This window comes from Xenopus laevis, chromosome 6L, assembly GCF_017654675.1.
Source record: "Xenopus laevis strain J_2021 chromosome 6L, Xenopus_laevis_v10.1, whole genome shotgun sequence".
NCBI lineage: Eukaryota > Metazoa > Chordata > Amphibia > Anura > Pipidae > Xenopus > Xenopus laevis.
The window spans coordinates 137,793,687-137,865,775 of record NC_054381.1 but is presented as its reverse complement, the minus strand read 5'-3'; the positions used below and the strand labels follow the sequence as shown (position 1 = coordinate 137,865,775).

General features: G+C 39.0%; 2 protein-coding genes across 2 annotated transcripts; both read left to right on the top strand.

Annotated features, from left to right (window-relative positions):
- The first annotated feature begins 16,233 nt into the window (after positions 1 to 16,233).
- On the top strand, positions 16,234 to 25,917 carry gem.L (GTP binding protein overexpressed in skeletal muscle L homeolog). The gene is made up of 5 exons (XM_018268132.2): positions 16,234 to 16,374; positions 18,460 to 18,827; positions 20,866 to 20,942; positions 22,500 to 22,704; positions 24,468 to 25,917. Exons 2-5 carry the CDS (start codon positions 18,470 to 18,472, stop codon positions 24,743 to 24,745), a joined length of 918 nt encoding a protein of 305 aa, XP_018123621.1. The 5' UTR covers positions 16,234 to 16,374; positions 18,460 to 18,469; the 3' UTR covers positions 24,746 to 25,917.
- Positions 25,918 to 30,186: 4,269 nt separating this feature from the next.
- cdh17.L (cadherin 17 L homeolog) lies at positions 30,187 to 68,321 on the top strand. Its single transcript, XM_018268131.2, has 18 exons — positions 30,187 to 30,348; positions 34,381 to 34,450; positions 39,275 to 39,367; positions 41,847 to 41,984; positions 43,841 to 43,979; positions 46,030 to 46,185; positions 49,753 to 49,937; positions 54,655 to 54,786; positions 55,664 to 55,814; positions 56,722 to 56,949; positions 58,220 to 58,296; positions 60,637 to 60,828; positions 60,919 to 61,163; positions 63,878 to 64,008; positions 64,614 to 64,841; positions 65,198 to 65,314; positions 66,929 to 67,045; positions 67,828 to 68,321. The coding sequence occupies exons 2-18, from the start codon at positions 34,403 to 34,405 to the stop codon at positions 67,932 to 67,934; spliced, it is 2,484 nt and encodes an 827-aa protein (XP_018123620.1). The 5' UTR covers positions 30,187 to 30,348; positions 34,381 to 34,402; the 3' UTR covers positions 67,935 to 68,321.
- Positions 68,322 to 72,089: the final 3,768 nt, after the last annotated feature.

Here is a 72,089-nt window from a genome sequence, read left to right as displayed (position 1 = left end):
CAAAGGTTTTTACTGCGGTGGCACCACGGCAGTAAAAACCTTTGCAAGGGCTTGCCCTGCAGATACAAGTCTCGTGTGCTAGTGTGGTTTTTTGATTTAGACTAAGAACAAACCTACATACAAGTTTTTACTGCTACATTGCACTGCTCACCCAGTGCCAAATCCTATATAAAAAAATCAAAGATCACTACTATACAGAAAAAAAACTGTCATTGTTTGCCTTGTCAAACTTTTTTTTTTATTAACAACATCTATACCTAGTTATAAGCGAAGTAGGGACCTGCCAAAATGTTAGATCTCAATAGGGGGGCTTGAATCTGAAAAACCACTCCACAAAAAAAAAAAAAAAAAAAAGAAAAGTATCACTCTGCCAGCACACCTAAACAGCTACTGCTAGCATGTGCATAAAAACCTAGAGCATGCCAAGTTTACTATACAGATTTACTAAATCCTTTTACCACCAACAAACCCAGAGAGCCCTAACCTACCAACACAACACAGAATTCAAGCCCTCTCGTAGTGTACCACAGTGTGGTACACCTCAAAACAGGGTTGGAAACACAAAGCAGGCTTGCTAGGACACTTGGGACAAAAATACCGCACATCTTTTCTAACACCCCTGGAACGGCAAACCTTACAAGCTCTCTGGGCATATCTTTTATTAGGAGTTGGTGGAATTTGGGCAATGAAATGCTTACCCACCATTCGGGCAACATTGTCATTGCCAGGCATTTCTGGAACCTCCTGTACATCACCAAACAAAAGGGCAGGGAGCAGCTGCAGCAGATAATTGTAAAAACTCAATTTTGGGCCTGGTACTGCCGTTTTGTAAACGACATAAGAATTATAAAGGGCCATTTGGATCATATAAATTGCGGCTTTTTTGTACCAGGCCCTGGTTTTTCTGGTGGCGTCGTAATAAGTTTGGATTTGGTCGGTTTTATCGACGCCACCCATATGCTTACTATATTCTTTACAACAGAGTGGCTTTGATTTTGCGGGCCTATCACCACTTCTGTGTTGGACAACTACACTCTCATTGTGGATAGTAGTAAGCATAAAAACATTTTTGGTGTCTGCAAATTTTAATGCCAGGAGCTCATCGCTTCTTAGAGCATGTACTTCTCCACGTTTCAATTTCTTATCCACCAGTTCCTTGGGCAGTCCTCTGCGGTTACGCCTAACAGTGCCACAAGCTGGGGTGTCCAACCAGTAAAGGGTTCTGAATAAGGGGATGCTTGTGTAAAAGTTATCCACGTATAAGTGGTAACCTTGGCCCAACAGTGGAGTAATGAGCTCCCAGACAATTTTACCACTGACAGTCAAGTCAAGGGGACAGCCGGGGGGGGTCCAAATTAGTGTCCTTTCCCTCGTAGATCATGAAAAAACTAGTATAGCCCGAGCTGCTTTCACAGAGTTTGTAAAATTTCATCCCATATCGAGCACGCTTACTAGGGATGTATTGGCGAAATTTTAGGCGCCCTTTGAAGAGCAAAAGGGACTCGTCCACACATATATTTTGGGAGGGGGAGTAGACCTCTGTGAAGCGCTGAGACAGGCTATCTATAAGGGGCCTCAATTTGTAAAGCCTGTCGTAACCGGGCTCATTAGGGGGAACAGCCGCTGCATTGTCGTTAAAATGAAGAAACCGCAGTAAAATTTGATAACGGTTTCTTGGCATAACGGCTGAAAAAAGAGGGATGGAAAGGACTGTAGTGGTATCCCAGTATGAAGCTAAGGTGTTGCGTTCTACGAGTCCCATTGCCAATGTGAGCGCCAGGAATCTTTTGATTTCATTTACAGTATAGGGTGGCTGGCAAGATACTGCTCAGCGTATAAATTTGTGTAATGGACCATGTCCTGTAGGATGGCCTCTGTGATAAAAAGATTGAAGAAATCTAGGATTTCAAAGTTAGTGGTGTCCACCTTGACGCCCGTGACTGCAGTGAATGGGGGAATTTCAGGGGCATAATTACAGGGAGGCCCCCACACAGGCGCTCCAACTGCTGCATCACCACTACCCTCACCCTCTTCTACCTCCATGGGTGCATCTGGCACACTGCCACCAGCCTCTCCCTCTTCCTCTACTTCTTCAGCAGTAAGTGTGCCGCCACTACTAGCCTCTGCGCTAATAGTGCTGCTATCACCAACCTCTGATTCATCAGTAGAGTCATCAGATGGGACATACTCCGAATCAGAATTGCTAAATTCCTCTGAGCTGGAGTCCTCACAATACCTAGCCGCTTCTGCAGCGGTATAAAACCGTTTGGCCATTGTGCCAGAAAAATACAGACCACTGCAAAACTAGTAACAACTGCAAAGCAAGAAGCTCCTAAATCCAATCCAGCAAGATTTGACCAACTGCTAATACAAACAACCAGAGGGAAAAAAAAAAGGCAGCAAGATCTGACCAACAGTTAACCACTGCTAAAACAAACCAGAAGAAAAAGGAAAAAAAAGAAGGCAGCAAGATCTGACCAACAGTTAACCACTGCTAAAATAAACAACAAGAATAAAAAAAAAAAAAGAAGGCAGCAAGATCTGACCAACAGTTAACCCCTGCTAATACAAACACCAAGAAGAAGAAAAAAAAGAAGGCAGCAAGATTTGACCAACAGTTAACCCCTGCTAATACAAACAATCAGAAGAAGAAAAAAAACTAGAACTTGAACTCCTTCCAGAAATCTACAGAATAGATTACAGACAAGACACTGCACGTGCCCAAAATCGAAAAGAACCTTTTGGGGGCACTAAACAAGCAAACAGGGCAAAGGAACAGTCTGGAATAAAATCACCCAAAGCACTAAAACCAACAGCTATTGGAATGAAATCGGGGGCCAGAAACCTAAACCAACCAGCGTCACTGCAAACACAACTTTTTTTGGGGCACTAAACAAGTAGCAAAGGGCAATGCAAATGAAAAACAGAATAAAACAACAAAATGTAATAAAAATCAGCTAAAGCACAAAAACAACAGCTATTGGAATGAAATCGGGGGCCAGAAACCTAGACCAACCAGCGTCACTGCAAAGGCAAACTTTTTTGGGGGCACTAAACAAGCAGCAAAGGGCAAAGCAGAATAAAACAACAAAATAAAATAAAAATCAGCTAAGACAATAAAAATAACAGCTATTGGAATGAAATTGGTGGTTAGAAACCTTGATCCACCAACGTCACTGTAAAGGCACCAAACAGCAAATAAAAGTGAAAATGCAATATAATAGATATAAAACACAAAGCAACAATGAAAATGGTAAAAAACTGCAAAAATACAATAAAATAAAGCAGATAATTATAGAACAAGAGTAGAAATAAAGTTTTAGCAAAAAAAAAACCAACTACTAAAGAAAGCAAAGAAAGAAAGAAAAGAAGTATAGGGGAAAGAAAAAGTGTAGAAGTGTGAGTGTGTGTGTGAGTGTGAGTGTGTGCTTGGCAAAGATGCCTGTAAGTGTGTGAGTGTACAAAAGTGTGCTAAATGATAAAGACAGAAGAAAAAAATATTCAAAAAAAAAAAAAAAAAATTTAGAGAGATTAGAAGGAAACAAGTAAAATAAAAGGTGTAAGGGTGTTGTAGTTCAGCTCACTGAATCCAAGGCAGGCAATCAAGGCGACCAAACCAGCAGGAGAACCACAGGAAGGCAGCAGGAGGGCTCCAACAGACACAAGTGCGCAGTAGGAGTGAAAGGGGAGGCGTCAGGAGGGCTGGATTTATTTGGGCAGCAGGAGCGCGTCACAGCCATGCGCCCTGCGTGCGCCCTGCGCTCCTATTGGTTCCAGCGACGATCGGTGGGGAGACCGGTGAGTATGACCGGTTTTGCTCGTTGCCTAGGGGGTTCTGCCAGCATCTAACGTGCGCTTGCGGTTTTAAATGCAACCGCTGCGCACTGGAACCCGGAAGTGCTGGAGATCGTAGAATCTACGATCTGTGGCACTTTGGTCCTTTGATCCACAGAACGTAGATTCTACGATCTGTGGCACTTAAAGGGTTAATAAATCAGCCCCATGGAGTAACTCCTAGAGGCCTTTTTACTCATTTTTCCTAAAAACTGTGACAATATTCTTGCCCATGTTTTTCTCGGGAAAAAAGATGCATGCCAGTTGGAATCATATACATATGTGTATATATTTATATATATATATATGTATATATATATATATATATATATATATATATATATATATATATATATATATATATATATATATAAAACAGTGCACGAAAGCACTCACAGCAGCCGCCATAAAGCATATATCAGAAAATCTTTATTTGTGCATGGTGTATCAACGCGTTTCAACGCTGCCGTCAGGATTCAGGTGAGCCGAAAATGCGGCTGCTGTGAGTGCTTTCGTGGACTGTTATATTCAAATTAAGGTTAGCACCCGGCAAATTGCTACATGATTGGTGAGTGCCGATAAATTCTATGTATATATATATATATATATAGATATAGATATAGATATATATATATAAGCTCCAAGGGATGTCGGCACTCACAAAACTAAGTAGTATAAACGCCTGGGTGCACAATCAGCGTAGGTTCAGTACAAACACAGAAGAGGGATCAGCACTCACGCGTATTTTGCGGCAGAAAATTCAAACTTTTAGCTTGGAAAAAAATGTAAACTAAATTAGAACAGCTGCACAAATGTATAGCCTTCATGCTGTTGTGCATCTCTCGTGTTTCAGAAAACAGAATGAAACTGTGGCAATGCACAAAGGAATTTCACCCTGAAGACATGAAGCCACCATTTAAATGCTGTTATTTCAGTAACTCACGTGTATATTTAAGGCAGTGTGTACGTTACCTGACTTTCAGGCCGGGCAATCGATACCCATTTAGAATCTTTTAGGCAGATAGAATATCAATGAATGTGTCTCAGTTAAATCCAGGGCGAGCAGAGAACAATTTATTTATTCATTCGCTGGGACAGAAATAGGTCAGTAGTATTCAGGATCTTGCTAATGGATGGAGAAGGTGACGTACACATGAAGTTGCTCCTCAGTCTCACTGTGGTCAGTGTCAGATTAGCGTCAGACATCTTTATACGTCTCCTAAAGGTATTCTGACATTCACCTGAGAAGTAAATGAAAGTGAAGCAGGGGGGCAGTGTTCTGTATGAGAGGAGTTTGTATATTTTTGGGTTCAGGCCCCTTTAAAGGAAAACTATACCCCTCAAACAATGTAGGCCTCGATAAAGATATATTGCATAAAACAGCTCATATGTAAAACCCTGCTTCATGTAAATAAACCATTTTCATAATAATATACTTTTCTAGTAGTATGTGCCATTGGGTAATCATTAATTAGAAAATTGCCATTTTAAAAAATAAGGGCCACCCCCTGAGATCGTATGATTCACTGTGCGCACAAACATACCAACAAACTATACATGTAAGGTCACATGAGCCAATTAACAGACAGAGTTGTGTCTTTTGCTTCCAAATTTCTTCCTATTACAGTTAGAGCTGCAGTATTTCTGGTCAGGTGATCTCTGAGGCAGCACACAGACCATCACGAAATGGGGGTTCAAGGTAAGAGATGTAAAAGGGCAATATATACTTTTTTTTAAACTTAAACACTTAATTATATATATCGGTATGATAAGATTCTTTAATACGCCACTTAATTTGATATAAACTATCTGTTGCTCAAGTATTCATTTTGGGGGTATAGTTTTCCTTTAAGAGACAAAATTTGTTTAAGATTCCCCTTATACCTTATAATGAGATTGCATGAAATAATAATAATATCTGTCAATCTTAACTGTTCGGTTTGCTTTTGGTAAAGGTGTTCTTGCTGAGGCAAGCTTTTGGGAAACTGGGATATTACTGCTGGCCAGGATTATCAGGTGGGTTCCCCAGAGGATACAAGGGTAGGGAATTCCAACAATCAGGCTGTTTGGATTTCACAACATAAATTAGGGTTGATGGTGCCAGTGAGCCAGAGGCAGGAGGCCTTTAATAGGAGGAAGACCTGCAAGTTCTATATAGAGGACTAGCTCATGTATATACTTTTTCAAGGAGTGAAGGCTTTAGGATTAGGGTAGTTAGTTGATTACCCAGAAGCTCAGATATAGAAAACAGAAAGGGTCAGTACCCTAGGCATCACCCACCAGAGTAGAGAACCAATCAGAAAGACTCACGAATAGGGGAAACTACAGTGAGGACCTAGTACTCTGGGGCTGGATACACTATGAGTACTACTACTATAACTAATACCTTGCCAATGCCTGTATCTTCAGTATCAGTCCATATTGATCACTATGTCTCTATCACTATCTCTCTCTGTCTATCCCCAGCTTATAATCAATGGCAGTCACACCCTCAGAAGTTGGTAGTTGCCCTACATTTCACATTCACAGACATCTGGGGGCCAGGGCACACATTTTATATTCATTTTTTTTAAAAAAAAAAAAATTAGGGACACGGCAACAGTCCTGGAATTGAAAGGAAGGTTACGCTTAATTTTGTCTGGAGTCAGTCCTGCCAACATTCCATTCCATGTTCACCATTCTAATATTCGGTAACTGAATGAGCGACAAATGACTCATGCAACAGGCGCACAAGATTTAATCTGACAAGCAAATGACTCTGTACAGCTGTTGTCTTATATACTGGCCTGTGCCCCCCCCCCCCACTGCAGTTAAATAATAATAGTAAGTATAGACATCCTTTGGCTGCCAAGCTGAGTCTGAGAGAGACAATTACTCATCAATTATGGATTCAGTAAGAAATAAAAGAAATATGGCCTTGTTGCTGAATAATATATACATACATATATAATTTAAAAAAAATAAATATTTATATATATATATATATAGAGAGAGTTTTAAATGACATATGAAACAATGGTTATTTGAACTTCTCCTGAGCCACAGAGACAGAGCTCTTAATTCTCTCCTTCAATGGAAGGCCAAACTGGCTTATGGGGTTAGCTTCTGGTGTGGGGTGTCTGTCTTAGGGAAGTGGCCCTGGAGAACTAAACCATATGATAAATTAAAATAATTCCTGGTCATTAAAGGATAGTTACAAGTTCAGCCTACAGGTCATTGGCCTATGCTGGATCATGCAGGTTAGAGAGACACTTAGTTTGCTTTTTGCTCATATACATATACAAAAGGACTCATGATCCCAACACTGAATCTGATTCTGGGTTGCTAAGGTTCCTGACCCAATTAACCATATGGCGTGTTATCAGTTTCGGACTGCGACACCAGGGGCCCACCAAAAAACCTTAGACCAGAGGCCCACCAAAAAACTTCAAACTAGGGGGCCACCCTCAGTACTATTTTCTTCCTCTCCTCACTCAACCTCTATTCTCCTAGTCTCTTTTCTTTACATACTATAATCTATTATTCCATCTATTAAGCCTTTTTTTCTCATAGAAATAAGGAATGACCACAAAATAGGCCAAATGTTTAGCAGCATGAGGCCCACTGACACCTGGGCCCACCGGGAGTTTTCCTGGTATCCCTGTGGGCCAGTCCGACACTGCGTGTTATATTCCAGGTAGAAAGGTTTACTTTCCCCAAATGAAGAAAAAAATATTTTGATTTTGGGTTCATGCAGAAACATGGGGCAGATTTGCTAAAAGGGCGAAGTGACTAACGCTGGCAAAAATTCGCCATTCAGGCACTTCGCTGATTTACTAATGGGTGCAGGCGTAACTTCGCTAGGGAAAGAGACAGACTCTAGCGATCATTCACACTCTATCGCCAGGTGAATGGACGTAACTCTGCAAATTCACTAAGATGCAGATTTTACTGAACGTTACCTCTTTTGCCAGACTTGCCTTCTCCACCTCAGACCAGGCGAAGTGCAATGGAGTGCATAGGTCTTCCTCAATTTTTAGTGGAAACATTTTCTAAGTCTCAAAAAATGCTGGCGTCTTTTCCGGGTTCTCCGCTAAATTTTGTAACATGAAACATTAACTATACAGTGGGCTCATGTGTAGGGCATTATAACGACTCTATTGTCTTTATTAAGGTTCCCTGGACTTGTGTAATGTAATGTGTTTGCTGCAACATATACGTCCATTTAACTTTATCATTTCCCGCCGTATGCAAATTAGGCAACGCTAGTGCATCTTCACTTTAATTGCCGAAGTAACGCTTGTTAATTTAGCATCGTTCATTGCCCTGGACGCAACTTCGCATTTCAGAGTGAATTAGCGTCCCAGCGAATTTACTCCTGTTGCCTGCAAAGCCGTCGCTGGCGAATTTTCTCCAGTTAGGGACTTTTCGGAGTCAAATTAATTTGCTGCATTAATGTCTCGTTAAGCCACTGCCCGATATACAGAGCCATCGTGGTTTTTTAATAGAAGTTTCACTTTGTGAGCATGAGTAGTATTGGATAATAAAGTAACTCAATTAGCAGGCTACGCACGTCATTCTTAATGAACCGATTTACATAATATTATGTTGGCAGATAATTCTGGTAACAAAGTTAATCGAATTCATTTGTGTGCGTATCTGGCTAATCCTTCCTTGTGCGGCAGCATTTGACGATAGCTAATAACAGCTCTTTTAAAACTAAAGGATGAAGCCTGGTCTTATGATTCATAATCCAGACACTTTTAGGCACAGGGAATATCCAGAAGAATCTAAGTTTGCAGGCATATAATTGAATACAACCCAGTGCTTTTTTTTGATGGCTTAGTTTATTTCTGCTTCATTTTATGTCTTATTTTCATCATTACTAGCCTTTACCTTCTGAGTGTACATGTAATTTCTTGGTAATTATTGCCAATCTCAGATACAGGTATGGGATTCGTTATCTGGAAACCCGTTATCCAGAAAGCTGCGAATTATGAAAAAAACTGTCTCCCATAGACTCCATTTTGTCCAAATTTTCCAACTTAAACTGATTTCCGTTTTCTCTGTAATAATAAAGCAGTACCTTGTACTTGATCCCAACTAAGATATAATTAATCCTTATTGGAAGCAAAACCAGCCTGTTGGGTTTATTTAATGTTTACATGATTTTCTAGTAGATTTAAGGTGTGAAGATCCAAATTACAGAAAGAACTGTTATCCAGAAAACCCCCAGGTACTGTGCATTCTGGATAACAGGTCCCATACCTGTATAGAAAGAAAAAACCTCCTCCAGCGGTCCCAGTTTAGGTTGTACAGTCTTGAATCATCTTAAGAAATTATTTCAGATCCTATTTTTTGATGTTAGTCAAGTAAAATAAACTTCACTTAGACTACAAAAACTGCTTTCAGTTAACATTTACAAATAACACGAGATGCACCGAATCCACTATTTTGGATTTGGCCGAAACCCTGTATACTTTGCGAAGGATTTGGCCGTATAGCGAACCGAATTAGGGGTGGGAAGGGGAAAACAATGTTTACTTCCTTCTTCTGTGACAAAAAGTCACACAATTTCCCTCCCCCCCCCCCCAATCTGCATACGCAAATTTGGATTCTGATCGGCCAGGCAAAAGGGTTCGGTAGAATCCGAATCCTGCTGAAAAAGCCAGAATCCTGGCTGAATCCCGAACCGAATCCTGGATTCGGTGCATCCCAAAATAACACTGAACATTAGTGATTATTGTATCCTGGAAAGTTGCTTAGACCACATTTTCTTCCACTATACAAAAAACCCTTCTAAATTAGCCATTTATTCTACAGCAGTGTCAGACTGGAATGCCAGTAGCTCACCAGAAAACTTTAGACTGTGGGGCCACTTTCCAGACTATTATTCCTCCTCTTCTAACTCAACTTTTTTTTTCTCCTAGTCTTTTATATCTACTTACTATACTCTATTTTTCCATTATTAACCCTCTTTTTTCCCATAAAGAAATAGGGAATGACCATGATATAGGCCAAATGGTTAGAAGCAAGAGGCCCACCGGTATCACAGTGGGCCAGTCCGACACTGTTCTACAGGAATTTTTACTATGGGATAATCATGATAGTAACTAGTATTGGGCGAATTTATTCGCCAGCCGCAAATTCCCGCGATTCGCGAAAATTCGCCAGCGTCAACAAAAAAAATGGACGCTGGCCGTTTTGCCAATTTTGCACAAAATTCACTAATTTTTTTTGCCAAACGCCCCTAATTCGCCCATCACTAATAGTAACTATGATACCAGTCATGCATGGCTAGATAGCAATTAGTTCTGATAGTAGGGTAGCCCTCGCTTCACTTTTGCAAACAAATCATTATACAGGTATCGGATCCATTATCTGGAAACGCGTTATCCAAAAAAGGTCCAAATGATGGGAAGGCTGTCTCCCATAGACTCCATTTTCTCCAAATAATCCAAATTTTTAAAAATGATTTTCTTTTTCTCTGTAATAATAAAACAGTAGCTTGTACTTGATCCTTGAACTAAGATATAATTAATCCTTATTGGAAGCAAACCCAGCCTATTGGGTTTATTTAATTTTTAAACTATTATCTTAGTAGAATTAAAGGTATGCAGATCCAAATTACTGAAAGACCCTGTATTATTATATGATTATTAAAGAAATGTTTATATTCCTCAGCATTCTACATTGAGATCCCAGCGGCACCCGCAGCAATGCTGAGCAATGTTCTAGGCCTATGGGAAGACTGATTTATAAATCTTTACAGAAAACAAATGTATATTTCCTATAAACAAAGAATGATTAAATGTATGTTTAGTTGGCTACCTAAAAACATTAGCTTGTCAGTAGCGTGGGTGCTTCTGCCGTAGGAAATTATACAGACCTAATTATAGATTTTTGATGCCTTTAAGTAAAGTAAAAAGTAGAACAGACCACACACTGGGCGCAGAATATACTCGCTGTTGTGGCCACTGCTGATTTGCAGTATTTACACTACAGAATTACAGGGGTTTTCCTTGGTGTGGATCTTCACTCGGCAGTATTTATATTCCCATACCGTGTAAATAAATGGAATGGAAACTGCAATAAAGAAGGGGTCCACTCCTCGTTCTATGTGTTACGTGCAGATTGTGCTACAGCGCCGAGCCACAACATCAGCACATATAACCCGCCTGGGGATTCCCACATTGACTTCAATTACAGATCCCACATGGCAAGTAGACAATTACACTAATTACAGCTTGAGCCCTGTAAGTGCTATACACTCTGCTGCTTATTGGATTCACAGTATGATACTAGTGATGGGCGAATAAATTCGCCAGGTGCGAATTCGCAGTAAATTTCCGTGTTTTGCCGTCGCCAAATAAATTTGTGAAACTGAGGAGAAAATTCACCAGCATCAAAAAAATTTGGACGTGCGAAGGAATAGTTGCTCGCGTCAAAACTGTTGCGTGTCAGCATTATTCGGATGCCCAGTGACTAATGCGGGAGTCAAAATTGACGCAGCGCCAAATTGTTTCACAAATTTTTCACTGTTTTGCAAATTTCACGGGAAATTTGTGAATTTTTCAGGGAAGCAAAACAGGACAAATTCGCACATCACTGTATGATACTATAACAGCCACTCCCACCATCGGCACAATAAAAGTCTGAAAACAGTAAAACATTGGGATTGATAAAATGTATGTTCCTACAATGTCCATTGCTGGAGTACATAATGGGCTTAGATGTGGAACGGGCCCATGAGTGTTAATGTAAGTTGCCATAGTGTTTGCGTCGGCTATTGAGTAATAGTGAGTGACGTCTCTTTCTGAAGAGTGAGCAGCAAGAAGAGGCTTCTGATGATGAGCTGATGAACTAGTTCCTCTTACAACAAAATATACAGGCATAGGATGCGTTATCCGGAAACCTATCTAGAAAGCTCCAAATTACAGAAAGATTGTCTTCCATAGACTGATTTTTTTCCAAATAATCCAAAATTTTAAAAATGATTTCCCTTTTCTCTGTAATAATAAAACAGTAGCTTGTACTTGATCCCAACTAAGATATAATGAATCCTTATTGGAAGCAAAACCAGCCTATTGGGTTTATTTAACGTTTACAAGATTTTCTAGTAGATTTTAGGTATGAACATCCAAATAACAGAAAGATCCATTATCTGGAAAACCCCAGGACCTGAGCATTTTTGGATAACAGATCCCATACCTGTACATATAGGGGCAGATTTATCAAGGGTCGAATTTCAATTCAAAAAGACCAACTGAAATTAAATCAAAGTTTTTTTTGGCCCGAATAGATCCATTTTCTAATCATACGATTTTTCAAAGTCCACGAGTTGACTCCAGATAGGTTATAGGAGGTCCCCCATAGGCTAAAACAGCAATTCGGCAGGTTTTAGATGGCGAATGGGCGAAGTTGAATTTTTAAAGAGACAATACATGATAAATTTCGATATTCGAATTTTCGATTTTTTTTCAAATTCAAAACGAATTTGGACTATTCCCTAGTCGAAGTACACAAAAATTAGCTCGAAATTAGATTTTTTTTTTTAATTCGAATTTTCACATCGATCTTTGATAAATCTGCCCCATAATGTTTTTATAGTAGTGCATTCATGATGATATAGATAACTATCCCCAGCGCTAACTGATAAGGATTCTGCTTTCTGCCTAAAATGCTGAGCGGCTTCTGCAGCTGCCGATAGGTTTAAGCCTAAAAGGGCAAAGCTGCTTATCCAAGGCTGCTTTATTCTGAGGCCGGAGCAATTAACATTTCATTATTTATCATTTTATCCTCATAACAACTGCTCTTGAGTTGGCTCATACCATAAAGCTCTTTGGTTTCATTACACTGATTAACGCTTTCCTGTACCTTTCTCATTTTCAGCCCCTTAGGTTCCCACTAGTATACATTAATATACACTGCTCACTGCACAATTGCCTTGGGTCCTACCCCTCACACTAACTTCCTTGAAGGGGCCACAGTTGCCCTTGTTAACTAATCTACCTGCCTCTATTCAGCCCCTAGCTGGCCTAGCCAAGACCTCCTTTCTGCACCTGGGCAAAGAAAGTACCTGCTGCAAAAGATCTGCTGTTACTGGGCAGAAAATTCCAATCAAAACGCACTTACTCGTTGGTTTGCTTCTAGATTTGTGTGCACGTCATAGAGCCGGTTCACAAAGGCTTCTCCATAGTATATACAGTACATAATAATAACAATGCCCAAACTTATTTTTACTTCCTTACAGGCCTATTGAGACCCATCCGAAAGTGACTGCAACAGGCTAATTCAGTCCTTGCCCAATGGAGTTTCAAACTCGCCTGATAGACATCTGGACATCTTTTGGACAGAAATCAGCCAGGAAGGCTGTCAGTTTGGCCCAATATGTTACTGAGTTGGTAGCCCATATAGGAGCAGCTTTAGATGTTTTTCCTGATCAACATGTGTGGAGATTGGAAAGGGAACAATGGAAAGATTTTCCCTGTGGATACACAACTCATGGAAACTTTTAGTCAGGTCACTCGCCCATAATGTCATAGTAAAGCAGCAAAGTAAAGCAGGTTGGCCAACATCTCTCTTGTGCACTTGGGGGCATATTTACTTGAGGGCGAAAATTCAGACAATGCTAATTCACTGGAATTTGTTTAGTCGTGGGTGCTGAACGCTGGCAACGTTTCGCTAGTGTTACTTCACCGGTGCAAGCAATTGAAAGCGATGATGTGCTATTGTTTATTTCTGCCTAGCGCAAAGTCGCTAGAGGTCTTGACCTCAGGTTAATTTGCATACAGCGGGAAATTTAAAGTTGAATGGACGTATATATTGCTGCAAATATTCATCCATTCAACTTTAAATTTCCCGCCGTATGCAAATTAACCTGAGAAAATAGAGTTGTTATAATGCCCTACACATGAGCCCAGTGTATAGTTTATGTGTTATATGTTAGAAAATGTATGGGGGAACCCGGTTACCCCAAAAAAAATTTAAGGACTTTTGCAGGCTATCACTCTGAAAAAAGGAAAAGACGCCAGCGTTTTTTGGACTTAGAAGCTTTTTCCACTAAAAAATATAATGTAAGTAATAGAAGATTGAGGAAGATCTATGCTCTCCAGTGCACTTCACCTGGTCTGAGCTGGCGAAGGCAAGTCGCTAGAAAATTGACGATAGCGTTAGCCACTTCGCACTTGAGTAAATCTGCCTCATGGTCTGTACATCACCCTCATGATGATTGTTGGGGGCAATACAGTGATCCCACACTCCATGTTTGATAATGTAGTTGGATCACACAGAAGCAGGAAATGTATATCATATTGTAAATCGAATGTCTAGAGCATGTGCAACCTATAGTTGAATTACAATTCCCAGTACAGGGGTGGGATGCTGGAATTTGAAGTTCAAAAGTATATGGAGTGCTGGTGACTGAACATCGCTCTTTTGTAAAACAATGCTTGTCAGGGAGTACGGGCGGGTACCATATTTAGGGGCAATTTTGGGTCCCCCAGCAAAAATACTTGGTAGGACAGAAAGTACCTTGACTTACCTTGAAAATATCCCATCACAAAATACGTAATAAAACAGTAGATAATAATGCCTATACATTTACACCAGTGATGTCTATCTCGCAGCCCTTCATCTTAGGTTTTAGGTGGCAATCGCGACAGAGAAAACACAATCAAAAAAATGCAATCACAGTTTATTTTGCTGGAAAAACTCAAGCACCAACATTAACGATTGGGGGCCGCTGGCCAGCTACCTGTTTTGCCTACCCCCAGGGGCGATTCTGTTAATCTTCCTTCATTTTGCTGCCCCCACCCCTCCCCATGGCACTCACCTTTCAGCGTAGAAGGGGGTCGTGTGCGTCCAGTTGCTACTGCAGAGAGAGCAATTGCTCTCTGCACTAGAAGAGCCAAATTTCTGGGTTGAAAAATGGAAATTTGGCTCTGAGCTACCAGGTGCGGCAACCAAGTGTCTCAACTCACCTCATTGGTGGAACCCCCCTGTCTACCCCTAGTCCGGACTCACCTTACACTCGGCTTGCGTGCTCCTTGACCCACACGTATGCGCGTGCTGAGGGAGGGGGGTGAGCTGGCAGGCTGGGTTGCTTAGGGCCTACCTTGTCTCTGGCTAATTCTAAGCAACTTTTCAATGGGTCTTCATTTTATTTTTTTTCTAGGTTTTGAATTATTTGCCTTCTGCTTCTGACACTTTTCATTTTTCAGATAGGGGTCACTGACCCCATCTAATATACAAATGCTCTGTAAGGATACAAATTAATTGTTATTGCTACTTCTTACTATTCAGCATTCTATTTAGGCCTCACCTATTCATAATTCCAATTTCTTATTCAAATCAATGCATGGTTGCTAGGGTACAGTGGCATAACTATAGAGGAAGCAGACCACACGGGGGCCAGAGGAACATGGGGGTTCGGACCGCAGGGTCTGCTTTCTCTATAGCTTTAAAGAAATCCCAGCTCACAGCTGCACAATGCTGAGGACACATGAGGGAGACAGGATGGATAGGTGAAAGGGAGAACAAGCGGGCAGGCATGTGGGCAGACGAGAGGGGCAGGCGGGTAGATGGACGAGAGGTGCAGGTGGGTGGATGGACGAGAGGGGCAGGCGGGTGGACGGACGGACGAGAGGGGAAGGTGGACGGATGGACAGACAAGAGGATGGGCGGGTGAGAGGATGGCCAAGTGGTAGGACAGGTGGACAGGCCGCTGAGTGGGAGGAGATGTGGGCAAGCCAACATGGAGGGAGGATGGGCAGGTGAGAGGGTGGGTAGATGATTGAGGTTGTAATGTTGAAGTATGTGCCGGGCCCTTCTGCAGTTCTTTTGCAATGGCCCCAACGTTGCCTAGGTTCACCTCTGCTAGGGTAATTAGGACCCTAGCAACCAGACTGCTGAACTTGCAAACCGGGGAGCTGCTGAATAAAAAGCTATATAACTCAAAAAAACACTAATAATAAAAAAATAAAAACCAATTGCAAATTGTGTTAGAATATCACTGTCTACATCATACAAAAAGTTAATTTAAAGGTTAACAACCCCTTTAATTATACTTGAACTGAACATGGCCGGCTGTATGGAGCCCTGCACAGGAAATATATGCACCATTGTACTCCTCCACAGCTAATGTTATTGCCTTATTCTATTTGTTCTTCCTTCAATCTCTGTTTTCATTTTTTGCCTTGCATTTATTGTTTTCCATTGCTCCGTTATAAAAATCTGGACCGTATAAATTAAGTGGAAAAATAATGAGTGGAATTCTAGTGGCTAAGACACGTTTAATTGTTGCTGCCTGGGTGAGTGCACACAAGGTTCCGCTCTCCTGCTGCAGTGGGCTGGCGTGAGCTCTGCAAATGAACATGACATCACGGAAAAGCCCTGTCTCCCAGCCACCGAGCTTAATATAAACTGGAGGAGCTGAGAAAGAATTGGAGAAAGTCAGGGTAACGGAGAGTCAGCACTTCATCCAACTATTCCCTGAGAGATCCCTGTACTCTGCACTCAGGACTTCAGCTTTTGCGGGGTTTCAGAAGACAAGCAATAAAGGTAAGTAAATGCTTTCCAAAATGCAGAGTTAGAAATTAAATCCTATAGAGCAGAGTGATCACATATACTTCTGTTATAAACAAAACCAAACCAGTTTAACTGTGACATGTAAAGGCACACGCCAGCTAAATGGGCAATGACTGGGTTTAATATTTAATCTCTAGATCATCATCATCATCATGTATTTATATAGTGCCAGCGAGTGATATTGCTAATAAGAATCAATAATACAGGGGTCTTATAATGATTTGACAAATAAAATGCACACTAGTTGGGGTGCCAGTGGGGAGAAATTATTTATGTCACTTTAAAGTTTCATTTGCTGGGAAAGGAATATGTTTTATAGGGTTGGCATACTGTTTAATTGGACATAATTGTATATATTGGGTATTAGCAAAATAAAAATGAAAACCATTACAGTGATATTACTAGCACACTGCATATTTGGAAATAATGGGGTCCCCTTCATATTAGTTTAAAGGATTTTATTTGAATTTGTTTTTCATCATTTTTTTCCCCTAAAAAATGGGGTAAGAATTATAAGTCATTGCAGGACATAATGATTGACAGAGCTGATGTCCAAATGATTGCAAACTTGTATTATTATATATCTTAATTGCAAAAACTCTACATGAGGGGTGCTGCTGGATCTAAGTCATGTTACTAAACATGGTAGTTGAGCAGAGCAATGTATTCTGCTCCCAGGGAGAAAAGCTCAGATCCCAGATGCTCCAGCAAACCATGTTTAGACAATGGAAGCCTAACCTGCCTGATGGAATGGATTTGTTGATTTAAACACTGTGAATTTATGGACCTTTTATTGAACAAATGTGCAGCCTCTAGTGGTGATCCTGGGTACTGCCAAGGCTGGGATTCTTCGCCTTTTTGGAGACCTGGATTAATGCTGCTGAGGGTCAGTTTTGTGGCACAGGAATTGGAGCCCTGCTTTCAACAGCCTGGGGATTCATCTTTGGACAAGTTAAGAACCTCTGTATAAAGGTTTACATTCTGGTTGTTCCACACTTGCAGTGGATTCCAAAATGTAACCACACAAATTCTCTCAAATATTAAAGAGGTGCAGCCAGAATAATTGGCAGTCATTTAGATTTCTTGTAATTATTGTAATTCCATATAAAAAAACATACTGATGTTACTGGGTTACTTGTTCTTGTGGAGGCAGCAAACTATTCAGCACAGACATGGGCATCTTCAGTAGTGGTTGCACAAAATGCGTGAGGACTCTCCACCCTATGTTCCTGAAAGGGGTGGTTCAACTTTAAGTTAACATTTAGTATGTTATAGAATGGCTAATTCTAAGCAACTTTTCAATTGGCCATCATTTTGTTCTCTTATATAGTTTTTGAATTATTTGCCTTTTTTCGGACTCTTTCCAACTTTCAAATACGGGTCACTGACTCTGTTTCAATACAAATGCTCTATAAGGCTACAGACATATTGTTGTTGCTTTTTATTAACCATCTTTCTCTCCTATTCATAATTTGGTCTCTTATTCAAATAAATGCATAGTTGCTAGGGTAATGTGGACCTGAGCAACCAGATTGCTTAGATTGCAAACTGGAGAGCTGCGGAATAAAAAGCTAAATGACTCAAAAAACCACAAATAATAACAAATGAGAACCAATTGCAAATTGTCGGAGAATATGACTATCTACATCATACTTAAAGTTAATTTAAAGGTGAACAACCCCTATAACTTAACTTTAACAATTCCAGCACCCACCAGCTAAAGGGAGTTACTTGTAATTGTCGCTCACCAATGAATTATGGTTGAGAATCTCATATCTAAAGTATTAGATTGTATGGTCAATGAAAGTTTACACCTTATTGACCCTCTTAAATCATCTCTTAGGTGCATCCTTAGACTTTCAGTACCTGTGGGTATAAATTGGATGCTGGCTGTGTGGCTGCACAGAATCTACTGTAGTCTGCAACATGCCTCTAAATTTACTGAGAAAGTCTGGTAGCCTACTGCAACCAACAAGATGTTTGATATCAGCCAGTAAATGCTGCCTGCTAAATAACTGTTGAAAATTTTACAACTTTTGTTTCATTTTTCCCCCACAGCCAGAGAAGGATGACTTTGAATGTGACCATGCGTCGCAGCACCACCACAGCCAATGCACAACAGCGATGGAGCATCCCGGCGGATGCAAAGAACCTTCAGGCTCAGAAGAAGCAGCAGCACTTCAACCTCACCCGCAAATACACCATCAATTACCCGGCCATCAATAACCCCACCATCAATAACCCAGTGGAGTATTACCGGAGAAGCTGGTCATCGGATTCTTCTGACTCGGTCATCTCTTCTGAGTCTGGGAATACCTACTACCGGGTTGTGCTCATTGGGGAGCAAGGAGTTGGAAAGTCTACGCTGGCTAATATATTTGCAGGGGTGCCTGATTCTGTGGATGGTGACTGTGATATGTTAGGAGGTAAGGTCACCATTAGCATGTCCAACAAACCATAGAATAGCCAGATTGCTTTTTGTAAAAATCTGTGGTTATTTAACTCAGCCCTCCCCATAGGATATGTCCAAATATTAGACCCCCCAATTTGCATAGAACTCCCAGCAGCTCTGGACAGCTGAAGACTGATGTTACCAGAAAAATATGTAAATCTAGTCTGGCACAAATGGGATCACACTCCATTAATAGATGCAGTTTAATTTTATTAAGCAAAAAACATCTCAGGAAAGCCTTGCGCGTTTCGTGCCTTGTTGTCATAGGCTAAAAAACATTTGTACATACAGTCATATTTAGATGAAAACGACCAATCAGAGGCATGCCCCAAACAGCCAATCTAAGGATAGACAATTAAGAGAGGACCAAATGGAAGCATGCTTAGGATGCCCAATCAAAAACACTGTTACAAAGTTGCTTAGACTATCCTAGATTGTATCATATATAAAGAGTTACAAAAGTAATAAGTTGAAAAAAACTTTTAAAGGAGACAATATAGCATTTTACACTTGGGGTGCCAAAAGTTAGGCACCCCCAAGTGACCACTTTTACTTACCTGACACCGCACCGGCCCGGGGTTCTTCTAGTGACCACCATGGAGAGATCCTCTTCCTGCTTCTTTGGGTTTTCTCACAGTTGCGCATGTGCAGTAGAGTGGAAAGCCGGAATTAACTAAAACGCCAGCTATTTCGCTCTACTGCGCATGCGTCGGGAAATTTGAAAAACGATGAAGCTCCACGGTGTTTGCTAGAAAAACCCCGGGCAGATGAAGTTTTCTGCTGATTGGAGCACTGGCACGTGGGGGTCAGGTAAGTAAAAATAGTCACTTGTAAAATGCTATTCCTTCTCCTTTAAGAGTTTTTTTTGCTATAATCTGATGTGACAATAGATGAAAATGGCATTTAGATAACATTTAAACAAAACTAGGTTCATACTAAGTGGTTGTTTAGTTTTCAAGAAAAAAAATCCATTTTGCTTCTTGTTTGAGAAGTTTATCTAAAATACTACCTCCTCTAATATTTGAAGATATCTTTTCTTTACCAGTTACAGAGACGGAATTGATGTTCCCAGGAGTTGTATTTTAACTGCCAGCTTTGAATTTTCTATTTTCTATAGATATTGTGGCCCTCAAAATTGTATTAAGCTACAGACCGTGGCCCTGAGCAGTTGACTTATATGGTCAAAATTTTGCTCGTGTGGTCAGAAGAGTCTGGTCTGCCCAGTGCAGTTTGGATTCATTTTTTCCGAATACTATAAATTTTGTTAAATGCACAGCTTGAGCCCAACCTTGGGGATTTAACAAAATCCTGTATAATTATTAAAAGACTGCTGGCTGGGAAACACTCACATTATTTAGGCACCTTGGGAATAGTTTGGGTGCCCCTACAGCTCTGAACATAGATCTTTGTAAGGAAAGTTCTATGTATGCAACACTAGAGAAGTGCAATCTTTCCTATACACTTTGTCACATTTATCATAGGGATACAAGCTCTATGTATGGTGGTTGTGCATGAGGAACGTTTACAGGCAGATTTAGGCAGACAGGGATGTGGAGCTGGGAGCAAGAGCATGAGATTCCTCTGACAGCAGGGAAATTAACTGTGTTTTCTCTCAGAGGTGAAGTCACTTTTTCCATTACAGTGCAATCTGGAGTTTATCCATGGAAGTCAGCCCAGCTAAAAAGTTTCTTTATTGAGTTCAGTATAAACTATTTAGCAGAGTTGCAGTCAGGGTTTGTTAGATAAGAAATGTAAGTAGCTGGCGAGACATTAGGCTATATATTATATATCTTACATATGGTGGCGGCAAAGGGCATATGGAAAGGGCCAAAAGTGGACTGCAAGTTAGGGGGGCACCATCCTTTTATAGGGCCAAGTCCATCAAGATCATTCCTTCTCTAAGGTACTGACAAATAAGAGATGTTTAAAGCTGTTTGCAATGCATGGACGGTAGGGACATCTAAGTCTTTGCCCCAGTTACATAGTAACTACATTTTTCATTTCCCTTACAGAAAACACCTATGAAAGAAACTTGATGGTGGATGGAGAAAGTGCAACTCTGATATTAATTGATATGTGGGAAAATAAGGTATGTATCCCCTGTTACACAGTAGGGGGCACATTTACTATCGGTCGAATATTGAGGGTTAATTAACCCTCGATATTCGACCATCGAAGTAAAATCCTTAGACTTTGAATATCGAAGTCGAAGTATTTACCGCAAATACTTCGATCGAACGATCAAAGGAAAAATCGATCGAACGATTAAATCCTTCTAATCGAACGAAGGATTTTCCTTTTGATCAAAAAAAGCTTAGAAACCTTATGGGGAAGGTCCCCATAGGCTAACATTGATGCTCGGTAGGTTTAAAGTGGCGAAGTAGGTAGTCAAAGTTTTTTTTTAAAGAGACAGTACTTCGACTATCGAATGGTCGAATAGTCAAAAGATTTTTAGTTCCAAACGTTCAAATCAAAGTTGTAGTTGAAGGTCAAAGTAGCCTATTCGATGGTCGAAGTACCGATTATCAAAGTTTTTTTAATTTGAATCCTTCACTCGAGCTTGGTAAATGTGCCCCTAGGTTATAGTACTTTTTGTCTAGGGTCTAGGGTTTCTAGAAGGAACTGTCTCTCTTGCACCTTCTACTAGGGATGCACTAAATCCATAATTCAAAACACCAAACTGGAGTTATGTGACCTTTATAAAAGCACTTGGCCTCCTGCCTTTATATGGTCATGGGACTCCTTGGTGACTTATATTATCCTTATATTTTACACTAGGGGGTACATTATTCTCTCTAAATATTAGAGTCAGAGGTATAGCTTATTACAGTGATTGTTTGACCCAGAAACCACTAGCAAAGTATTATTAAAGAGATAGTTCACCTTTAACTTAACTTTTAGTTATAGAATGGCCTAATCTTAGCAACTTTTCAATTGGTCTTCATTATTTATCTCTTAAGGTTTTTCAATAATTTGTCTTCTTCTTCTGACTTTTTCCAGCTTTCAAATTGGGGTCACTGACCCCGCCAGCCAAAAAAAAACTATTGCTCTGTGAGGCTACAATTTTATAGTTATTGTAACTTTTTGTTACTCATCTTTCTTTCCTCACCTATTCATATTCCAGTCTCTCATTCAAAATCACTGCCTGGTTGCTGGGGTCATTTGAATCCGAGCAACCAAAGGGCCGGAACTAGGGGTAGGCAGAAGAAGCCTACCTCTTCTTTTAGCCTACCCCTGGTCCGGACACTTTCTCTCCCACCGGCACTCTGTTCTCTTCCCCCTTCACAAATTGAATTATTTTCCAGACGTGTGCATGCGCACTCGAGGCCCTGCCCGCAAGGGGGTAAAGCTGGCTTGGCCCAGGCCTGAGCAACCAGATAGCTGCTGGAGAGCTGCTGAACAGAAAGCTAAATAATTAAAAAAAACACAGAAAATATAGAGTGAAGACCAATTGCAAATTGTCTCACAATATCACTCGCTACATCATACTAAAAGTTAACAACCCCTTTAAGCAAGTACTCTTTGTGCAGCTCAGTAGTGGTCTCTTTCACTCTCACTGGTCTCTAGAAAACTAATAAATATCAAGTAATATAATCTTATTGTTACAAGGCAATACCAATCATAATTTGTGTTTCTTTATGGCTAGGCTCAAGACAACTGGATCCGTGAGCAGTGCATGCAGGTTGGAGATGCCTACCTAATTGTCTACTCCATCACTGACAGAGCAAGCTTTGAGAAAGCCTCCGAGTTGCGCATACAGCTCCGTCGAGCTCGGCAAACAGACAACATCCCCATTATACTTGTGGGCAATAAAAGTGACCTTGTCCGTTGCCGAGAGGTCTCTGTATCAGGTAGGAGCAAAGCATAGTTAAATGCACAATACCAAACCAACCCACTGGAATCAGTTACTAATCTCATACAGTCAAAAGCTGAATGTAATTCCTTTTCATTCATGTCCAAAAAAATGAATAGAAAGATTTCGCTTGCTGATTTCTTTCCCCAGAGTGGGATTAGTTCTAGCTGATGAGTGATAATTCAGTGTACCACGTGAGCCATAAAGGCGCAATCAGTTGCTATGATCTATGGCCCATTTATCTCGGTTGCTATATGCATAGCCATCATTTTATTGCTTTGTGGAAAACTTTGGACTTTTGCTGTGAGGCGCTGCAGTGAATCAGTGGTATTTTCCAAGTTATTGTTATTTTTTTACCCTTGCTGCCTCCCTCTCCTCTTGGAATTAGGTGCTTAAAGCATGCATACACACACACCAATCCCTAATAGTATCTGAACAGACAATTAACAACATAAAAGGAGCCATGCGCAATGTGGCAACTTTCCTGTTGTTCTGCTCATTCAGGTCAACAGAATCAATGGAACTGTGGGAAGTGAAGGGGATGTACAGCTCCTCTTCACTTCCTCATCTGCCAATGCTCCACGTATTGGCCATTTTCAAACCTGCCATATCAACAACCAAAACCATTGTATATAGATTCTGATTCGGATCACCTGGCCTCTATACACGTACGTCAATTTTATCTTGATATTTAGCTTAAGTTTAAAGCGATAATGAATATATACACTATATATATATATATATATCTTTCTTTCTTTCTTTCAAAGACGAGCTGTAATCCCAGGATTCAGTGGACACATAGATCAGTTTATTGTCGCTCCACAATAAACAAATCTATTTGTCCACTAAGTCCTGAGAGTGCGGATCGTCTTTGAAAGAAATCTACAATCATCTGACCTACACCCAGGCAAACAAGACTACATAAATGTGAGTGCCGACTTTGTGCATGAAATATATACTGTATATATAACAACCCCCCCCCCCCCCTTTTCACCCAGTTGGTACCTTTGTTTCAGTAGTTACACATCGGTGTCACTATCATACAGCAGAGCCTGCATGAGAGGAAAAACCTAAGTTCCATCTTGAACCCACGTTCTTGCCTGTCTAGCCACAGGGTGCGGGCCCTTCTTAGTCATGTAAAGGTGGCGATACACAGAGAGATCCGCTTGTTTGGCACTGTTGCCAAACAAGCGGATCTCTCCCTGATGTCGGACTGATCCGCTCGTGGGCCCTAGGGCCCAACGATTGGATCATATCCAGTAGTACAGGCGGTCGGATCTCGGGACTGCATCAACAAACAGATACGGTCCGCGATCTGACAGGATTTTTAGCACTGCCCGATCGTCACCTGGCTGATTTTCAGGCAGGTATCGATCTGGGAAGCCCATCGGAGGGCCCCATACACGGGCCAACAAGTTGCCGACATGGTCTGCTGGCAGCTTTTATCAACCCGTGTATGACCACCTTTTCTGCCGTAAACTCTAATCTCACATTTTGATAAATCTCCCCCCGGCGCCGGATTTTCCCGGCCGCCCATAGGCTGCGCAAACCTAACGCCCGCCCGCCCGCCCGCACTTTATGCCACCTTTATGCCAGTGTATTTACAGATAATTGAAACCATTATACAGTGGGTTTCATTGGGAAGGGCTATTGCATTAATTGATCAGATAATTGGTTTGAAGAACTAAAGAAATGAGAGCTGCAGCCGTCAATCCAGGAACTCTCGTGTGACCATAGTCTTCTCTTTCTTTCTGTTTTCAGAGGGCAGGGCATGTGCTGTGGTGTTTGACTGCAAGTTCATCGAGACGTCGGCAGCCGTCCAACACAATGTGAAGGAACTCTTTGAAGGGATTGTGCGGCAGGTGCGTTTAAGGCGAGACAGCAAGGAGAAAAACCAAAGACGACTGGCCTATCAAAAGAGGAGAGAAAGTATCCCCAAGAAAGCCAGGAGATTCTGGGGGAAAATTGTAGCCAAGAAAAACAAAAACATGGCTTTTAAGCTGAAATCGAAATCTTGCCATGACCTATCGGTACTATAAATGTAACCAGGATATACCAACCAGAGCAAAATAAGTTAAAGTGATGGGAAATCATTTAGCAATTTTGCCAACCAATAATCAATCTATATTAGATTGGACATGACCACAATTTACTTGTGCTTTCCTCAGCCATGGATGCTACAGCAGCCGACTTGCGTTATCTCCAGCCACGACATTCAGACTTGCCAGTGGGCTGACTGTTTGTTCAGAGAAACATTTCCTTTCCTTTGGGATTTTGTAGTTTTTGTTTAATTTTGATCATTTAGGAATGGAGCACTAAATTGCACTGAAGAACTCCAACGTACGGCTGTCAGTCTGCATTGCCATCAGAGGGAGAAACCATCCAATAATTATTTCCTCATGTCATATTTATATTGCCTTTTGTACAACATCTGAAAAGATTTTTATATGCAACTCCAGTTCCTTAGGGGGAAAAACTATGCAAGATAATTTGCCATGCAGCTAACAGAGCCAATGGGAGGCGTCTATGAAACATCATCAACAGCAAGAGGGCTCCAAGCTGCCCGTGCCTTATCTAACAGTATCTTATGCTAACACTTATTTATAGAAATATTACTAACAAACACCATACACACCCAGTTTCCCGAAATTCTACTTCGTGCTACACAGAAGACAATATTTTTATTTAAAAATATTTTCGACCCCCTACTCCAATATTTTTTATACTTGATTATTTTTGTCAAAATCAAAATTCCGTTCTTTTATCTTAAAAATAAGTGCACTCATTTTACACTACGTGACATTACAACTGCCTTTTTATACTCTTCTGTGTCCATAAAGCTTTCATGGGTGTTACAAGATTACTGGGGTAAATGGGGCAAGATTTGAAGAAGAATGTAATAACTAGTGTAACTTTTTCCAGGTTTAGTAATCCAAAGTAGACATTGGAATCAAAGACCTGATGGCCTGATCACTTTAATACCATTATTTAATATTTAATTCCATGGCAAACCTCCCGTGCCACTTTTTCCAGAATATGCACAAAGAATCATAAACCAGATGTATTCTTTAACTGGTAAAATATACCAGTATGGCGACTATCTATTTATTATCTTGTTTCCTGTTATGTTTCTTATTCATTTCTATTTGTTTTTGATTCCTTTTTTACCTGGTACATTATACAATGAAAAATAAAGATAAATCAAACTTTATCTTCTGGATGTGACTTATTTATGCAAGACCCTGGCATTACACACACATTGTCACCCTAAATTAACTACCCAATAAACTGTGTGATGCTACTTTTCCCCTGGATGTAACTTACCCACACAAATCAAAATAACCTATGAGCTCCCATGTGGGGAAGAGCCTGGGTCATGTTTCCCCACCAATAAACCCTGCTACTATACATGGATATGGTTTATTAAGCACACACATAAAGATAACACATATACAAACCAATAACATTTACACCACACATTCCCCCTCCACGTTCAGGGGCAGACAGGCCCAGATTTGGGGCAAGGGGGCACTGGGGACATGCTGCTCCCCAGTGCTCCAGCGCATGTACGCCAGCGCTCTTGCGCCTGCGCAAGGGAGTGTGGGCGGGTGTTAGGTTTGCGCAGCCTAGGGGTGAACCGGCAAATCCGGCGCCGGGGGGAGATTTATCAAAATGTGAGATTAGAGTTTACGGCAGAAAAAATAACCCACTTTCTATTCATTCCTATGGGATTTTAAGAAATGTATTTATACAGTATACACACATACATGGTTTCCTTCTTTAAAGACGGATACATCTTACATTGATATAATGTTAATATAGAGAATATTTTTTAAAGCAAATTATCACAGGTATGGGATCCGTTACCCGGAAACCCGATATCCAGAAAGCTCCGAATTACTGGAAGGCCATCTCGCACAGACTCCATTTTAGCCAAATAATTAAATTTAAAAACAAAAATGATTTCCTTTTTCTCTGTAATAATAAATCAGTGCCTTGTACTTGATCCAAACTGAGCAATAATTAATCCTTATTGGAAGCATCCAAATTACGGATAGATCAGTTATCCGGAAAACCCCAGGTCCCATTCTTGATAACAGGTCCCATATCTGCATTTGTCACTGATTCCACTTTTCACATTTTTGATAAAAGGCTTCAGCTTGGTTTATTTTAATTCACAATATATGAATTTACCATTATTTTTCCAGGATGGCTATAATTTACCATATATATTATATACATATATATATATATATATATATATATATATATATATATATATATATATATTTATTTTAAATTAAATGATAAATCTTATACTATTGTGTGGGAGGGAGGGTCTGCTCCTCCTAACTGGTAAGCGCACTCTCCGCCCATACTTATTAACCCCTTGGATGCCGCACCCCCACTAATGAATTTACTCGCAGCTCTTCCTGGATTCCACCAACCCCAAGGGTTCTCAGGGGAGGTATTCACTCTCTGCTCCCTTCATTAATGCAGCAGGACTTTGCCCTATGCAATACAGAGCAGCAGACATGATACATTGCTGGAAAATCGACTACATTCAGCTGCCAGGCAACATGTAGCCAATCATTATTCTGCGTTATGTGTGTAACATGTGTGTAATATTGTGTAAAGTGTGATGTTTCCAGAAAATACCACAATCCCGTTATAAAAATATAAGTATCCAGTCTATCCCTATGTCACACTCCGATTTAAAGACGGGACTGAAATGTTCCGAAACTATGCTGTCATTATCATCGTAGTTAGCCAATAAAGGTATCACCCTATAACCTGTCACACTCACATCCAATGACACATAATCACTCTCATTTCCTGTTACACTCACATTTACGCCTTTTCAAACACTCGTATCTAGTTACAAATGCTCTTTTATCAAATTACACAAGCACTTAAGTTAAATTGCACACACATTGACAATGCACTTCATTGCACTTTTGTATCTGGCTACAAACACTTTATCACCCAGCCAAATATTCATTCAGTTTCTTGGTCCAGTTACACATAGTCTCATGACCAGTTCCCCTATCACATCCAATTAGATATACAGAAGGAGCGCATGTGAACTCAGACATGAATGCAGTGCTATGTGCAAAGTGCAAAATTTAGATGCATATTTCTGTTTTTAGGCATTTTCACAGAATGATGGCTAAGTAGTATCCACTGCATTCCATGTAAGGTGCACCGACATGGGTGAAAATTATCTTACGTTATGGAAAATTGTGCAGAATTCATTGAAGCAGGATGGGCAGCTCATTGGCGCTTACAGCAACCTTAAAAGGGAACATGCATGGACTCAAGTCCCTTTCTGTATAGCATCAACGTGCGCTCAAAACTTTTCACCCACTTGCATTTATCAATGTTCCCAATCCAAGATAATGGTGATAAGGTTGGGGCAGAGGTAGGGGCCAAGTTCTCTCTAGCAAGTCAGCCAGGGATGGGTTGTACATGGGAACTCAAGGCATGACCCTAGAGGCCTCCATTGCAGGTAGGGTAAAGAGGAGCCTGATGGACCACTCTAGTTGAGCACCTGCACCTGTACAGGTGTAAGATGAACCTAGGAACTAAGTGTTTCATAAATACTCTCCTCACCACCTCACATTTTTAATCATACTGAGGGTAAGACCCCAACTCACCCATTATTTTTATTATTAATATTCTTCCACTTATCATCACATGAGCTAGTGAAGGAGGGAATTAAGGCATGACCTGTCCCGGAAAATAAATGCCTCCAGTGGACGCACACAAACACATTCATTCCCATTGGACTGAATCCTGTATTTATACAGGGATTTTGCTGTCTCTGAAATATTAGGGAAATGTACAATAAAATATCTGTACAGCAAATATTTTTCAGCTTTATAAATAGCAATTATTCTATCAAGGGCCTTATGACCGCACTCTGTTGAAACCAAACTGCAGCATACAATGTGCCCTTTGATAATAGAGGAGTGTATGGAAAGGATGGGTAGTAAAAAGAAAAGGGGCAGAATTATAGTAGAAAATAGAAAATAGAAAAACTATTTTGCAGACTTTCCTCTGAATTTCAGGATTGCTTTGCTTCTCATGGTCTAAAGTCATCTTACCTTAGCCCATTTGCCCCTTGTCTCCTTTCTGATTTCTTTGCTTTGTCCCATTTATTTTTAATTTCCTCTGGTTTGCATTTCTACTGCTTCTTCAGTGCTAAGCCCTGTTATTACCCCATGCTGTTGCTCATATGTAATGGGTTGTGCAAAAAAGGCTACATCTTGCCAGATTAAAAAGCGTAGGCATAAGAAAGTTGGTAAAAGAGGGACCACTGCACCAAAAGTTGCACCAGGGTCCCTGACACTCAGTTTATGCCCCTTTTATTCAATTAACCTTAGAAAAATGCATCTACTGCTGTGTGGCAGTACAAAGTTTTTTAATGTCCTCTTAACTTATACAGGTATCGGATCTTTTATCCAGAATGATATTAATGGAATGTTAAAGTATAATAATAGCCTTTTATATTATAGAATTAATTCAATTTTCAACATAGCTAAAGTGTAAATGTAAGCGAGGCACATGAAATATGCTGAATATATTGCAATACAGGTATGGGACCGGTTATCCAGAATGCTCGGGACCTGGAGTTTTCCATACAACAAACCCTTCCATAATTTGGATCTTCATACATTTAGTCTACTAGAAAATCATGTAAACATTAAATAAACCCAATAGGCTGGTTTTGCTCCCAATAAGGATTAATTATAACTTAGTTGGGATCAAGTACAAGCTACTTTTTTATTATTACAGAGAACAAGGAAATCAGTTTTGATTTGAATTTAGGATAATTTGGATAAAAGTAAGTCTATGAGAGACTACCCTTCCTTAATTTGGAGTTTTTTGGATAACGGGCTTCCAGACAACGGATCCCATACCTGTATATATGAACAGTCTTGGTCGCTATTAAGAAAACCCATCTTAAGTCTGTATTATAAGTCTGGTGACTAGGATTTACCCACAATAACAGCTAAAGAGCTAAAGAGTCTCATGCATGGAGATAACCTGGTTTTTCCTCTGCAAGAAAGCAAGAATGGTTCCGCAATATATGTATCATTTTCCAAATCTATGATTATTTAATATTTTGTCATTTTAAGGCAAACCAAATAAACACAACATGTTTATAATAATAAATATTTTTTGAAAAAAACAGGTAGAACCTTTGGGTCAGACTCTATTGTCTATCATATTCATTACTGTCCCACAAGCACCCACAGAACTACAGTTACAGGTTTTATATGTTTTTTAAAGATTAAAAAGCCACCAACAATAACTTTTGCTTTTGTTGATGACACATAAACCCACAATTTACACACAAACGATAGAAGAAGCGAAAGAGGATATGGTTTTTAGCAGCTCTAAATTTCTCATGGCAGGTAGAAGGGAAGGTCAGTCTGTATCAGATGTGCCAGACTATAACTTAGTTCTTGTCAGTTCCAAGGCCACACCCTGATCATAGGCTAGTAAATGATTTGCACAAGTTAATGCTTGAAGAGAAGATATCAGCATAGCAAGCAAAGTACATTAACGCATCCGAGAGACACAAAGGCATTGAGCAAATGGTACTGAGGAGCTGAATTTAATTCATCTGATAGAGGTGAGTATTATAAAAATACAGAGATATAATATCAATTAAACTGCCCATTGGGGGCCAACCCTGCAGAATAGATTCCAGGTGGAATTGTTAGGAAGCAAGTCATTGGTGGAACAGGGAGTGGTTCTCCTCTACGGACAGGTGAGGTCTTTCTTAACTTCATTGATTATCGCCAGAGAGCAAGTTAGTGTCATGTATTTTGAATTGTTTATGAATTATTTCCTACGATTGAGTTTATATGATAGGAAAAAATGAAAACAACATTTGAAATGATTTAGCGATTTTGCAAATTTGCTGAATTAAGCACCAATCGGGCACCTCTATGCTTTGGGGTCCCCTCCTCTGATGTACCGTAACCGAAGAGACCATTATGAGGTTGTTTTTCCACAATACACAATCCCAATCATGATATATTTTCTTGGTTAAGAAACCAGAAGAGCAGACACTTGTATTTTTGTCTTGCCTTTACGTGTCCTAGAAGAGATTGGAATTCCGGGAATACATGAGTCTTTAATTAGTAGAAACCCTATTTCCAGTAAATGTTTTCAAATATTTAAGAAAATTATATTTATCTTCAATTTGCTTATTTTAACATGATGGTAAGGCATGTTGAAGTGACCTAAAGGTGATTAAGAACTACAGTTCCCAGCAGGCAACAGTTGTCTGTAATTATAGGGGTTGTCTAAAAACACTTCCTAGATATCTAAGCAGCTCGTCTGTTAGTGCTTGTAAAATAGCCCAATCTGACCATGTGATCAATCATTTGGATTTCTAAGTGGGGAAGGGTCTAGAGTCAAGCCTGCCAGTAGCCCCTGCACTGCCAGCTTAAAGGGATACTGTCATGGGAAAAAACGTTTTTTTTCCCAAAATGAATCAGTTAATAGTGCTGCTCCAGCAGAATTCTGCACTGAAATCCATTTCTCAAAAGAGCAAACAGATTTTTTTATATTCAATTTTGAAATCTGACATGGGGCTAGACATATTGTCAATTTCCCAGCTGCCCCAAGTCATGTGACTTGTGCTCTGATAAACTTCAATCACTCTTTACTGCTGTACTGCAAGTTGGAGTGATATCACCCCCTCCCTTTTCCTCCCCAGCAGCCAAACAAAAGAACAATGGAAGGTAACCAGCAGCCTGCCAGAAAGCATTTCTCTCCTAAAGTGCAGGCACACGTCACATGACCAGGGGCAGCTGGGAAATTGACAAAATGTCTAGCCCCATGTCAGATTTCAAAATTGAATATAAAAAAATCTGTTTGCTCTTTTGAGAAATGGATTCCAGTGCAGAATTCTGCTGGAGTAGCACTATTAACTGATGCGTTTTGAAAAAAACATGTTTTCCGATGACAGGATCCCTTTAAGAAATATTCTCCTGCTGACATCTTATTTCAAAAATGTCAAAATTCAAAAATTCTTTTTTTTCTGGCCAACCTTGTGCATTCTTTCATATTTATCACTTGCCTTTGGGTATCTTCAACATTCACACTATTTTATTTTTTGAGGGTTACATTTTTTAAAGACTTGTTGAAACTGAATGGAGCAATTTGATGTTTGTTGTGATTTAGTTTTTGTTTAATTAACTTTCTTGTATGTGAAAAAGCTCAGTTGAGTTTAATTATGAATTAAAAAAAAACTCAAATTAGAAAATTAATATATTGGCCTCCCCAGATCATTGGAAATAGTGTTGGCCTTTTTTCCACCGTGTTGCTGATGTGTTTCTGAGCAGTACCCACCTGTCCCCTTTAGTGCAGATCATTCCTCCATTGTACCTAAGAAAGCAAATAGGTTTTGTTTGAATTCTGTGTATTCACAGGCAGCTCTTCTATCATAATTTGCTGTGTGGGTTATATTTCCTGCCCATAAACTTATTAATTATAAGAATGAGTCAGCAGCGTGGGCCGGTTCATTGTCTTTAGTTTCCTATATATAAATCTAGATTTCTATGGCGGACCTGACAAGAATCCTCCAATTAAAGCTTGAGAAAAGTACAGGTATAGGATCTATTTTTCAGAATGCTTGGAATATTGAGTTTTCAGGGTTTTTTTTCCATAATTTGGATCACTGTGCCTTAAAGGGGAACTATCGCGAAAATGAAAATTTAATATAAGCTTCAGCATACTGAAATAAGAAACTTTCTAAATACAATCAATTAAATATTCTTTAGCGTTTATGAAATAATCAACTTTATCTTCACTATCCCTCAGCATCTGTTTCTCCTCATTCTGTCTTCATTCAGGAGTTGGTTGTCAGATGAATGATCCAATATATCTTATAGGGGGGCTCCTTTTGCCTAGAAGATGTATTAGAGCTCACTCTATTAAAATCACCAGACATCATGGGGCAAATTCATTAAGATCCGAAGTTGCGCCAGCGACAGCTTCGCCGCGCTGAACCAGGCGTAGTTTCGCCAGCGCTACGCAAATTCACTAAAATATGAAATTGCGCTCAGGGGGCGAATGGTAGCGAAGTTGCGCTACCGTTACTTCATCCGGCAAAGCAAAGTTACACTAGCGTTGCCTAATTTGCATATGGCGCAAAGTTAAAATATAATGGACGTATATGTTGCAGCAACTACATTACACCATAGAAGCCCAGGAATCCTTTAAAAGATAAAATAAATGTGTTCTATTGCCCTACACATGTGCCCACTGTATCATTGAGTTGCCATATGTTAGCAAATGTAGGGGGGAAGGAGGGTACCCCCAAAAAATTTTTTGATTATTTTCAGCCTATCATCCAGCGTTTTTTGCGAAAAAATTTCAACTTTTTTTGAAGCAAGCCCTATCTACTCTATTGCACTGAGCTGGCAAAGGCAAGTCTGACGCAAGAGGTAACGTTCAGTAAAATGTGCAAGTGAATTAGCATAGTTACGTCCCTTCGCCATAGTGCAACTTCGTCTGGCGTAAGGGTGCAAAGTAGCGCTAGAGTAGGTCCACTTCGCTAGTGAATTTACACCAGCATCCGTTAGTAAATCGCCAAAGTAACTAAATGACGTCACGCTGGCGAATTTGCCCTATTGTTAGGTGCTTTGCGCTTAAGTGAATTTGCCCCCATGTCTCTCTACATGCAGAATTTGGAGCTCACTATTAACATCACCAGACATCATGTCTCTCTACATGCAGAATTTGTGCAAAAGGCAGTTATTTTGTTAGATTGTGTTTGTACTGGAATCAGTTGTTTGAGTGAGCTATAATTCACCTGCTAGGAAAGGGAGCCCCCTATAAGATGTATTGGATCATTCATCTGACACCCAACTGCTGCATGAAGACAGAATGAAGAGAAACAGATGCTGAGAGAGGAATTGTGAATATAAACTGGATAATTTCAGAAATAATGCAGAATTTGTAATTGATTGTATTTAGAAAGTTTCTTACTTCAGTATAGTATGAGGAAGCTTATATTAAATTTTCATTTTTGCAATAGTTCCCCTTTAAGTTTACTAAAAACATTTAAACATGAAATGAACCCAATAGGATTGTTTTGGCATCAATATGGATTTATGCAGTTTAAGAACCATCAAGTAGAATGCGCTGTTTTGTTATTAAAGAGAAAAAAGGAAATCGTTTTAAAACATTAGAATTATTTGCTTAATATTGACTCGATGGTTGATGGCTTTCCCATCATTTTTCCAGCTTTCTGGATAATGGGTTTCCATATAAGGGATCCAATACCTGAATTTAAAAAATACAATCAAACATAACGTAACTTGACATAGTCACTTCTGTGCTTGTGTAGGTAGTGCATTTCTTCTTGGTCAAGTAGCTATATTTCTCCTTCCTTCCACTTAGAAAGCAGCAGCCCTGTCATGCTTTATGGCTGAGATCCCAGATACCTTTGCAGCAGAGCATTGCTTCACAGCAGTCACAGAGCAAGTCCTGCTTTATGGCAGAGATTCAAATTATCTTCCAGTTGAGTCATACCCTCCCCAACAGTTGGCTCAGCTATTGAACCTGGTTCCCGGGAAGGGACTATGTTTGACTTTCTCTCTGGCTGCACCTTAGTGAATAAACATATAAATATTCCTCTATCTTTAAGGCGGTTGACACTGCAGGTGAAGATGTCAAGGCTCATGATTCTCTTTGTCCTGTCCTTCCTACAGACCATGGTAAGATAAAAACCAGTTCATTTGCTGTTTCTATGCTGGGTCTCATTTTATTTCAATTTAATTGAATTTATATTTTTTAAACATTTATATGCACATTTAATAAGTATTTTTTATTCATTGAAAGTTTGTATTTTGCAATTGAGCACCTACAAGTTATATCTTGGCAGCAAGTGTCCCATTGGATATGAGAAAGGGTCTCATTTTATATTGTTTATCTTTCTGTGTAAAAACTGAACCCATTGTATCCAACACAGCTTATCTGACCTATTAATAATCAGTAATTAATAATAATGCATTTTTTTGGTTTATTCAATAAAAGGGCAAGTCCATCCCAAATAATAAATTTGCTTAATAAAACTATCCAATATAGAACATCAGTATCTGTAGTACATAATCCAAAAACTATGTGCAGGCAGATCTTTATTGAAATCCTTTTCCCACTGAATATTATGGCACATGTACAGATGCTCCTTTACTGTCTGCTCTATCCCTGACTTTTTTTAAAGAAATTAAACTGTTCATCCTAGCATGTTATTAATCAGATTTTATAACTTAGCGGGGGTTCAAATGCTGTGAAAGTATATTGTTTATGAGTGGGAAACCCTTTTGTATTTTATTACACTCATGATTCACTTTTTGTCCGACCTCACACGCTTGCATTAGTTTCAGTCAATAGTTGCTCACTGAACCTTGATATCTGATCTCATACTCAAAAGAATTCTCTTTGTATAAACTGTTATTGTCACTGAGCACGGTGTTACTATATGGAAGGTTGTAGGAAATGGTACAGAACTGGCATAGGCAACCTTTTGGGGCTCCATCTGTTGCACTCTTAACCGTGTGTTTACATCATTACACTGAATTCCCATCAATCATCAATGTGAAGAAGCAAAACTCTTCACTGATGGAAGGGGCATCTGAGATGTTGTTCTATGGCATAGCCTTCTAAACAGAGCAGATTGAACCTGCATATCCAAGAGGCTTTCTCCTAGAACATGCTGGGCAGGGATTCCCCAAGACCAAAACTGGCAGTGCCAGGGTACCAGGTAATATACTAAAATATGGCATTCACATAGGGATATATTTATCAAAGAGTGAAGTTAATAGTGAAGTTCCGCCACTAGAGTGAAATTCCACCACTCTCGATTCATTTCTATGGGATTTTTATAGGCGTATTTATCGAAGGGTGAACTTTCACTTTCACCCATTGATAAATACGCCTTTCAAAATCCCATAGAAATGAATTGAGAGCTGCGGAATTTCACTCTAGTGGCGGAACTTCACTCTTTGATAAATTTACCCCTCAGTCTTTTCTACATTCAGTCCAGGGCTCCCACTACACTAGATTGAAATACACTAGGTAAATCTGAATCTAATATTTTTAGATAAATGTCCCTGCTATGGGAAGTACCAGTATGGCCCTACTGGGTTATTGACTGGCCCAAATGATGTCATATCACACACCAAGACTGCTAGGTCCTTCCATTTTGCAAACATAATACAGGCAAGGGATCTGTTATCCAGAAAGCTCCAAATTACGGGACTGCCATCTCCAATAGGCTCCTAAAATTGATTTTCTTTTTCTCTGTATTAAATGGGTTGTTCAACTTTGAGATAACTTTTAGTATGATTTAGAGAGTGATATTCTGAGCTAATTTGCAACTAACTAATTTATTCAGCAGCTCTTCAATTAGCATTTTCAGCAATCCGATAGCTAGGGTCCAAATTACCCTAGCAACCATACATCTATTTGAATAAGAGACTGGAATATGAATAGGAGAGGCCTGAATAGAAAGACGATTAATCAGAAGTAGCAATAACAATACATTTGTAGCCTTACAGAGCATTTGCTTTTTCCAAGGGGTCAGCGAAGCGCATTTGAAAGCTGAAAAGGGTCAGAAGAAAAAGGCAAATAACTATAAAAATATAAAAAAATAAATAATGAAAGCCAATTGAAAAGTTGCTTAGAATTGGTCATTCTATAACATACTAAAAGTTACCTTAAAGGTGAATCACTCCTTTAATAAAACAGAACCTTGTACTTGATCCCAAATAAAATATAGTTAATCCTTATTGGAAGCAAAACCAGACTGTTGGGATTATTTCATGTTAAATTAAGTTTAAGTAAACTTGCAGATCCAAATCCAAAATATCCCTAATCTGGAAAACTCCAGGTCATGCGCAATATCTGGATAACAGATCCCATACCTGTAGAAGCTCCATGGCAGGTTGAACTTAGCTCAGCTGCAAGCTGAGATCATTATACTATTAGATAAGTCGGGAGACATGAATGAAATGCCAAGTAAATATTCCTTTAGCTCTTGGGCAAATCCACTTGAAAATATGCTTTGGATAATATGATTAATAATATGATCCACTGACAAACAAGTGTAAATCCACCTCCAATTTTCATGAATTGTATTGAACCCACTTGTGACTGTAGGATCTTGCATGTGATAAAGAGTGGGTGGTATAGCTACTAAAATGTATGGAGACCATCTAGCAAAATCAAAAGAAAGATGGCAATGTGTGCGCTGAATAAACACCAATCGCTCTGCTCTTTACAGACATAACAATAGATGGATAAATACATTCTTTCTTTCAATGCTTCAAGTAGTTAAACTGCACTTTAGTAAAGGCAGAATGGCCATGTGCCATTGATCAGGGTGGGTCAGTCTTTCACGTACACTTCACTGGTTGCCAACATCTTTTCACACAAAATTGTTTCTTTTATTGAGCAATCCATAAATACAGAACAATAGCGTTTTTTTATCAGGTGCCAACTCAGCTTCAGGAAAGTGTCTAAATGAAGTTTATACGCAGGAAGATCCACATTTGAATACAGGGCTGTTGGGCATGAACCGAAGAGGGTGACATATATTTGTTTAGGGAGGCTACCAATAGAAGACTATGAGACTATTACTATATACAGTAGCAGTTGGTCTCTTTATGGAGAAGCTAAGCCTCCCTGAATCTTTATTATTCTTCACCTATACCCTATGCGACCTTGGACATAAATTCCGACCTCCTTGTTGGACAAAAAACTGTTCTATGGGCCAATTTTATAGGGAAAGTGTGACATTTTTATTCAGGGGGCAGCTAGTATAAGGCTATGGGGCAAATTCACTAGCGGGTGAATTTTTGCCAGCGACCGCTTGCCACATAAAATGCGAAGTTGCGTCTCAATAGCCGAATGCTGGCGAATTTTCGCTACCGTTACTTCGGCAGTGCGAGCATTTTATACCAAATTTTTGCTAGCGTTTATTTCTGCCTAGTGCAACTTAGCTAGCACTCTTGCACTTGGTTAATTGGAATAGGGCGGGTACCTAAAAGTCATATTTACGTCTTTAATAGTAATGTTGGTGCAAATGTTGGAAGTGGCCACTTTAAAACAAATATCCAATGAGCCAAAATAAAGACAAAAGCGATCCTCTAATGCCCTAGACATGAGCCCACTCTTATATAAATGTGGCATTCCCCTCAAATTAGTTAGAATTTTTTTTTCACACATAAATCTTTAATAGTTTGGACTTTTGAAGGCAATCCAGCTTTAAGGACAGGACTACGCGGTCGATTCCGCCACGATCAGCCGCACTACGCAAAATCGCAGGCGACAGATCAGATGCGACAGAAATAAGGTAAGTAATTCAATTGTCGGATCGTGTCGAAGCGTTGATGCGACACTACACGACTGTCGGATGCAGACGCTGCACATTGCGATTATGCGCTGCGCGGCGGATTGCGGCGGAATCGGCCGTGTAGTCCAGCCCTAAAAAAGGAAAAGTTGCCAGCGTTTTTGACAACTTTAAAATATTACTAGCATACAGGATATGATGAAGATATCGCTTCATTTTATCAGTTTGTCTTGTCTGAGGTGGCGAAGTAAACTCTGACGAAAGAGGTAACGGTCAGTAAAATTAGCACTTTACTAATTTTGCGTTATGATCGTTCGCCAGAGCAAAAAGTCACCTGCCGATAGATTGCGAACAAACGCTAGCGACGGTCTCGTTCGCTAGCGAATCGTCCTCTACGTCGGCGATGTCCCTGCGGATGCGATTTCTGTTGAATTCTCACTAGTGACGGCCACTTCACCCTTTAGTGAATCTGCCCCTTTATATTTAAGAATATCAACATCTGGTCTAGTTTTAGAGAGGTGAAGCCTTCATAAATCAACAGCCAGATTTAAATTTGGTGCACCCCTAGGCAACTCACTGCTTTTCATACGTTTCTCGTCATTATCTGCAGAATTTTTTGGAAATGGCTTACTGTACAGAATATATACATTTATATGTGTTTTAAGGCACTGCTGTGTTGCCTTATCTGCTGGAGGATTTCTGGTTGGCAAATGGCACACATATCACTACAGGTTTTACAACCTGACAACACTTGGGAGGGGGAAGGGAAAGATTTGTTGCCCTGATACCAGCAGACTTTGACCCTTCTTTAACCCTCGGTGCTGCCAGCTGTATGTATTGTTACCGTTGGTACACTTGCAATAAAATGGCCCGGGCAAAAATGAACCCTCCCTGAATATTGACTCAACTCTCACAATGAAAATGTCAACTTTTATGAACCATAAAGCAGATCATCTCGCTGATATTAGGTGGCAGGACCGTTTGCTTTCAAAGGAGAACATATGCCCCACCTTTCTAATATTTAATTTGACTTTCATCTTACAGAAATAGTAGTTGTGAAGCCGTTTGCAATGATAGCTTTAGTTGTTCCATTTGCCTTGGTTCAAACGTGATAGCGGTCACAATGGGTTGTAAAAATCAGTGCATGTATAGACTTTCCAATTTCAGTAACAGCTTCTTCTCTTTGCAGATTTTGGTTAACGGACAGTCACAGTTGAAAGGGTATCTAGAGGATAAAGAGTTCACAGTTCAAGAGGAAGTGCGCAATACATTAATATATCAGGTAAAATGGGCTTCAGATATATGTAAACTACATGCTTTTTATTTCAAATTAACAGGCAGAATACATTTTCAAAGTATTATTTAGTTCTTTATTTGGAGAACTCACACTTGGCTTCCACCAAACAATACAGGTTTCATCTCCAGCAGCGGTCATCTGTTCCCTAAGTCTACACTATTGGGTCCCTGTACTGATGGATTACTCATATTGGATACCAACCCCACTAACACTACTTTGTGGAGCTATAAGCTGTTTATTAATATGCCCTCACTATCCTGTGCACTATATGTTCAACGTATAGACATTTCTATTTTGTATAGTTTAGAATATGTTGGCACTATCTAAATATGTGTTAATAACAAAAGCCAAAAAAAATCACACTATATATATATATATACTATATATATATATATATATATATATATTATATATATATATATGTATATATATATATATATGTATATATATATGTGTATATATATATATATATATATATATATATATATATATATATATATATATATATATATATATATATATATATATATATATAAATATTGGATATTGTTATTATTGGGTGTACTTATAAGGTGGCAACAACAACTATTATTATTAACATTAAAAAGCTTTTCTATTTGTTATTTTAGTTATGTTATATTAGCACTGGCATGTATGCAAAATGTTGCTGTTTATTGACATGACAATACAAAAAGAGATGAAACATGTTGTTTATATCTCAAAATTCCAAAACACTGACTTTTGGCCAGACACAAATATTTAAAAGGACAAAAAATTAAGAACAGGTGAAATTTGCGTGAAGTTCATTGTAGATGGTCTGCAAGAATATGTTGGTGAACGATAACTAAATGGAAAGATATGACCAAGCTATCTCTGCCTGGTCAGGTGCCTCCAAGTACAGTACAGGTATGGGACCTGTTATCCAAATACTCCGGACCTGGGGTTTTCCAGATAATGAATATGTACGTAATTTGGATTTCATACCTTAACTCTACTAGAAAATCATGTAAACATTAAATAAACCCAATAGGCTGCTTTTGCTTCTAATAAGGATTAATTATATTTTAGTTGGGATCAAGTACAAGCTACTGTTTTATTATTACAGAGAAAATGGAAATTGTTTTAAAACATTTGGATTATTTGGATAAAATGGAGTCTATGGGAGATGGCCTTTCCATAATTCGGATCTTTCTTGATAATGGATTTCAAATCCCATACTTGTACTGTGGATCCCTAGTCAGAAAGCTGGGTAATATTGCAAAATACTTATTATGGAGGCACTTATATGTAATAAACACAGACAAAAAAAAATGGACATGACCCTACTGGACAGCATTTCTCTGGAAGCCTACAGTTCACATAGGCAAATGGGTGTGTGTGTTTGTAATGAAACCTGACTAAATCATTTTTCAGAGAGCTAGAAATACTTTTAGTGCTGTCATAAACATTACTATCTGGTCTTCTGATTCATAGTTTCACTTTTTATGAATTCCCACAATGATACCTCCATAAATACCAGGATGCGCCTCTTAGTGATGATCTGTGCACATCGCCCACATGTTGTTCAACTGTCTTATATAAATCTCTTTATTTTTTACTCTTTCCTGTAAACAAACAGGGACAGGATCTGTGACCTTTTATGTAGATATCAACAGTGTTGTTCAAGCTTTTCCATGCTGTAGCCAATTATACTGATTATTATAAAAACCTCATGATAAACTGAGATACATCAATTTTACTGGTTAGATCAGCACTTTTCAGTTCCTTTCTGTGGATATCACGATTGGTCATGCATCTTGTGACCACCTAATTGTGTTTAAAGCTGACGGTAATGTGCACTTTCAATTCTCAATTCTTCCTTTTCATACAGACCGCTTCCCTTGCCCTGTCACGTGTTCAGAAGCCCATTCCCATTCATCCATATTGAGCAACACAGAAACATAATGGTCCAACGTTTTTTCTTTTTGTTACAAATGTCTTCTAGTCAGATAACATGTAGTCAGGTCATGGGAATAATAGTTGCATCTAGGAAGGATGTAATGTTTGAATTGCCTTCACAATTCACGTTGAATGACATTACATGACACCTTTTTAAAGGATATTATTGGTTTCAAACATTTGGTGAACAAAAATGTGCTTATTTTTGGGTAACAAGACTGACAGATCTTAAGACCAATCAATTAATTACTGTGAAGAATCCAGACATTCCATTTTCAGGAACTTCATCTTCTGTGATTGCATCAACTTTTGGAGTTTATTTCCGCAAAATGACTGGACCAGACTACACAGTTGCTCCATAATGGTTGCTTTAGATATTGTTGACATTCATGGAGGTGCCTTGTTTTAGTACTATTCTTTGCATCCCATATGTGCATGTATACTCCTACCAGGTTATTCTAAAGTCAGACTTTGATTGTTATGTACATTTGAGCCATATGTATTTTAAATACATTTTTCTTATCAGTTTCTTTCAAGAAAAGTCAACTCAACATTCACACTGGATGGTGAGACCGATGGTGTAATTGAGGTTGATCCACATGATGGATGGCTGAAAGCAGCAGGTGCCCTTGACTGGGAAAAAAGAAAAGTGCACAAATTAAAGGTAATTCAGAGTAGAAATTTTACGTTTTCACAGAATTTATGCCATCCTTTCAGAATATAAAAGTCACTTTTTACTGTATTTGATTGCCTGTTTTGGTATCAGAAAGGTCTTTTACAACTTGTAGCTGAGAAACGATTGAAGATGGCTCCAATTTTCTCTGTGTCAGGGCTCAAAAATTGGTCATGTTATTTATGATGGGTCTGAAGGATTCCCCTTAAATACAATAACATTTTATTTGACAATAGAAAAGAGTTATTAAATTAGGTGCACAACTGGTTCTAAACAAATTCTTGATTTGCAAAGCTGATTTTGTCACCCAATGAAAGAGTCAAGAAACATGTACCTCCCAAAGTACCTGGTGTTTCTAGAGCTGTCCAAAGCATTGCATGGGTTTCCCAATATAAATTCGAATTTGGTTGAAGGCTTAGAAGCCAATTTATTAATGTTCATGTTTTTTTAGTTTCCCAGAATCAAAATTTTCAGCTCTTAAAATCGTGTATTTGATTAATTACTCTAAACCATGAAAAATACAATATTTATTAAGGGGCAGATTTATCAAGGGTCGAATTTCGAAGTGGAAAATACTTCGAAATTCGACAATTGAATAGAATCCTCCGACATTCGAATTCAAAGTCGGAGGATTTTATTCATCGTACGATCGTATTCTGAACGTAGTACGATCGTACTCCGATCGCACTTCGAATCGTACGATTAAAACAATTTTATCATACGATTGTATGATTTTCCTTCAAATACAAAAAACGTAGCAAATTGCTCTGGAAGGTCCCCATAGGCTAACATCGGCAGGTTTAAGTTGGAGAAGTATTGAAGTCGAAGTTGTTTTTAAAGAGACAGTACTTCGATTATCAAATGGTCGAATAGTCAAATTTTTTTTTTTCATTATTACTTCGAATCGAAGTCAAAGTAAATTCAAAGTCATAGTATCCTATTCGATGGTCGAATTATTCAAAAAATTACTTTGAATATCGAATTTTTTAACTTTGAAAATTCCCTCTAATTCACTTCGACCCTTGATAAATTTTGCCCCTAAGTTGTAAACACCACGAAAAAATCGAATACAAAACTTTGCCATCTAAAAGCAGGAGGTCATGTAGAAGTCAATGGGAGCTGGCCCCTTTCAATTTTAAAATTTTACTTCGCTTTGAGCTTTTAGTGTTTTATTTTCATTTGTACGTGTGTAAAAATTCGTAAGAAAATGAGGATTTCAAGGTTTTTGTATTCTTATTCATAATTGTTGTACTTTTTATACTCTGATCTTTGAATAAATAAGTAGAATTTTGTGGTTTTTAAAAATGTGAGTTTATTTGTGTTGTTAAAAAACCTCTGAAACTTCACAAATTTTTATTTTGATAAACGAGGTCTCTTATTATCTGACCTAGATACTTCTGGGAGTATTGCTAGGTGACTTAAATGGATATATAACTGTTTCATTGTTATGAAAAAAGGGAAAACTTCTTTGGACAGAAAATTTTTAACTTTCCAGGCCACCAAACAAGTGAATCTTTTTATCATTTCGCCACCCAAAGAAATTGGAAGGCAACATTTCGGCCTATGTCTGATCAATAATCTAAGGTTAATAAAAAAAAATAACAAACCTTTTTGCAATGTTCCAGCTTCCCAAATTAATAAAGTAAAGGGAATGAGCAAAAAGTTCTATTCTAGTTTATATCAATATTAACCCTGTACCCAGCTCTGTATATTACATTTTAAAAGGGTTGCACCTTTGTGGCATTAAGCAAATTGTTCAGAAACAATAGGGTCAGGTCTATTAGTGAACTGCAATAATAAATGTATCCCAGTGATATCACCATTCCTTTTTTTTTTTCATTTTTTAGATTCAAACCCTAAATGAATTAGGACACATTGTAGAAGGTCCATTTTCCATCACCATTATAGTTGAAGATGTCAATGACAACCTACCAGTGTTCAACCAGTCTGAATATGAAGGGCAAGTAAGAGAAAAATCCAGACCAGGTAATAATGCCCTTGAGACTGTACAAAAGCCTTGTTTTTTGTTGCTAACACTATTGTGGTACTAATGGCTTGTTATATATTCTGTGTGGAGGAGTAGTGTCACTAAATTCGGGCTATATTTTTAATGGAGCACTTATATTAAAGGGAACGAGAATGGTGGTTATTTTATTTAATTACATTTAGATGAACCATTCCCTGGAGGACAAGGTATACCTCTCAACATTTGTATATTGAAAATCTGTATATTTAATGCCACATCCCAATCATTTCAGTTACAGCCAGGCACAACCCAAAACTGTCCATTTCTCCAAATGTCCTACCTTTTAGCTTGGTTGGTATTTTGGTATTCAGCGGCTGCCCAGTTTGCAGTTTCAGCAATATGGTTGCTATGGTCCAAATTACCATAGCAACCAAGCATTGCTTTGAATAAGAGACTGGAATATGAATAGGAGAGGGCCTGACTAGAAAGATTAATTAAAAAGTAGCATTAATAATACATTTGTAGCCTTACAGACCATTTGTTTTTAGATGGGGTCAGCAATATAAGAAGTCACCTCTGATTTCCATGACCTGTATAAAAACACTTGGCCTTCAGCCTAATGTTTTTATTAGGTCATAGAACTCCTTGGTAACCTAATATCTTGATATTTTACAAGAGGGGTACTTAATTTACTATATTACTATAAAGGTATAGGAAACAAATACCTATTATGAAATTCTGCCATATACTTTATTATCCATGTGTAGTGCTATAGTAAATTGACACTACTGTGGTCAATTGTAGTTACTTTCCATGTGGTGTGGAACCACAAATGAGACTCTCTTTACACAGGGGTAAGCCCTCGCAGTGGTGTGGAGGCAGGATGAAGTGTAACTGTAACCGTGTGTCAATGCACAAGAATTGGGTGCCAGTGGTTCTTTGATGCTTAACCAAGAACAGTATTTAGTAGCACATATCCACAATGGAGCTTAAAGCACAGATAGCATAAAGGTAGCATATACTCACAGTACCAATATAGGCTGAATCCCTACAGGCCAGGGACACATCGGCAGAGGGTTATGCAGCTTGAGTGGAGGTATTGCCCAGTTTTCAGGATCACCTTAAAGGAGAAGGAAACCCCCAGGGCGCTAAACCCCTCCCCCCCTCCCCTGTGCTGCCCCCCCTCCCTCCTCCCCCCTGGCCTACCTGTCCCCCTGGGCAAATGCCCCTAACTTTTTACTCACCCCTCTGCGCAGGTCCTGTCCACGGAGTACGCAGTCGCCATCTTCTCCCACGCGCGTCTTCTTCCTGCTCTGATCGGCGTTTTCTGGCGCATGCGCAGTAGGAACAGGTACCGGTACGGCTCTACTGCGCATGCGCCGAATGTCACGAAGTTTTCCGATTTCACTTCGTGACATTCGTGACAAACTTTTTAAACCGTGAGCCACATTCAAATATAAAAAGAGTTGGGGAGCAACACAAGCATGAAAAAGTCCCTTGGGGTGCCAAATAATGGATGTGATGGGCTATTTGTCAGCCCCTATGTGGACTGGCAGCCTACAAGAGGCTCTATTTGGCATTATACTTAGTTTTTATGCAATTAAAACTTGCTTTCAAGCTTTGAATTCAAAATAATCACCTGCTTTGAGGACCCTTAGAGCAACATCCAAGGGTTTGGAGAGCAACATGTTGCTCACGAGCTACTGGTTGGGGATCACTGCTCTAGAGTGATCAATAAAAGAGCATAGCTATCATTTTACTAGGGCCACTGCTCTTAGGATCCACTACCCATTCCCTTCCAGCCTGCTTGGTTGGGCTAAAGTAATGGACCCAGAATGCATGGTTTCCAAGACCTTTATACTATGCCACAGTGCCATCTAGAGTACACTGTGAGAATTACAGGGGTTACATAAGCAGAGCTAAGACACAAGGTCCCCATTAGGACCCATTTAGGCGTCCATATTACCTAGGGATGTGCCTGTCAATGATATGTGTGTGTCTAAATTTTCACATCCCTACACATGTATTGTTATGATATTATACAGTTATAATATTGCTTATACCCAATAGGAAGGGTGTTTCTGAGAGTTTATGCCACTGATGCGGATGATCCCACAACACCCAATGCCCAGTTGTCCTACAGTATCCTGAAACAAATCCCAGACTCCACGCCCAAATACTTTCAGATTAATAACAGCACCGGGGGCATTTCTGTGACTTTGAATGGTATGTACAAAGTATTTAAATGGTTAAACTGAAATAGTAATAAATATATATGTATTGCAAATCATTTTACCTTTTCATAAATGTTCAACAATAAATGTAAAAATAAATTAAATAGTTGATACCTAATTTGCAGCATTTCTACCAAACATTGCTGAATTTCATATTTTGGGTGACAATAAATTGGGGCCACAATTATTAGCCTGAATGTTCTCAGTTTATATTCTCTACCATTATGCTGATGTAGTTATTGTGAAAATACTAAAGGAGCTTTAATATTGTTCTTACACTGAGAAAACTGTAAACTGACAACTTTAAAAACTGTAAATTTATAGAATTCTGTAAATCTAAAAAATTGTGTTAATTGCTATTGCCTAATATTCACCGAGACTTTGGTTATGAAAATTGTAAGGTTTTCTTCAATGCAACAGTAGTCATTCAGAATATAGTATAGGATCTATTATCCGAAATGCTTGGGACCCATTGGTTTCCTGGATATGGGATCTTTCTGTAATTTGGATCACCATACCTTAAGTCTGCTAAAAATCATTCAATATTGTTTTGCCACCAATATGTATACACTTTAGGCTTGTCTTCCTATGAAAAAAATATCAATCCTAAGTGGCTGATTTATCAAAATTTGAGTTTATTGTTTTTTACCATGTTTGGGGACATTTGTAGCAAATAATGCAAGCAATTAGGTTCATATAAAAAAAAATTCTGATTAGCAAATTTACAGCAACATTTGTGAAACGGTGAAAAATTTGTGAAACGCACTAAAGTCAATCGGTGTCAATATAATTTTGACGCGCGTCAATTTTGCCACCCGTGACAATTTTTATACGTGCGCCTATTTTGTCCAAATGTCAATGGTCAATGGGCGTCCAAATAATTTTGACGCACAACAATTTTTATGTGAACGACTGTTCTGAAGCAGCAAATTGTTTGCTGGTGAATTTTCACCACATTTTCGTCGAATGTATTCGCTGGCGGCGAATCATGGAAATTCGCCATTGACTTCAACAGGACCTCAACAGGTTTATTTTAAAATTTGGCATAATAAAGACAAAAAGCAAAAGCAGGATGACTTACTGTTGAAAAAGGAGCCCAGATGATATATAAAAATATAAAATCTTTATTCGGACATATTCAAGCCTGATGCGTTTCTTGCCAAGGGTGGGCACTTACTCTTGAGGCTTGAATATGTCCGAATAAAGATTTTATATTTTTATATATCATCTATAATTTAAATATATTGGCCCTTGGACTGGGGGTCTGCTTGGGATTAGACTACTGTAAACGACTTTGACTTAATGGAATAAGAATTTTTGGTATCTACATTGATTTTTGGACTATGCTTTACTAGTAGAGGTACACACCACAGCCATTTAGTTTATTTGATTGGGGTATAAGAAATCTCTAAAATTCAAGTATTTTTTTTTCCTCTATAAATTCGACTTGACTCGACCAGAAAAAATTGAGGTTTAATAAATAGGTCCCTAAACTGTGACATTTCATTTACCGTGCGCTTTTCTGACTTAAGCCAAATATAACAAGATATTAAAGAATTTGCAACAGCAAAAATGAAAAGCATTAGTTTGAACTGACATACTGAAGTCAACAGTGTTATCTTTCAATCCAAAGTTCAGATATTTATTGTAGTACTTCTGTTATCAGCTCCGGTGTCTGTCACCTAAACAAAGCTGTACCTCCTCCTTCAGTTGTTCTTTAGATAATACATATATTTTGACTTGCTATAAAGTAATACAAAGTTTTTTTTTAATAAAAACATCATGTTATCTTCAAAGGATACAGACCATGCTTTATGTTGTGAAGTATAGCAGCTGAATTTAGAGCTATATCTGTACTTTAAAGGAATAGTTCAGTGTGAAAATAAAAACTGTGTAAATAGATAGGCTGTGCAAAATAAAAAATGTTTCTAATATAGTTAGTTAGCCAAAAATGTAATGTATAAAGGCTGGAGTGAACAGATGTCTAATAAAACAGCCAGAATCCAACTTCCTGCTTTTCAGCTCTATAACTCTGAGTTAGTCAGTGACTTGAAGGGGGGGCCACATGGTACATTTCTGTTCAGTGAGTTTGTAATTGATCCTCAGCATTCAGCTCAGATTCAAAAGCAACAGATATGACCCATGTAGCCCCCCCTCAAGTCTCTGATTGGTTACTGCCTGGTAGCCAGGGTAACCAGTCAGTGTAAACCAAGAGAGCTGAAAAGCAGGAAGTAGTTTCTGACTGACTTGTTATACATAAAATCACTCCAGCCTTTATACATTACATTTTTGGCTAACTAACAATATTAGAAACATTTTTTATTGTGCACAGCCTATCTATTTACCCAGTTTTTATTTTTACACTGAACAATTCCTTTAAGGGATTCTATCACGGGAAAGCGTGTTTTTTTCAGTTTTCTGCACTGAAATCTGTTTTTCAAAGGAGCAAACAGATTTTTTTCTATTTAATTTTGTAATCTGACATGGGGCCAAAAATTTTGTTAGTTTTCCAGGTGCCCTCAGTCATGTGACGTGTGCTCTTATAAACTTCAGTCACTCATTACTGCTGTACTGCAAGTTGGAGCCATACCACCCCCTCCATTTCCCTCCCCCAGCAGCCCATCAGCAGAACAATGGGAATGTAACCAAATAACAGCTCCCTGGAAAATATGAGAATAGCACTCAGTAAAAATCCAAGTCCCACTGTGACTTCTTCAGTTACATTGAGTTGGAGAAACAATAGCTTATCTGAAAGCAGTTCCACTGGGAAGTGCTGGCTCTTTCTAAAAGAACAGGATCAGTCACAATGACCTGGAATGATTCAGGAACAAAATTTAATATGGTAGATTGAATTTTTTGTAATGTAAACAGTGTCATTTAGAAATTATAACTACACCATAAAAATAATTTATTATAACTTTTATAACTGCAGAAAGAGATCATCACAACCAGTTCAAAGCATAATCTATGGATACCTCCTAATCAGATACACAAAGCTGTTTCAACCAAATCTACAAAGTTTGTTAATGCTCAGCAATTGCTATAGGCTTTGACGACACCATGGAATTATAAATTAAATGGAATAAGGAAATGCTCCATTTTGTCACACGAGGGCATCTCCAGTCACTACAAGCTAAGCGCTTCCTTTATAGTCTCTTATCTGCTACAGGAAATTAATAGCTTTGGAATATGAAATGGAGCTCATCCAGATAACTCAATGAATATCTGACTTGTTTCATTGATAATAAACACAAATATGAGTTAGTCATGTTTTTATTTAGTTATAGACTGGTATCTATTTTATTTTGGCAGAGGAGCACTCATATCCCATTATATACAAATCTACTGGTCAGGCAAGCAAACCACATAGGCTCAATTACAGAAAAGAGATACCATGAAGGTGTTTGGTAAGGTTGAAATATTTTGGTAGTAATATATCTTCAGGTCTTGAGGAAGAGAGCTTCTTACATCAATAAGGAACCTAAAAGACCTGCATCATACTGTAAATATCTATTTGGCTGGATGGAACAGTGCACTGATTTCTTCTCTTTATTGGCAGGAAGTCAGCTGATAACTGCAGGAAAACAATATAGCCTTATTGTTCAGGTTTTGGATTCAGCAGAAAACCCTTTTAGCAAAACTGCCATTGTAAAGATCAATGTAACAGAAAACATCTGGGTTGCACCACCGCCTCAAACTATTAAGGAGAATTCCACAGAGCCTCATCCTATGAAAATTGCTCAGGTATGTCTGCTACAAAGATTGATATTCTCTTTATATATGTATACATACGTATTGAAATACACCTTATGAATGAATAAAAATGGATGTTATCTTCAATACTATCATTACACACAAATATGGAGAGCTTCCACCTGTAGAAAACCCTTTTTGCTGGGTAGGGTGCTTTAGCAGTGAGAGGATCATCTGCCTGTGATCCAATAATACATGTAGCAAACCAGGTGCACTGTAGCACACCACACTTGAAGATCAGTGCATCAAATTTTCTTTATTGGCCCCAAACAAAGTAGATACATGCAAGGCAACGTTTCGGACCCCACTGGGCCCTTTCTCAAGCCTCTTCTTTTATCTCCAATACTATTAAACCCTTTTCTTTTTCAATTGTGTTCAGAACTGAACATACATTTTTCAACAATGGTTTTACCCTCAGAACCCAGAAAGTTAAAGTATGGGGACCAAAGTTTCAAAAATGTGTCCCTAAAGCCAGAGCTACCAAATCTTAAACTCACTGCTCCATCCAAGCAAAGAGACCTAAGATAAGACAAAACATCTTTTAAATCTGGGGAGCTGCAAGGAACATGAAAATAAAATGCTTATACTTGTTCCAAAGTTTCATCTTGGGAGAGGAAGTCGCCTGAAGGTCAAGAAATGCCAATTCAGGAGAAAGATATCGATGTTCAGTCTCCTGTTTAGGAAATGACCAACCCCATAACACAGAACACTTGTCATACATACTGTAGGGGGGGTTCTTTATCAAAGTCCGATTTTATCTCAACATTTTCTGCTGCAAACTCCGATCAAATCCGCTCGGTTTTTAATGCTTATTTATTATTATATTTTCCCGAAAATTTGCTTTGCAGGAAAAAATCCGATTTCCACAATGTTTTCAGATTTTTCACCCAAAAACTCAGATTTCTTATGCTTTTTGCTCAAAAACTCAGAAAACTTTGGGGTATTGCATGAAACCCAGCGCACATCAAAAAATCATTGGGACCTCTCCCATTAACTTATATGCAACCTCGACAGGTCTGAGATGCCAGATTTTCTGATTCTGACTTTTTCATCCTCGGGGTTTAATAAATTCTGAAAAATTAGTGATTTTTTTAAAAGTCAGATTTTATTTAAAAAAACAAATTTTTGGGGATTTTTGCATTCGGAGTTTAGTAAATAACCCCATAGGTCTATTAGCTAGAAGTGAATTGTGCACGCAGATGTCTATAAATCTACATGTGATACATTACAATTGAAAACAACAGCATTAATAGTAAATTGCTTATGCTACAATTGGGTTTGAACTCAGCAGATACAAAGCTATATTTTTGAAAATATTAATTACAAACAATTTTTTGGTAAATTGCTAATCTTTACCTATCTAACAACCAGGCCTGGACTGGCAATCTGTGGGTTCTGGCAAATGCCAGAGGGACTGCTATAAGTTGCCATAGACGGTCATTATTTATTGGGATGGTGGGGGGCTGCTTGGGCCTCTGTGTACTTGGAATGTCAGGGCCTATTTTGACTCCCAGTCCGGACCTGCTAACAACTGCTATGTTTTCTTTCTTTTTCAATCCCATGTCCATTCTTTTCTTCCTCTACTCTTCCTCCCCTTCCAAATTCATTACCCTTTTTCTTTGCCCATTGGTTCTCCATCCCCCGATACACACTTTAATTGGGCAGTAGAATCGTTATATTAATGTTTGCACTGGTTGCAGCAACAAGGTACTTGGGTTAGTTTTAGAGTAGGGATGGAAAACTTGCTCTAGGTCCTTGGAATCAGAGCAAGTCTCGGGGAAACAATTCAAAGTACAAAAGATATTTCACATTGAGTACCAATTGTTACGTAGCAGATATATGAAAGTTCTTGGTAAGTTTTTGTTTACATAGTTTTGTCCTTAGTTGCATTCTATATAAAGAAGGAAAACCAATGTACACTTATTGCTAAGCCCACTTATAGTTTCCTAATGTCCTGGTAGGCCATTTTGACTCTAATGTACAGCAGTGCTGTGTGTGATAGGCTGGCCATACACAAGTTGATACTCCTGAAGACACTGCAGAATCAGAAACTTATTGGCCCTTGTATAGGGCCACAACAATGAATACCTATGTGAATATATGAATGGGGTTTAGTTCGATATATATCAGGCTAGCAGGAAAACCCACTTGAGCTGTGGATATAGATCTCTCCTAAATGGGTATGCATGGGTCACTAGGGACAAAATGATAATCAGCTCAATTTAACCCACTACTTGGAGGGTTGTATTAGGCAAAGATACTTTTCATTGCAGAGGTCGTATATGGTTCTGCCCATTTATTGTTGAATTATGCCATCATTCTGAACATTCTCATGTAGTGGTTTACGGTCAATAGATTCTGATCTTTTCCAGCTCTGTTTCATCATCACAGAAATTCAGATAGTAACTGTACGCCATGGATTAAAGCCTGTTGTGCAAATGTTTATTCTGAGATCAGCTGATTATTACTAATGAACGTCCTAGCACGGTATAACGCAGCGGCCTAACGAAATGTTATGGTATTTGAGAGCTCAGTTTGTAATTGATCCACGCAATGGAAATTTTAAGCAGACTCTTTTCTTTCTGAGAGCCAAGACTGATTCTGAGTTAACTGCTAGTTAACAGGTTCACTCCCAGAACATGCACAGTAGGTTCATTCTAAGCATACAAAAATGGAGTGCTTCAAAACATAGCAGGCAATTCAATAAAGCCCATCAGCTATGAAAAAAAAGGCTCAAGTGCCCAGTTTTGTGCCATGGTCACAAACCTTATTTTAGGACTTTTTGAGTTCAGGATAATTTTTACTTTTCAACATTTCATTGAGCTTCCTTACTTTCTAGCAAAGGTACAAATATATAAAAATGTGTCCAAAACAATCCTTCTCGTATGGTCCCAGGGATAACCAATATAACAAATAAGCAATCACTCTCACGTTTAATACTATTTTGCCTTCAGGCTCAGTGGCTACTTCTTGTGCTTTGGACCCTCTGTGGAGACCAGTACCAAAGTTTGGAAACATTCCTTTGGGATCACTTTCCAAGCTTCTCTAGAGGCATGGGCAGTTTGGGGGAATCTATCTTATAATTGTAACAAGCACGTTATCAGGAACCTTGTTCAGCAATAATACCTGCGGACACACAAGTAAACCCCGGGGCTTTCTGCTGCGGAATCAAACAAGGAAGTGCGTGGACAAAATTGTAAGCGAGGTACCGGCAGGGTTGAAGAAGAGACGTAGTCGAAGTCGGGCAAAAGGTTCAAGGCAGGCAGCAGAAATCGTATTCGAGATTCAGGCAAAAGTAAAAAAAACAGGAATTCAGTATCAAACAACACTTAGGCAGGATCAGTAAACTGGAACCAGCTTGGGCACAGAAAAAATGGAGGACTGGCCTTTTAAAAGAGTTTTGGTGCCAAAATTCAAAACTGGCGCCTCTGTATGATGTCATGATGCTCCGTGTCACGACGTGAGTGTTATGTTTTGGGTAGCTGAGGATGAGTAGAGTATAACAGTAGTGATGTGCGGGCTGGTTCGGGTCGACCTCACACTGCTCCTCGCGGGTGGCGGGCGGGTGCGGGTTGAGCCACCTTCAAATGCCGACTTCCGGTATTATAGTCTCGCGTCTGCTCACCCCGCCCCTTTCGTGATGTCATCGGCGGGACGGCGCGGGTCTATAAAAGGACCCCCTGAAGAAGGGGTGCGGACTGGAGCAGGGTGGGTTAGGGTCCGGTGCGGGTCAGGAAAACCCTGACCCGCACATCACTATATAACAGTGCTTTATTAGCAGAGTCATGCAGGCATTACACAACTGTAACTTTCACTTTTAAGCAACCAGGAAGTATGCACAGTATAAGTCAATCTCCCGGCGCATTTCACAATAATTTATTTCTGAAAAACATTTAAAGGGGTTGTTCATCTTTAAATTAAACTTTGGTATAATGCAGAGAGTGATATTTTGAGACAATTTGTAATTGGGTTTCATTTTTTATTATTTGTGTTTTTTGAGTTATTTAGCTTTTTATTCAGCAGCTCTCCAGTTTTCAAGTTCAGCAAAATACCCTAACAACCATGCATTGATTTGAATATGAAACTGGAATATGAATAAGAGAGGACTGAATAGAAAGATTAGATTAGAGCATTACAATACTGATAAGAAGCCAAGTCATTAATATATTGTTATTGAAGGTATATTTTGCAACTAGGGATGGGCGAATTTGACCCGTTTCGTTTCGCCAAAAATTCACCGCTGGGGAAATGTCGCCGAAGCCCATTAAAGTCTATGGGCATCAAAAAAATGTATCACACGGCGAATTTTTTTTTTTGATGCGCGTCTTTTATTTTGACGCACAAAGCTATACAAGTCTATGGGCGTCATTTTTTGGCGAAACAAGGCAAAAAAATTCGCCCATCCCTATTTGCAACTATTAGACTTGAGTATTAATATCTGTCTAGAGGTAGACTTCCCGCACGTGAAGTGTTGAGCTTCCTTCTATTGGCAAAACACCAAAAACAGAACATATTCTTGACCTGCCCCAGTAAACCCTACCAAATAAAAGTCACATTTTATGCTTTTAGAGACTAGTATCATAGGGAACTGCATTCTGTGCTCTGGTTTCCTGCCTTTGCTAAACATGTCAATTTCCAGATTCTATATGCAATTTTCATATTTGTTGGAGATGTTTATACAATAATATCTTTTATTTTTGCGCTTCAGGTCAGATGGAATGATAATGAAGCTGTTTACGAATTACACCAGAGGGACAGGTACCCAAGGTTCCCATTTTATGTAGATTCTATTGGAGATATTTATGTGAGAGAGCCGCTGGACAGGGAAGAGAGGAGCCAGGTAAGATAGAATCCTTATTACACGTTTTTCTCAGCTTATTTTTATTACTGTTTTTCTACTGTTCTCAATGGTTAAACACCAGAAGTGCTCTACAATCCAGGTCTAGAGCCAACATATCACATCAGTTAGTTTTCATATTGACTTTGCTATGATTTTAGGAAAGTTCTAATCTATAAAACCCCAAATGTACTTATATTTTAAACAGTGGGTACAAATATCCCTGCCCCTACATATTTGAGTTTTTCGGACAATTCCTAGCAAAAAAAATCCATAAACCTCTAAAAGCCCAAATTGAATGGTCCAATAGGATCAGCTAGCTCCTGCTGACTTCTATAGTACCTTGACAACTTTAACCTGGTGAAGTTTTATATTACAGGTTTTCGTGGTTTTCACACTTAATAAATCTTAATTTTTTAGTTTTTTTTAAAAAAATTGGAAAACTACAAATTTTTAGAGATCCATGGAAAAATGTAAATTCGATTGTTAGTAAATGGACCCCTAAGTGTACTGTAAAAGGAATATTAAATTGAAAGACCTGTTCAATCCATCATTTTACTATCCAGCTGAATTACAAATCCTCCACCAAAGATTTGGCCAAATATAATACCGAATTCCATATCCAAATCTGAGCAAATTCCAAATATATTTTACCTTCAGTTGTCTAAAATCCAAAGGAATTTTACTTTCAATTGTCCAGCAAATTTCAATTATGGATGCATTGAATCTAGAACTTTGTTTGGGACTCCAAAGCTAAATTCCAGCATATTTTGTGCATCCCTTATAAAAATGGAACCCCCATAAAATGACCTGAGATGCACGTTACACACTCTAAACAACTCTCATGTCTAATTTTACTCTGTATTACCTCTTTCCTCAGTACATCTTCTATGTCATGGCAAAAAGTCATAATGGAATTTTTACATCACAGCCCCTAAAGATTGAGGTGAATGTTGAGGATATTAATGACAACCCTCCAGTGTGTCCAGCTCTTGTCACTATTTTTGAAGTTCAGGAAAATGAGGGCATTGGTAAGTTTAAATTCTAAATAAAATAAAGTACACAAAGTGGGTTGGTTATGCATCTGACTGGCCATCAGCCAGGTGAGAATGTGCCATCAGACATAACTGCTACTCTGTAGATAAAATCCTATGGGTAGAATACCCCCAACAACACTCATAAGGAAATGTTGAGCTGCAAAGTGAACTTCTAGAGAACTAATCATGAGTCCTAGTTGCAGTGTCTTGTTTTATCTCCAGGGGCTCATTTCTGACATGCCTCTGCCCAACACCACCTCTCGCTGCTCTGCCTTGAGTAGGCACCAATGCCACCTATGAGCACCTATGAGCAGCTCATCTAAAGATCTATCTTTGATGCTTCATTTCATGCTAAAGATCCTGGACAATTCATGACTGCATACTAAGTGCACTAGGTGGACCTCATGGAAACCATTACATGAATCCTTTATACACAAAGTGGGTTGGTTATGCATCTGACTGGCCATCAGCCAGGTGAGAATGTGCCATCAGACATAACTGCTACTCTGTAGATAAAATCCTATGGGTAGAATACCCCCAACAACACTCATAAGGAAATGTTGAGCTGCAAAGTGAACTTCTAGAGAACTAATCATGAGTCCTAGTTGCAGTGTCTTGTTTTATCTCCAGGGGCTCATTTCTGACATGCCTCTGCCCAACACCACCTCTCGCTGCTCTGCCTTGAGTAGGCACCAATGCCACCTATGAGCACCTATGAGCAGCTCATCTAAAGATCTATCTTTGATGCTTCATTTCATGCTAAAGATCCTGGACAATTCATGACTGCATACTAAGTGCACTAGGTGGACCTCATGGAAACCATTACATGAATCCTTTATATTATTTAGGGCATTTCATTTTTTGCACCTAGCTAGAAAGTTTGACTGTTACCATTTTGCAGGCAGCACTATTGGAGACTTCAGAGCAAGTGACATCGATGAAGAGGCTTCATTAAATTCCCTCTTAGAGTACAAACTCTTAGAACAATCTCCCACAATTCCTTTCGACAAAATATTCTACCTGCAAGAAATCACTGGACAGCTTCAGTTGCAAAAGACTGCACTAAATGTTCAAGAAGCCGACGAATATATCTTAAAGGTGGAAGTTTCAGATCGTGGTGTTCCTACACGTATGTATCTATATAGAAATATGTTTTTGGAATAGTATCACACTCTCTGCTGTGTCGATTGGGTACAGAATATGTGCACAACAATCCACACAGCTATGTGAATGCATATTTTGATATGCGCATGGGTAAACGATAGGCTTAGCCCCTCCTTCATTTATTCATGTCTATGGAGTCAGCTTCCTGATTCGGATTTGCCAAGATTCAAATTTTTATGCACAAAAACTCACAAATTCAAATTATATTTTCAAAAAAAGTTTGATATTTATTTAAGTTAAGGGCCAGATTTGCCCTGAGTGTGCCGGAGGCAGGCGTCCTCCGTCACCCCCCCCTCAAAGGATAGAGTGTGTGTGTGACAGGGCGGCATGCCACCCCTTTATTGATGCCACCCTAGGCCCGGGCCTTTTGTGGCCTTGCCGCAAATCCGTGCCTGTTTAAGTTAAAAGAGAACTTGAATGTAAAACAGATCCTAAAAGCTTGTTAGTTCATGTTGAAGTTAATGGAAGTTATCCTAAGCAAAACTCAAGCCATTTTTTAGATTAGAGTTCGTGATGGGCGAATTTATCCGCCAGGCGCAAATTCACGGCTAATTTGCCCGTTTTGCCGCTGGCGAATAAATTTGCGAATTTGCTGTGAAAGTTCGCTGGTGTCACGATTTTGACACTGGAGTCAAAGATTTTTGGTGCCGGCACCAATTTAGATGCCGGCGACGATAAACCGACGCACAGTTTTCTAATTTTACGCCAGTTTTGTGAGTTTCGTGGGAAATTCGTGAAATTCATGGTGAAGCAAAACGGGACAAATTCGCCCATCACTAGATTTTCAAGTTTTATGAGTTTTTTGAGCTTGTAAGTTTGCAAATTGGAGGTATGCCATTTTTTGTCTATTACCTTATTCAATGGAGTGTTTCATTCAGATTCAGTTTTTATTAAATAAACAAGCAAACATTTGATTTTTTTTAAATTGTGAGTTTATTCGAGGTAGAAAAAAATCAGCCCATTCTTCTGCTCTGTATTGCAGTAAACCAAAGTTACTGCTGACTGGTGTACTACTGGCCCAGATGGTAAATAACTATATTTGATTCCAACGTTATCAATAGGGAAGAAATACTGCAGGGATATATCTAGCTCCTCTGTGTTCTCCCTCCGGATCCTATACAATTTAAAGCAAACATTTTTCATTGTTTTGACTTCTTTCCTTTAGTGTGATTCTGTATTGTTTTTTTAGACAAGTTTACAAATTACTTACCTATTGTTTTATTTTATATACCCAGCTCTCAAGACAGTTTGTACAATACAGGTTAATGTGATAGACATCAATGACAACATTCCTATATTTGAAGAGTCTGATGTAAGTATTTCTTTCGTAGTGAGTAAAATGTATATTTGTTATGGGAAATGCTAAATATAATTTTTTTTCAGCCAGGCTGTGGATGTAGGAAGCACAAGGAAACTTTCACACCTTTTGCTCCCTGGCATTCTACCCTTACAGGTCTTGAATGAGGCACTAGGTAGGAACATGCCAGGGGATGCCACCCCAGTAACTTGCAGTAGCTGTTAGTGCTGCATACATACAGTAAATGGGTTCAACTCTCCATTCTACATAGCTGCAAAAGACATGGAGCTTTGACATTTTCAAAATTTCAGCCTTTTCATAAAAACAAATTCAACCTGATATTTCTACCAACATTTAGGGGCATATATATTTCATTAAAAATAATTTTAGTCATAAACCGCATAAAAGCAGGTGTAAAATACAACACACAACAGAGGGGATTGGTGCAGGTGGTTTATTAAAGGGGAAGTAAAGTCTAAAATAGAATAAGGCTAGAAATGCTGTATTTTGTATACTAAACATAGACATGAACTTACTGCACCACAAGCCTAATCAAACAAATGATTTATGCTTTCAAAGTTGGCTACAGGGGGGTCACCATCTTGTTACTTTGTTAAACATCTTTGCAAGACTGTGCAAATGCTCAGTGTGGTCTGGGCTGCTTAGGGATCGTTATAAATTATCAAAACAGCACAAGTCAAATAATTTGAATTTGAAAAAAAAGCATGGCTGGGAAGTAAGGTGGGGGCTCCCCTTGCTGTTCATAAGTATGATTGTTTCCCTGCAGAGCAGTTAGGGACTGTCTGACAATTCCTACCCACAGCAGTAAATTAAGGGAAAATTTCACTGCATACAGTCAGGTTTATTTTAAAAACAGTACACATTTTTTAATTAAAGTATATTGGAGATAAGTTTCTTTTTCATTAAAGAAAGTAAAAATGGGGTTGTATCTTTTTTGCCTTTCCATGCCCTTTAGCTAAATGCTAATGAAAGTCAAGCAAACCACAGTACATTACTGTAATGACCCCGTCTGTAAGTAGGGTGTTTGTAACTCGAGAACTCCCTGTATATTACAATTATGGAAATAAACTAGTATATTTATAAAGGTGTGTTCTTTTTCTTAATGCCCGATTAATGCTGAATATTAATCAATTATAATAAAATTTCCAATAATTTTATACAGCCTCAGATCCAGTGAAACCAATTTAAGCCCAGTTAGGACCAATTCCGACACCATTCTGGTGTGAAAAGTAGTGTAAAATATTCATTGCACTTTAAAATTAGCTTCAGATTTTATTGAAATGAATACATGTATGGTCACTGTCCTATTGTTGTAGACTGTAAACTCCACTGGGGATTGACGGGAATGATAAACAATCTTTGTAAAGATCTGAGAACATACCGGCACTAGATAAATAATTATAAAGCTTACTAATGCACTTCAATCAAAGCATTAATTAGTCAGTTTCATGCTCCCATGTAATCATAGGAAGATTTTGTGTGTATTCTGTACCCACTGACAATGAATTTGCTACTATATTGCCTTTCATATACACAGTTATTTTATATTCCATCAAGCTTAAATCCATTAATGACATGCTTCTGCATTTTGGAATAGTCAGACTTAATAGGTGCCTGGCTTAGAAGAAGGTTTAGACGTGAATAACTGTTCTAATAAATAATCTGACATGTTTGGTACACATTCCCTATCAGGGCTTGTGCTGTGGGTGGCATTGTAGCAAGATACATTATATGTTGCATATGATGGAGCTGTTCATGGTCAACCAAAGATTTTCCTAGAGAAAGCAGAAGTGGCAGTAAATCTTCCATGTTGTTATCAGCTCTTGTCCTTAATTTCCCATTGAAACACTTGTGTCTAAAAAATGTATTACTTCTCTCAGTTTTTTTACGTTGGTTATTAGTTGTCAAAAAAAAATCCATCTAAATTCCATAAGATATATTCTGTCTTCTCAATGTTCTCATAACCAAACATTGCAGGCGATTTACACTTACTCATTCTAGAAAGAAACCTTTTATGGGTAGCAAAGGAAGACGCTCATGTTAAGTTTCATTCACATAATGAATTTAACTTAACTGAAGTTGAGGGCACATGGGGCACAGTAGGCCGCAAAGCACTCGTCACCTCCTAATGACTTAAAGAGGTGCCAGGATTTATTGTGCATGAACTATGGACACAGATCCATGGATACTTTATGGCTACATTAGTTAATGGGGCCCAAAGCTTAGCCAAAGATATAGGTTTGTTTAAACATTACTGTATTATTAAATGGCTCTTGTAATGTTGTTTATAATATTCCCTGTTTGCTTCCTTTCTGTTTGTTTTTAACTCCATAGTATGGGAATGTGACCATTCGAGAAGACACACAATTGCAGACAGTTGTGATGGAAATACAGGCCAAGGATAATGATCAGCCAAACACCGGGAGCTCGCTCATTAATTACGAGATAAAGGAGGGGGACCCACACCAGATGTTCATTATTGAAACAGATCGAGAGACAAATCGTGGATTTGTAAAAATAGCCAAGGTATGAACAAGCAGCTATTCACCTCTTAAAGGGTTATCTTGCACTGGAATTTCAGTCAATTGACAGAAAAAAACTATTCTTTATTTGCAGCTTCTGGACTTTGAAACCATGCAAGAGCACAGGCTTGTGATCCATGCTACCAATCCAGAACCGCTGTTTGCTGAAGTTGCTTATAATGACAGCTCGATCACTCAGTTGACAGTTTTTGTGTTGAACGTTGACGAAAAACCCTACTTTAATGAGACTCTGTACCAAAAACAGGTTAAGGAGGATGTGCCTGTAGGAACTAAGCTAGCTACGATCACAGCCATTGACCCTGAGGGAGACAGTATCCGGTATGCTTACTCTTGTTCTGTGTTCTTGACTATTTTTTTTTTTTACTGAATCCATTCAACCGTGTCCAGTTTCAGCTCTCAGCATCCATGGCCAGTCAATAGAAAAAAATTGTTGGGATAAATTCAGAGGAAGATGTACTTGGACCCTGGACAGGGAGCTTATACGTGTAATCATTCTTCATCAACTTTGAGCTTTAGGGTATTGGCATGCAATGCTACTTATGGTGCTTTAAGCACCACCTTTTTAATAGTTTTTGAATGTGGCACCAAAGTGCCTGAAGCAGCCCCCCCCCCCCATAGACTTTAATTTAGAGCTCCCGACAAGTGCTTGAGGCTATGGTAGCCTGGAAAAGCATTGTGGCTATGGTAAGTTGCTTTGGGCAATTTGACACCACACCACTCAGCTCTTGAAATGATTGAAGTTGCCCCACAATTAACTTAAGGAACACTATGTATGTATGTACACATGAAAACTATGCCTAGTGTTTTAGTGGAGTAGGATTTGTATTGGGGGAAAATTCAATTTATTTAGATATTTATAAAGATTAAAATCATTGTTTTGCTATGGCAGAGAGGAATTTATTTACAGTTAGTCATGTGATTGTATCTCTTTCCTTGCTTTCAAAAAACAAAAGCCCTGTCCTGCTTTTTGGATTTTGTGTTGTTGGCCTTTAATTTTTTTTAATGCTATCCATGTTAAAAAATGATTGACATGCGGGCCTAAAGTTATGTGAATTCTATCCTATACTAGACTATTATATAGAGTGGATGAGAAGCATGGGGCCATAGGGTGAAGGGTTTTCAGAATATGTGTTGGTGTGGGTGTCCAGGTACAGAAAGTATTCCACTTAGGATAACTTCAAATGGGTATCAGAATGATATGGATTTCAGCAGATTTATAGGTTATAGTTCTGTCATTTTATAGTGGGACCGTATTTATGGACATGCATTCCCAAGGATCCCTTCTCACAAGGACTTTATTTCTCCCAGAGATATACATTCCCAGTCAACTCAATAGGCAGTGGTAACTTAAAATTTGGTCTTTAACTTATGAATGATCATAGAACTGTGATAATCAGTGGGATTTCTCATGACCTTAAGTGTAGGTTTCAGTTGAGTTGAGTTTGGTGTGAGTGTAATTTAGTAAAGTAACAGAATTTGGAACTAAAATCATAGGTGGAGGATGATCTTTGCATTTGAGGAGGCTAATTTTACAAATATTTTACAACCTAAGCCATAGAGATGTAAATACTGTTTAGTGCAGGGGTCCCCAACCTTTTTTAGCATGAAAAAGTCCATGGGGATGTCAAATAAGGACTGTTATTGACTGTTTGGTAGCCCCTATATGGACTGGTAGCCCATAGGAGGCTCCTTTTGGTAGTACATCTGTTTATTTATACAACCAAAACTTACCTCCAAACCAGGAATTGAAAAATAAGCACCTGCTTTGATACCGCTGGGAGCAAAATCCAAGGGGTTGGTGAGCAACGTGTTGCTCGCGAGCTACTGTTTGGGGATCACTGGTTTAGTTTATACATGCCTCATGTTTTTATAATGTGCAACACACAGCCATTAAATACAGGGGTATACTGAGAAAGCAATGAATATTGTGTAGCTGCAGAGCCAGTTTGGTATCTTAATAAAAAGCAAAAGATGCACTGCACTTACAAACATATTATTAATATTATAAGCAGTTAGTAGCCCTTTGATAAAATGCTCACCTCAACTGTTCTAATTCCCACTACAAACATACAGTAGGGATAATGTAAATCTACATATGGTATAAGCATCCTAAAACTGGCCATAGACGCAAAGATCCGACAAAAAGCTGGTGACAGTCTCCCACTGAAAATTGTACGATCAAGTAATACATGCAGAGATATTATCCGCAGCTGACAGAAATCTTTTAACCTGTCCAATCGACGAAACGGCCAATCTCCGCCAGACGCAAAATGTCGGGACTCTCCACACAGGGTCCGAAAATTGTACGAATCCTCGATTCGTACGCTCAGATCTTTACATCTATGGCCAGCTTAAGGGGCATGCCGCCCAGCCGCATCCCAGGGAGCACGTCTGCCCAGCACTCTGGCAGCACTTCGGTGCAGGCGCGCTCGCACCGGATGCGCCAGCCCACTAAATCCGGCACTGACCCTTTTCCAAGCAAACCCAGACTCAAATAAACACACATCTAGAGAAGCTTATCAGGTCATACTTGCTGAAACAAACAAGCTTACAGTAACTTACAAACCCAGTACAATGCCCTTATACAGAGGGTCTCACAAAAAATACTGTATGCACAAATACAGACACAGTATATAACACACAAATTCATGCTGATGCATAGGGGATATTTACTAAAACTCAAATGTATCTCATCTTTTTATTAAACTTTAATTGTTGCCTTAACTACTCAAATTTATTGTCATATTCCAATTTGAAGATATCGTTTAGGCCATTAATCCGAAAAATTCGTTAAAATCTATCTATGGTTAAAATAATGGTAGAGTTTTACAATCACTGCAAAAGTTATAAGCACCATTTTATGGTTTCATTAGAAATCCATTCAGGTCAGTGGGTAACAAATTGCAGTAATTATTTGCACTCAGTGATGAGTTATTCTTTAAAGGCATTGAAGGCAATGTTTTAACACCTGTATTACTGTGTCTGTATAAACCCACAAACCCTTGTTGACTGAATATCCCTATTTCTTCCAGGTATTCATTGCAAGGAGACAGCAGGAATTGGCTTAGGATAGATGAATATACTGGAGAGATGTTCACCAAAGCATTACTGGACAGGGAAACAGAAAGCCATTATAGAGTGACATTAATCGCTTCAGAGAAGAGTAAGTAACAGGATGTAAATAGAGAAACCGGTTCTCGCTGTCCACAATAGCGCCAGATTTTGTAATAAGATAATTACAGCAAAATGTACAAGGGCCTATATTAATCTATAATTAGTCTATTTATTTGGGATTTTACATTTGAAGTTACCACCAGCTGCCACCAGACCCAGATATATAAATCCAAGGTGTCCTTCCAACATATATTAAGGTCGGTTTACTTTCTCTACGCACAGCACTCGGTGCAAACAGAAGAGCATCCTTTAGAAAACATTTATAACTACTTGCACCCATCAATACCAGATCACTTTCTAGTCTGCTTGTTGTTCTTACTTTGGTGCACAAGGATTAAGGCACAGCAAAGTAAGACTAATACCAGCCTTGCAATAACAGTACCACATGCCTTTCATTGTGGGCCAATTTTGTGCAATTTACAAAGCCATTTTTAGGGTTGTTTAAAACTGGCACTCATTTAAAAGCCAATATAGAGGATGCAATGCAGTCTCTCCCACTGCATGTAACTTCTGCTGTGCAGGTCCAACAAAGTGTCTGCTAGCATGCCATGGACATTTATGTTTTACACCAGCGGTTTTGTAATTTAATTCCAGATAATCCACATATGAGTGCCTCTACAATTTTTCACTTGTTCCTCGAAGATGTCAATGACAATCCACCGAGATTAGCCAAGAGCTACTTTGGTACTTCCTTCTGCCACCCTGTGACCAAGCCAGAGTCAGTGGTGATTGAGGCAACAGATGCTGATGCACAAAGGCTAACGCCATTCAAATTCAGCCTTAACCCCGATGAAAAAGATTGGAAGATTGGACGAATAAATGGTAAGTAGACATTCTTAGTCTTAAATTCCACAGGTCTATTTGACACATAACATTTCTGCAATATTGTTTTGTCTCAGCTGTGGTTCTAAGGCTTTCTAAATGGTACATGGATTACTCGCAATGCTCTTTTATTGAAATGTGCCTTGCATTACATTAGCTCCAAGTCACAGAAATATATAAGCAGAAAATTAAGGTTTAGTCAATTTAAGCTATGCCATTGTAAGGCATAATATAGTCAGGTGTAGCATTGGCTGATGCGTAGCGGATTAAGGACCAAGTCCTTAATTTTTTTATTTAGATTGAAGACGTCTGACATGAATGGCCAAGTAAAGAATGTGTTTCTTTATATCTTTCAGGTACTCATGCTAAACTAACAATGGTACGCACAGATTTTGAAATGAAAAACTACGATGTTCAAGTAATAATTAATGACCAAGGGACTCCTCCACTTGAATCAAAAGTCCATATTCCAGGTAAAGTATCTGCAGATGGTATGGCCATTAGTTACTGGAACAATAAGAGATCGAGGGATAGCACAGGGCCAACTTAGTGCTATACAATGTTCTCCTATAACATTCATTAATGTAAAGATTTGTCTGTTCATCCAAAAGGCTAAATGTCCAGATTACTAGAAAAACTGGCTACACATAAAGCCAGTTGGGCTATTCATAACCCAGAATGGAGTAATACCCTTTCAAAGCTGCCCTTTCAAATAAATAAACATAAACTTATTTTTTACAAGGACATACTTATTTCCACATATTGACAGGAAAACAGGTTATCTCATATGACTCATAGTAACCATTTTCCAACCCCTAGGCTCACAGTGTCATGCAACCCCTCCCTTGCCTTTTTTTTCCATTTTGTAGTGATGTATTGTGGCATTTGAAGTCCCTCTGATTTCCAGAATCTGGGCACCACCCCCTATGGAAGTCTGATGAAAGCAACATGCACCTGGCATTGTTTGTCTATTCACATTTTCACATTTGTAACTAAAATGCGGAAATTCATCTTTACGTATGATACTAAATAAATAATTTCTGGTGAATAAATTCCCTTGATATCACTAGCACATTCTGTGGTAGCCACCCCAGAATTCTAAGCATTGATTCCAGTAGATATTCCCTAAAGGTAATTGTCACTGGTGCAAGATAGTCAGCTAACCTGTGTTTTTACCCCAAAGTAGCTACCCATCAATGTGTGTGACACTAGAATAATCAGACTGCCCAACAGAAAGCCATTAGATATTAATTACATTAAAGACAATAAGTTCATTGTGGACCAAGTTGCTGTGTGTCTGTGATCACCAGATTATTACAATTCACTATGCTCCACAGTTTCACATTGTTTCACTCAAAGGCTGAATAACTATCTATTATCAAATCTCTTGCATTCAGACCACTGCAGTTGTTGCCAAGTTCCAGTGACCATGTCTTAATCTTGCCATATATGGGCTGATGTTGGCCAAATTTGACCATACTTGAGCTGACAGGCTATAGGTCAGTGTATTGGGACAAAAGTATGGCCTCCCTAGTTGATATCTGACTACTTTAGGTCTAAAGCTGGCCAAACAGTATAAAGGTGGCCATACACTGGCAGATTAAAGCTGCTGATATTGGTCCTTTAGATCGATTCGGCAGCTTATCTGCCCGTGTGTGTGGGCTCCCGACGGGTCCTCCCGATCAATATCAGGCCAAAAATCGGCCAGATATCAATCTGACAAGTTTGATTTTTTTTTCAGCGATCCAGAACCACATTGGCTAGTTGACCCATCAGCGCCCATTCGCAGCATTGTAATCCAATCGTTTGGCCCCAGGGCTGAATGTTCAGATCCACCCGATATCGCCCAGCCGTTAGTGGGCATATCGGGCGACCTCACCAAACGAGCGGATCTAATAATGTATGGGCACCTTAAGACGAATGGGCAATTGAAAACATTTAAGAACATAATAACATAAGAATGCAAACTGTTAATCATTTATTTGTATTTCACATTCATTTGCAGACACCTTTTAAAAGTCCTATGTGTGCCTGATTGTGTATCCATGTTTCAGATTTCAATAAAAAAATGTAATTTGTGCTTACAGTGTCTATATGCAGCTGCACTTCTAAAAACGAGTGTGACACCCCCCCTGAAGAAAACTCGAAATTGCCCTCCATTGGAATGGCCCTAGGTATCTTGTTTGGAACTCTCGCAGTCATAGGTGAGTAAAAACATGGTTAAAATGCCCTCCTCCTAATAGAGTCAAAGATGGCCCCACAAAAGAGACTGTCAGACAAGAAAGTGTATGCTAGTGACTTAGCTCAACACCAATAAGACTGTTTGGAGTGTTAGAAGTGACTTCTTACGTCTGCCTCTATCTACATCCCAGATGTCCGACAACAGGGACCATTTACTAATATTTATTAAACTAAAAGGGTCTCGACTCCCCATAAAATTGCTTTTTTATGTCTATGTCTCATTTTTCCTATTTATAAAAAATGTCATTTGCATATCTTCTCAACATTCACATGCCAAGTTTTTGCAATCTAATAAAAGCTACAGAAAAAAAACTGCATTTTTACAGAGGATAAATTTCGGCTTTTTATAAAATTGGATGACAATTTTTCAATGCGTCATAAATCTCAGTGGGAAAGCTGGTGAGAAGGGAAAAAACACCAGTGCTGGAAATGACTATATAAAACGAGTAAGTAGGCCCCATTGTGTCAGATGTATCGTGTTTATTGAAAGGAAGCACACAGCTTGCACTTCAGAATGAGGGTAGCGCTGCCGAATATAACAGTATTTATAACTGGTTCTGTCCCACAACCAATTTATATGGCATTTATTTCTTATGGGGCATGTTTAATGTCAAAGGCAATTTTTGGATGTATAAGGGATTCATATTGTGATACTACCCTATTAAAGTCTATTGTGAGATGCCTAGGGGCAACATATGTTCCACTTGCAGAGAATTGTACTTATTTTTTATATTGATATTTACAGGTTTGATCGTTGCAGCTGTGTTTATCTCTATCAATCAAAAAAAGAAGAAGGAAGGCAAGGCGGCTGATGCTCGGGACCCCGCAGAGACAAGACCTTTGGACTCCTAATCCCAGTTCTATGTGTTAGTAAGAAAGAATGGAGTTTTGGTAACATCTAGAAATATTATCTTTAGCTTAGAGTTTTATACAAATAATCTTTTTTGGACGCCCCTCCCCATCTCTTTGAAAGCAATAGGCTAACGTAAATGATCCCAACAATTCTGAGCAGCCACGACCGCCAAAATAAAAAGATATGAGACATTACAGTGGAACACTGCCATATAGCACATTTATTAACACTTAGCCGATTTATCAATTTCTGAATTCAAGTTTTTCTGAGATTCAAGGGTGAAAAACTAGACAAAGTTTTTTCACAATTGTGAAAATGTTTATTTGGGGGAAAAAATCCTGTTGTTCTATCCATTTTTACTGTTTTTTTTTTTAAATAGAATAAATTCTGAAAATACACCTCCCATTGACTTCTAATAGCAGGTTTTAGCTGCCGTTTTTTTTTTTTATTCGAATTTTTGTGATTTATTTAGACTGCTAAATCTGGAAAATTTTAGTTCGGACTAATTGAATTAGAAAAAAATTTGAGATTGTTTTTTATTTTTATTTTTTTTGAATGGCAACAAAAAACAGGCGTTGAAAAACGAACATTAGAAACTCCTCAGAGATCATGTGAACAAGGAACGTAGACATATTAAAGCCAAGGAGATTTAATTTATGCCCAGGACTTAATTTTAGTATTACACAAAGTTTAAAACTCTGTATTAAGAAGCTTAAAGAACGGGCTTCTCTCTTGTGCAGGCCCAACAATAAAGAGAGAGTCAGAAAAAGTCTGCTATTGTAATGGGAAAATCTTTCAATAAAAACTTTTTATATGAATTGATGTGCTTTCTCTTTGTATTTATAATGGCTCTTTCTGCTGTATCCTCAAATTTCCCAGCAGATTTGTTTGTTTGTTAACATAGACAGTGGCAATTTTTTTTTCTATTCTACAAAAAACAAACATGAAGCAGGTTAATGACTCTTAGGGGCAGATTTACTAAGGGTCGAATTTCGAAGTTAAAAAAACTTCGAAATTCGACCCTCGAATTAAAATCCTTCGACTTCAAATAACGAAGTCGAAGGATTTTTAGCGTATTCGAACGATCGAATGATTCTAACGATTTTTAGCGATGGATCGAAGAATTTCTATTCGATCAAAAAAAAATTAGAAAAGTGCTGTGGAAGGTCCCCGTAGTCTAACATTGCACTTCGGTAGCTTTAATTTGGCAAATTTTTTTTTTAAAGAGACAGTACTTCGATTATCGAATGGTCGAATATTCGAACGATTTTTACTTCGAATCAAAGTCAAAGTAAATTTGAAGTTGTAGTATCCTATTCGATGGTCGAAGTATTCAAAAAATTACTTCGAAATTCGAACTTTTTAGTTTGGGTGTGAATGTGATTAAAGCTCCACTGGGGCAGGGAATGATGCGAATGAGGAATAATTTCCTTTTAGCTCAGTTTACTATGTCTGCGCTAAATATATATAATAATATTAATAAGTTCCTTACTGACTTCTTTGTATGGAATAAGTTATCATAATCAGCCTCTAGCTGGCCCTCTACATGGAAAATGTTGGACAGCAATGGGAGGGATATTTAGTGTTTAGGACCACAAACAACAAAATGCGAAAATGATTTCTGTACATTTTTTTTAAGACTTTTTGCCACATCTGCAGATCAAATGTTTTACTTGTATTTCTGTTCTGTATAGGAATATTTTCTGGAATATTATCATATTTATATAATAAATATACGTCACATGCCGGCGCGCTGATATAAAGCGTTGTGTGCTCTGATGTCACGCGACGTATTCAGTGGAAGTGACGTCACTTCCACATTCTTCCTCGGGCCCCCCACCCCTCACCCCCTCAGCTCCGTCACCGTATTTCCTATGGAAATCCGGTGCCGGAGGGTAGGGAGGGTTTTAAAACAAAAGCAAAAAAAACAGGCAAAAACAAGAGGTTTGTGCCTTGATTTACTAAAAAATGCCTTTTCCTTTAAACAAAACAGGGGTTGTTTTTCCATATATTGCAATATATTTAAGCTGGCCAACTACGTCAAAGTCATCTCCGGTATGGCCAGTCCTACACTCAACTTTCCAACTATAGTCAGGTGATCCCAGTTGAATTCTTAAAGAATGGCAACCATGTTTGGGAGTTTTAACCAGTAAAAAAGTCCCTATGTAAAATGTATAATGAAGTAATTGAATTCTTAAAATTAGATGAAAGTTCAGATGAAAGTTTCAGCCTTCACCCTAAGTGGAGCGCACTCTAGCACTGAAGCTGCTAAAAGTCCAAATCCGAAAAACCAGCCATCGCAAAACTGCAGAGGTCATGTAGAAGTCAACGGCAGTTTCTTTTACAGTTGGAAGATATTTTGATCTGCTCTGGGTTTTGTCCAATAATCTGAAAAATTTGAGGGATTCCAGTGTTAAATCCAAAAAATTAGTATGATTCGGATTTTCGCATGATTTTATCAAGCCTTTCCCGATCCAACTTTTTCATGTTATTTTATTGATAGATAAGATAAAATTGTGGATGGAAGTCCCTACTTCTGGGCAGTTGGTACCCGGGATCAAAATCTCACTCAACATCCATAAAGGGAATTGGGAAGGCACATAGACATCCCCTAGAAAGCAAGTGCACTGGCACACAAGGCTGTTGCTGCAGGTTAACCCATGCAAAACTTTTTAATGTGGAAGTGCAACGTTTTGGGGCACGCCCCTTTGTCAGCCTCTATCACTGAGCACCAAGCTACTTGATAATCAATTATCCAGCACGGGTGTGCGAGAGCTCTTCCTTCTACAACATAGACATCCCCTACCTGTCCCTAATTTGCACATCATTTAGAGATATGAGGTTATTTATGTTTATTTAGAGCACTGTGGGGGGCAAGAGTGCACCCTTTAATGCTGATCTATCAAGCACTTGTGCTCCTAGAACCACCGGAGAACCTGCCACCCTAAGCCCACTCCCACATAAATGACATATAAAAAATCCTTGTACTGGATAAACATATCTCATTTATGTGGGGGTGGGCCCAGGTTCTCTGGGGGGTCCTAGGAGACCCAGTTTGAAAATTAGTAGTTTATTATGGAGCTCAATTGCCTGTTGTCTGCAGAGGTAGTGGCAGTAACAGACCAGCACAGTAAGGGTCAGGGCACACACTCAGATTCGGGGAGATTAGTCCCTCTTCTTTGGGGCGACTACTCTCCCCTAACCCTTCAGAAAACGAAGAGCTCTGAGTGCCATCATACCAGCGATTTACATTCTAGGGCCGAATTTGACGAAGCAGCGCCCCGAGGCCCGGATGGTCCCAGTGCCGGCCGCTTCAGCTCGCCTCCGCCCCCTGGCCACAGGGTCCTAGTGCCGGCCCTTTCCTGCTCACAGGCACAGAAGCACTGGGGAGCTTCGAGTCCCCAGTGCACCTAAGGACAGTGGCGTAACTAGATATTACTGGGCCCCACAGCAAATTATTTTTCAGGCCCCCAAAATGTTTAGAGGTTAACTTGTTTCTCCAATATTTATTGAAATTGTATATAAATTAGGGCCTCATGGGGGCCCCTATACCTCCTGGGCCCCCCTGCAGCCGCAGGGTCTGCTTCATCTATAGTTACGCCCCTGCCTAAGGATGTGGCTGGGCGGCATGCCGCCCCTAATATTTCGCTACTCCTAGGTCCAGGCCTTGAGGCTTTGCCACAAATCCGGCCTGGCCAGCGAGAGGCATTTCGGAGGATTAGTCGCTCGGAAGAAGAGGAGATCTGTCACCGTGCGACTAATCTCCCTGAATCTGAGCGTGTGCCCTGACCCTAAAGCAGAGGAGATAAGGAGCTGTAATACTAGTTAATTGGATAAAATAAAACTATGATTGTGCAAATGGTATAATATATGTGCATTCAGCACACGGGACGATAGGCCAGATAACATGGGTAGCAAATATTACATTATCATGTCAGTTATTCCCTAGCTAGAACTGCGTCTGTAACAAAAAAGTCAAGCATAAGATTCATTAATTAATTACTGTTTTGTTTTCAATTCCTAATTTACAAGTGTATTCTTTTTTATGCAGATCTGCTCAGTATTCCAGTGGCGCTTTGTGCTTCTCACACTGGGAGAGGGGGGGGTGGCTCCATGTTGTGGAAAATGTTCCTATTGCTGCTACAATTCATCTC

Bases quoted from the DNA above. Each gene is read 5' to 3' on its own strand.
- gem.L (XM_018268132.2), top strand. From the start codon at position 18,470: ATGACTTTGAATGTGACCATGCGTCGCAGCACCACCACAGCCAATGCA. The intron at 20,943-22,499 runs GTATGTATCCCC...CTTTATGGCTAG, and splicing joins TTGATATGTGGGAAAATAAG to GCTCAAGACAACTGGATCCG. The intron at 22,705-24,467 runs GTAGGAGCAAAG...TTCTGTTTTCAG, and splicing joins CCGAGAGGTCTCTGTATCAG to AGGGCAGGGCATGTGCTGTG.
- cdh17.L (XM_018268131.2), top strand. From the start codon at position 34,403: ATGTCAAGGCTCATGATTCTCTTTGTCCTGTCCTTCCTACAGACCATG. The intron at 58,297-60,636 runs GTAAGTATTTCT...TTAACTCCATAG, and splicing joins CTATATTTGAAGAGTCTGAT to TATGGGAATGTGACCATTCG. The intron at 65,315-66,928 runs GTAAAGTATCTG...TTGTGCTTACAG, and splicing joins ATCAAAAGTCCATATTCCAG to TGTCTATATGCAGCTGCACT.